Below are 72,089 nucleotides of genomic sequence, written 5' to 3' on the forward strand. Positions count from 1 at the left end.
ATAAAGACCTGCTAGAATATCCCAAGCCTGTTTTGCAGATTTCGCTGAATGGATATGAGGAACAATGGTGCGCTTTACAGACAACGCAATCAATGCATGAGCCTGCGCATCCTTAACATCCCAACGAGCTTGTTCTGCCGTAGGCAAAACAACTCTAACAGCTGCAATCCTTGCAGCAAGACCTGCAACATCCTCAACATCGCCTACATCCTCTAAACCAGGACGTACATCAATGCCCTGCACAATGTTCCAGACGCCCTTTGACACAAGAACATGTTGCATCATATAAGCCCACATAGGGTAGTTGTCCCTATCCAACCTGTCCTCAGCAGCAAACATCTTGAACACATCTGTGTTGTTGTCGTCAGCCATGGTAAGTGCTGCACCTGATGTGAAAACTGCCCAAAAATAGGAGAAATGGAGCGGTAACAACACGTGCTATATAACACAAATCGTAGAAGACTACAAGGCACCTGTTGTGCAAAAAACGGCACTGACAAAAATTTTGCACAAAATGACGAAATAGGTTGTGCAGTACTGCATGTAGTGGAAACGGAGGCCGAAATGAGCCCAAACCGAAAATATGAGCAAAGTATTTGTCGACTTGAAAACGCTCGCCAAAGCTCATTGAAATCGGAGAAAGTGAGCAGGCATGTACTGGAGCAGCTGGCGACTAAGGCCGAGAGGACGCAACCTGCTCTGATACCAATTGTTGGAATTAGGGTTGCAGAGAAACACACACAGCTTGGAGAAGACGAAGGAAGCTCAAGGCACACAATAGAGAGTGTATTACTTAGTGTGCAATGGAAAGATAGATAGCCCTAGATTGATGGGCGTATATACAATGCACGGGGGAAAAAACCTCCTAAAGAGGGAAAAAATGCCCCGGCGGTCCTAGTGTGTTCACACACATCACTACCACATGTGTATGGTAACAAAGGATCCAACACCAAATTTTGAAGATGTCATCAAATCTTTAATGTCCGAGGAGAAGAAACAGGGGAGGAATGCTACTTCAAGGGAAGGAAATTTTTCGGTTGGCAATGGTAACAAGACTTTTTTCAAGTGTGGCAAAGAAGGTCACATAGCAAAGGATTGTCTAGCATCAAAAACTTGCAGCATGTGCGGGAAGAAGAGTCACCTTCCTTCCAAGTGTTTAAAAAGGGACAGAGGTAGCACCAAAAAAAATTGAAGGCCCAAAGTGTATTTGACAAAATAAGACAAAGATGAAGATGAAGAAGAAGGCAGTGATAGCCTTCTAGTCTACGATGACATTCTCTAGATTTTTTGTTTTGCCTTTCCCCTTCAATTGTATTTGTTTGGAGATAGCTTGGACTAGCTTGGTCTCAGTTTTATACATCTGTTTGAGGGGAGGTGTTTTGACTATCTCTTGGATTAGAGATAGTTTGTCTCCTGGATTGGGGATGGTCTCCTAGATTGGAGATATTCTTTTGCTCCTGGATTGGAGTGTGCCAGAGATGTCAATTTCTTCAGTTTCTTTCTAGTCCAAACCTCAAGGGGAGAATTGTAAAGTGTGAGCTTTGTCCTAGAATGTGAGTCAAGGAGAGAAGAGTGGATTTATCCCACATGCAATGGTGCAAGTTTGTAGAGCTACTTAAAGCTCGTTTCATGAATGGATAAACACAAGTCTATTTTGCATTATATCTCCCTTGTTTATGGTGAGCTTGTGATGGCTTAGCAAATACTTATGAGTTCACATTAATTGATCTTGGAACCTAATTGAGTGATAATTTAGCCAACACATACTCACTTGTGTGCACCATGTTCTCTTTCATCCACCCTAGCTAGCACGATACCATTCCCATCTATTTTGCATTACATCTCCCTGTTTATGGTGAGCTTTTGATGGCTTAGCAAATACTCAAGATTGTGTTTATGAGTCCAAGTTAAATGATCTTGGAACCTAATTCTCTTGAGTGATAGCCTAGCCAACATACACTCACTTGTGTGCACCATGTTTCTCTTTCATCCACCCTAGCTAGCACAATACCATTCCCATCACCTGCCAAAAAAATACATCATTTTAGTGCCAAGAATTTGGTCGCAAACTTGTCCGAAAATTCACTTTGGCACAAAATTGTCCATAAAATAAAAATTGATCATATCTTATGAAAATATGATCCAAATTTGATCAAAATTCACCACTGTGTTTAAGATAATTATAGCCACTAGGAAGAATTTGCTTAGGTCAATTCGGGGCTAGGGGTACATGGATCGTGATCCATGTTGGGAAGCTAGATTGAGTTTTCTTGATACCATCAGGTTCAACATGATTAGTAGATGCTATGGTAGCAAACTTTTTGGGTTTGGATGTCTGGTTTGAATACTAAGTCAATATCACACATTTTTTGTAGACTTGGACAATTTTGGGATTTTTACAAGATTTTATTATTTAAGTGACTTCAAACCTGGGGTTGGGCTATAACCATCATATATGTCGAGATGGTTAAGTGTTGGTTCATAATTCTAGGAGGGAGACATCAATTGCAATCTATGTTTGGTCATAGAATGGGCTAAAATTTGGGAGTGTGTCCTAATAGCCAATCCTAGCACATTCATGAAATCTTTTTAGATTTTTATCGAAATTCACTAAGTTACCACAATTTTTCAGCTTATGACCATATTTCTATGACTTTGAACCAAACTAATTTTTGGAGCCACTTTGGTCACCATTGTGTGGTTTGTAGGTGTTAGTTCTTCCTGATATAATGCCTTGATGATGAAGAGCACTTGTATATACACTTGTTTGTCAATTTTCTCCACAATCTGACTCTAATTGGATCTTCTATCCATGATGCCAAATTTAATATTCTTTCAAGCATTTCTTGAATACACTTTGGTTCCTTAGGTCATGTAAACACTTCCAAAGTTCTTAAGGTTTTCTCAAAAGCCCTAATTTTTTATATTTGCAGACTCTGAAGGTATAATATCTTGAATTTTAGCCGATCTTATAGATCTCTCTGACACTCTTGATGCCCCTAGCCTATAGGTACACTAAGCTATCTATGGACCAAAGCTGGGTTGAAATGGCATCTGAGAGACATGGATCACGATCCATGTTCTAGAGCCAAATGACATGGAATTTGTGAGTAACTTCCTAGCAAATTGTCAAAATGACCATTTGAACTTTGAGCTATGGAAAATTTGGGGTTTCTAAGCCAAAGGATGTCCAAATTCCACCAAAATTTAGGAGAGGCCTTCCCAAGTTGTGCTCTAGTTGTTTGCAAGTTTTGACCGAAATCTAAGCAAGGGGATTGTGATCCATGTGTGAAACTTGTTTTTCTTCGTTTTTGGTGCAGAGTAGTTGTGCGGTCATGGGGAGTCTCTAGTAGAAATATTTTGGGGTTTGGATGGTGGGGGACATGGATCACAATCCATGTTTCCTAACCAATCTAGAAACGGAGCATATAGTTTTCAAATACACATCATAATGATCATCTTTCCCAACTCTTTTAGAGTTTGGATCACTTTTGATTCTCACGTCAAGCCCTTGAAACTTGCCAATTGTCTTTTGATTTTGATGCTATGATCTTTTTAGTGTTTTTTGTGCTATGCAGACCATATAGAAACGTTGGGTAGGGCATATGGACATTGATTGTAGAATCTTGTTTAGAGTGGTTGCCCCGATGGAGCAACCAATAGTACACCGTGTGATCTAGGTTTCCAAGTGCTCTCTCTCTCTCTCTCTCTCTCACACACACACACACACACACACACACACACACACACACACACACACACACACACACACACACACACACACACACACACACACACACACACACACACACATACACACACACACACACACACACTCTCTCTCTCTCTCTCTCTCTCTCTCTAGGCATCATCATTACTAAAATTTGGTCAATATGGTTCATTAATATGCCTTACAAGAGGTTAAAAAAATTTAAAAGTAAAAAATTAAGGAAAACACACGCTTTATACACTAAACACATGAATTTTCATAATCTTGCAGTAGCCATAGATGATTGCTACTCCCCCCTTCCTATTTTGAGTCATCTTGGATAAAAGGTTGTGCAATGTGCATGGATAATAACATTGTGTCTATGTAGTTTGGCCCTATCATGCCAATGGAATAAATCCATGGAAAAACACTATGTTGTGCAAGATGTGGGTATTGAATTGATGATAGTGGTGTTTGCTATAGAGGCTTCATCAATTTTATGTTTTTTGAATAAAAGTGCTTGAAGATGTCGCACTCTTTCTTTGATTGCGGGTTTTTGAAGTATTTGTGTCATGGTTTCAATTGTCGTTGACTGCTTGGTTGCCCACTCATATTGGTTGTTGTGGTTGGTGGAGCCAGCTAGGCTGGGTATAGAGTCGGTAGTTTTGGTCTCCGTTGCCAAGTTTTCTACAATGGTTGGGGTTAGTGGGGTTGTGCATTCCTTGGAATCCATTGATAATTGGGTGGGCTGGCTGTGGATCTCGAGTGCCATTTTGATTGCCGCGCTGCCAAGTATAATTTCTTTGTGGATGTTTAGATTTTCAAGGATTGTTATGTCATTTCTTGGTTTTCACTTTTTAAGTTGTTGTCTTGGGTATTCATATTCGCTTAGGTATAGTGGTCATGATTGATTTCTTTACCCATACCTGCCTTGTTGATAATTTTTCAATGAAATGTCATACATGTGTAGGTTTCATTACTTGTTGTGGATTGTGGATTCAGAACAATGGGATGAAGTTCTTGCAATTTATCACTTTGTGCTAGTGAAGTTGTTAGGTTAAGGTGGATAAGTTAGTGTGCCATTCATGCTAATGGCATGCTTTGGAGAGGTTAGTGTAGAGATAGAGAGAGAGACTATTACACAATATAATAGGGTATATTGCAAATGATAAAAGGTATACTTATTCAGCAAAATGTGTCTGTATATAGGCATATACAAATAAACATCCTTTTGACACATGAGCACAAGATGTGGCTGCCCATGCACAAATACAAGTGGTTGCTCTATACACAAAGGTTGTAAGAGGTTCTTCACATGGATTAACACAAGGTTGAAGGGGTTGTTTACACAAGAGATGCAACAAAACCTCGCATCCCAACAATCCTCCCCTATGTGGGTTTTGGTTGCATATCACTCACACAATCCTCCCCTCAAAACACACTAGGGTGAGGCACACAATGCACAAGCCTCCCCTTGAACATAAAGTTTCCTCCCCTAGATACAAAGGGTTTAGGCATACAAAACATCAGGGTGTAGGCACAAACAAGCCTCTCCTAGCACAAATAGAGGGTAAGGTACAATTGAGAGAACGCTCACAGTACATCATCATAAACCAAGCCAATATTGTTGTTGTTATCTTCACCAGAATCTCCAAAGGTGGCAAGGTTGATTTTTTCTTTTGTTTGATCTTTGAAATTCTCTTTGTGATTGGTAACCTATGAAGATTTATTGTTGAGTCTGCAATACTTTGTAGCATGGTTGTTCTTGCCACAAATGTGACAAGGGTTGATTTCATAGAAATCTTTTGAAAGGTGATTTGTTCTGCCATAGTGTGTGAACTTTAAGTTCCTTTTATGATTGCGGTAGTAGCGGTTGAATGAGACCACATATGCACCATTTGATTGTTTTTTATTGCTTTTGTGTTTCTTTTTGTGCTCTTGAAGAGAGTTTATTACATCTTCAATTTTAGGGATTGAGTCTTTCTCTTTAAGGACTGTTACAATTTTGGCCAAAATATGCATATGCTACTGCTTTAAGAAGCACAACAATTGGGTCTTCATTATCTACAAGGCATTCTATATAAGTCAACTGTGTGCAAATACTTTTGAGCCTATCGACTAGAAATGACACATCTTCTCTAAGCTCCATAAGCAATCCATAAAGTTGCATTTTTAATGCAATTTTAGAATTCTTGGCAATAGCACCAAAATGCTGCTCTAAAGTTATCCATGCATCGTGTGTAGTGGTGCAATAATCTAAATAATGCACAAAGTTGTCGACAAGGGATGTCAGCAAAATACCGAGCTTGCTCATCTTTAGCTGCAAATTGTACTAACGTGTTTTGATTCTATCATCGTCACTTACCGGCTTAATGATAGATCATAATTGCTTTTGCATTAAGTAGCCCTTGGTTTTTGCTTACCAGCTTGCTCATCTTTAGCTGCAAATTGTACTAACGTGTTTTGATTCTGTCATCGTCACTTACCGGCTTAATGATAGACCATAGTTGCTTTCGCATTAAGTAGCCCTTGGTTAGTGCTTACCAGCATGAAAGCCAAGGCCGGTGAACTTGTCGATTCCTTTTTCTCCCATGATAGTGCACTACCGTGTGTGGTGAGAGGAAGGTCTTACCCAGATAATTGGGCAGTGTCTAATCCTTGTGAGCAATTAATTTCAATATTTATAGCAGTTGGATTGTGAAGTCACTCTCCAATATCACGGAGTACCTCTTCACAAATTTGCAATATTGAAGCGTAGGATCTGCAAATCAAAGTGATGCTAATCATGTATGGTAAACAATCTAGTCTTTAAGTACTTTGAGAGTTGCATGCATTAGCGATTAGAGAGTGCTCGAGAGTTGAAGATGGCCCGTTTGAAGATTATGGTGAGCTCAAAAATCTCCATTGATAATGGAAATGGGGGCTTTAAATGCTTGACAAGTTTGAGGGAGAGGATGGCTCTTTGGGTACCTTGGCGGGAAGTAGCTTTTGATATAAGTGGGTGCAAACTTTGATAAAGCTCTTCACTCAGGCCATGGCATGTGAAGTAGCGCTTGGGGGGGCTAGATGTTGTGGAGTACCGGGATTATAAAGTTGCCCAAGCAAGGGTTTAAAACCCCGTGAGAACAACCTCTTTTAAAGAAGGTAATCACAAAAGATTAATGTAAAGCTTAATCGCCTGTCGATTTTGAGCTTAGCACGTGCCGTGTATGGCGTTGACGAAGGAAATTTGGAATGGCGGCCTCTACACCAAAACAAACTCCATTGCGCCACAAGGGAAATGAGATGAGGGCACCACCTAGTCTTGGAAGCGTGGACTAGGACCGCTACACAAGAGAGAGAGAGAGAGAGAGAGAGAGAGAGAGAGAGAGAGAGAGAGAGAGAGAGAGAGAGAGAGATCACTATGAATGAAGCATTAACCGTAGTGTGTGTACAAGGAATGGATGACTTCAAACACTCCCAACACAAATAGCATATAGATTACCAAACAATCACTCAAGGATTAGCCAAGATCACATCAAGCATTCTCACACACATATAAAACATTTCTCTTAATTAACATAAGTAAAAGGAGGAGAGGTTACTAGCATGAAACAATTTTGCACTCTAGGATGTGCAAGAATAGAGTGAATGAATGGGCTTATGGGCTCATGGTGAGTGATACAAAGGCTCAATGGGGTTGAGGGAGGCTTGAAATTACAAAGGGGAAGGCCTCTTTATATAGGAAAGAGAGTGATTAGGAGTGAGGTTAAGATCCAAGTGTAATTTGTACAAATGAAGCTTGATTAGGGACATTCAACCAATGAAGAAGCTCCTTCCAAGTGATTTGTTGACCAATTAGCTCCATCATCACTTGTGTTGTCTTCACTCCTTCCTCCATAGCTTGAGTCCAAGAGCTTCCTTATTTTAAAATGTAAAGAATCTACATAAAATCAATACATATCTAGTAATAATAGGAAGGGGTTGAATGAGAACTTATGAATTACAACAAGATTAAGCATGACTTGAGAGGTAATTAGAAGAGGAACTTTGATGGGTTTTTTGAGCTTGAGAGAGAGAAGGAAGGAGAGGAGGGTGAGAAGACTAATGGCTGATTTTAGAGAAGGTCTCAATGTGGAAAAGGAAGGGTGTGTGTGTGTAAAGGTAGAGGGGGTGGTCTCCACCACAGTTAAAAAAACTGGCGTCCACCATTTTGGCCATATCTCCTAGACCGTAGATGCAAAAATTATAAAACAAATATGGCCAGAATCTCTAGCTCATCAGCTATAACTTTGATGAAGACAACTTTTCTTGGATCGGAGTGGAAGTATTTTTTAAAAATTCAGCAAAATCATGTGTATGGTTTCTTCCTTTACCAAGTCTTCCACTTGGGTCCCATTTGTTTGAATCATCATATGGCTCCAAAGCCATGATGATATGAGCCACTCATGACCCTTGAATCATGGGTGCATGGCTCCACAACCACATCATATCTTTTCTTTTCACATTTACATATTTTCCCTTCCCTTTACCACTAGGTTCTCCCTCTACCTTTCACCTCCGGTGAACTAGTCAAGAAAAAATCTTTTTTTTTTAAATTTTTCCAAGAGGTTGTTCTCACTCTTTCTTTTATTGTAAACCTCTAGAAGCAAGGAAAACCAACAAAATATGATAAACAAAAATTTGTGATAGGCTCGGATCAGCGTGTTGGCAAGTTGGGGTTGACGAAGCACCACGAGGTAAGCCAGTGAGATGGCGGGGCTTTGATCAACTGCAAATGATAGGGGAGCAGCAGGGCGATGTTGGTCGAGCAGGTACGGCTACGAGCTGGACAACGGGGCAGATTGGGCAGCGGGATGAATGGCAAGCTACGAGATGATTGGTTTGATGAGGGTGGGGTTGGGCTTGTAGAAGGGGTAAATGGTAGTGAGTGTAGTAAATGGTTAGGCTTGAGTGGATGAGCGATGAAGTGCTTGATAATGGACAAGCTTGAGGCAAGTGTGTAGGTCTAGCGAGGCAAAATGGCTAGCTCATCAACTGACCGTGGTCGTCATCAATCGCAAAGCCACACGCGGCACGCTTGGCAGTCGGTTGACTCACTGTCGATTGCAAATGGTAGTTGAGGGCAGACAACGGCAACATGCGGTGGGGTTTGATGAAGCAGGGGTTTCAAAAATTGGGCCTAACCTTTCCTTCCCCTCTTTAAGAGGTGGATCCCGCCCCCTTTTTTTTCATAGCCCCACACACAACTCTTTCTATCTTGTGAGGCATGCTTTTCCATGCATGGGAACCCCCCCATATTTTTTTCTCTTTTACCAAAAATATTTCCTATTATATAAGTTACTTTTGATTTTTTTCTTCCCTTTTTCACTAACGTTTTAGCCTTTATTAAATAAATAATACTTATGCTAATCAATCACGATGTAGCATAATAAGTAAGCTTTCTTTGTTGATCTCTCTTTTGACCTTAAATATTAAATATATATATATTCTAGTATTTTCTAATATATTTTTTTCATGTATATATATTATTCCACTCTACCAAATATTTTATTCACTAGTTTTCATTTTCAAACCTCAATCCCACTTTCAAATTTTAATAATACCTCCATCTAAATGATTGCCAATCTTTTCAACACTCTAGGTCATGTTTTCATACACATGAAGGAGCTTACACTTGAAGGCAAGAGAGAAGTCCACTCAAAGGGTACCACCAAAAGACTTTTGCAGCCACAAATAATACATTATTTGGCTGAATTTTTTAAGTAAAGAAGAACCCCGAATCTGAAGGAGCGTTCAACATGAAAGATGTAGCTCGTGATCACAACTTTTGGCTCAAATTTTTTCAAAATTTTTGGAGTTATGAACACGGAGATATGATTTTTGTAGTGGACCCCAATTTTCTCGTGTAATGGTGACACAGGCCATCCCCACTTTTCTTCCTTCTAGAATGGCTATGGTTCTACAAGTCTTCAAGCATGATTACAAGAGACAAGGCTCTTTTAATGAGGTCTTGGCTAGTCTAGAGTAATTCTATCAGCATTTTTGGAGGATCCATCCTCATCAACAAATATCCACCTTCGACAACCTCTCTTATAATTTTCTTACCTCTCTCTTCTCTCCCTAATAAGCTTATGTCTATCCAAAGCTAGACTATTGTAAATATTTCGTATCCTCTACATCCTACCCACATTTTCTCTTCTTCTCTCTCTATTGACTCTGGTATTTTAAATAATGAGGAGACAAGATGGGAGCCACAGTCACATGCACCCCATTTTCCTAGTCACCAAAGTGGGACACTCACCTCAAATAGAAATATTGCTAAATCCTTCCCTCCTTCCCTATATAAGGAGGCCATGAGAGCTCACTTGGGGGGGGAGATACACACTCACACACACCTATCCATACACACTCTTGTGCTACATGCTTGTAGCATGAACCCGAATCACATAATCACAACACCATCATCATCACCATCACCATGCACAAAAGATGAGCACCACACCTCCACACCACTTGTAATTAAGGGTTGAAGGCACAATTTCAAGAAGAAGAAGGGTGGACACACTCGTGATATTCCTCGCCATCAACTCCCATCTCTCCATTATGCCTCCTACGATCTTCTTCCCTTCTCATTTTTCTGCCATACGCTACCTATTGTATTCATCTTTTGCAAGCAATCAACACACTCCATCTTGGTGCCATACTTTGTGTCGCTTTGGATACATCTCATTGTGAGTATGGTATATTCTTGTTCCTTGCCATTTTTTTTCTGCTTATGTTAAGGTGTGCGGATTCGCCACCACACACACATACTCTCTCTCCCTCTCATATTCCTATCATCTTGCTACTTCCATCTTAAGGTGTGTGGATTCGCCACCTTTTGTATGAGAAGTGAGCATACTTGCATGTATCCCTGACCTCGTTATCTTCCTTACTACATGCACGCGTAGCGAGTCCATTCTCACTCACTCACCACTCCTCTCAACTTATTCTCCAACCACCCCATTCCACATTTGGGCGTGGATCTTGAAATTGTTTTCCATGCATGCTTCATTGTGTATATGTATGCATCCTAGCCGCATATCTTGCTAGGTGGTGCCCCTGTTGTGTATTCCCCATGATGAGGCCATTGTGCATAGTCTTGGTGTAGAGGCCACCGGGTCTATTTTTTCACTTCCGCCTCTCATTTGGTGCCCCCACGGAGGAGGGCTGTTGACACCCTTCAGTTTACAAGACTGAAAACCCTAAACTATTGTGAATGGATGAATGAGTATGAAGGATTTTCTAAGTGGACGATAGAAGAAGAAGAGCTCCAAGCACAACTAGACGAACTCCGCATCTCCATCGAAGCTCGAGTGCCAGGCGTAATAGTAATCGATTTGAAGTGGGAGATTCAACCAACACGCCAAACCCAGTGGATATACATAGGCCAAGTGCCAAGAAGAAGAAGGAGAAGGTGGAAACCATGTCCGCAACCTACAACCAACCAACAACAACAAAATGGAAGGAGCTCTGCACAATAGACAATCAACACTATTCTACTTTGAGAATCGGGTAACTCAAGTCACCGAGGTAATTATCATACTCAGTTTTCAAGTCGCACCTGATGTTGCAGCACAGATAACAGAAGCATTGGCTCACATTCTCACTAGAGAAACTAGGGATCTACGAGTTTGTTTCAAGAAAGAACACCACCCTCTCCTACAAGCTTGGACAGTGACTAAGCACCTCTAAGATTCACATGAATCACTACAACCTACCTCAAGACAGATCACACATACCAACACGTGTACGCTCAATCGAGGTAATATTGGACTTGAAGATTCACTACCAGCACATCATTGACACCATGCCGGGTGGGGAGCGGTTTTTTGAGGTTCTGGCATCAGATCAGTCATTTGTTTTACCTTTGGTACAAGGCAATGTACCGTTTGAAGTTTTAATCTATGTCCTAGTATAATAGGGTATACACGCCTCCTTGTAAAGAAGAAAAAATTTTGCAAGTTAAGAAGTGTGTCTTTCTAGCTCTCTCTCAGTAATCATGGCAAGTGTAGCATTTCCAACCTTTACTGGTAAGGTGGGCGAGGATGCTGCAGAATTTCTAGACAACTTGGAAATAGCATGTGTCATCTCTGTGAGAGATGATGATGCTTCGCGCTTGCGCATCTTCCCACTTCTAATGAAGGTGGAGGCAAGATCATGGTACAATGCCTTGGCACAAGAAACCAAGGAACGGTGGGACTTATTAAGGGCAGCCTTTGTCAAGCGTTTTGGAGAGGGCACAACATCATAGAAGCTATGGCAATTGTTGACAGAGTTGAAGCAGGGCTGTATGCTGGAATACGCATCATATGAGTCAAAGTTTGTAGATTTATGGGGGCGATGGGTTGCATCGCTAAGAGAGGATGAGGGGGCACCTGATTTCCTAAAGAAGGATCGGTTTGTGGCTGGGTTATGGCCCACTCTTAAAGAGAAGGTGAAGGGAAGGTTTCCTGCTACGTATGAGCTAGCAGTTGAAGTGGCCCGCCTTAAAGACAAGAAGTTGTGCCTACAAGCAAGGAATATCGATGAAGAGGAAGCCGTTAGGACTCGGCCACCTCTAGCACCACCTACAACAGTCGCCCAGAGGATTCAACCACAAGAACCAATTGAAGATCAGCAAGACCTGCTCAACCGAATCACCAATCAACTTGAGAATCTCTCAGTCCATTTGATACAACAAGGGCATGCACACAATCGCAACCAAGAGCAAGGGAGAGGACAATGAAGGCAAAACCAAGAATACCACTGCTACAATTGTGGGGAGGATGGTCATGGCATGTACTATTGTCCACACCCAAGGAGGCAAAATTTCAACAGAGGAGCCAAGCAAAACCAGGTTTCACCACCGAGAGCAAGACCACCACCACCGAGGGCACCACGACTAGCACCACCCGTGCAAATCTTACAACCACCGATTCAACCACAACCACCACCACCACCACCACCACAACCTCTCATTCCACCCTTACCCCCACCACCAGTTGGCAATCAAACAGTAAGCGTCATCAGTCTTGAAGGTAAGGGAAAGGAGAAAGTGGAGGAGGAAAAGACCAAGGTTAAAGGAGTAGATGCCATTGGGGTAAAACACGCTAGGCATGGTGAATCTTCCCAAAAGGAAGAAAAGATGAAGACTAAAGGGGAATCTAGCAAAAAGCCGTCCAAGTCACGACGTAAAATTGACATTGTAGATTTCTCTTTGGGTGAATGTTCTAAACCATATGATTTGGTTCAAGATGTTTCTGTGCAGGGCCCAAAAATCACCTGGCCCCAGTTACTCCACCTAGCACCTAGGGTGAGGAGACAATGGACAAAGATGGTTAACACGAGGCGACCAAAGCCAAAGATAGCTGGGGCTATCTCCGGGAGGAATCTAGACGACATACTACCAGTGATGGATGCTTACATCAAAGGGCAACACATCTCCAATATCTACATCAATGGTGGCGCACAAATATGTGTCATGAGTGAAAAAATGATGCACCGTTTGGGTTTAGAGGTGAGTCGGCCGGCACCATGCCGAGCCAAAATGGCAAATAATTTAAAAGTTCAATGTGTTGGTGTCATAAATGCAGTTAGGATAAAGGCATTCAACACCGAGGTAGATGTGGACATCTTTGTCATGCCACACAAAGGGGAGGGCTATCCTATCATTCTAGGGAGGCCTTGGCTTATGGCTATGAGAGCTAAGCAGGACTCGGACACCGGCATAATCCAGATGAAGGATGCAAAAGGGAGGCCAATACTTTACGACATGAAGATAGGTCAACAACGCGACATGGATCTAGAAACCTCCGAGGATGAGTTTTCTAGTGGTGACTCTTCAACCACTTCAGAGGAGGAGTCAATAGTGAGTGAAGAAAGTGACAGTAGCATTGAGGTGATGGGGATCATTCTCAAGGACCCTAAGAAGATGGAGCAACCTGATGCCTGGTAGAAGCAAGTAAGCTACATCAAATGCTCTCTAGTGAGTTGTGTGGGAAGGAGCGTGAAGATTATATTTTGATGCTAAGTAATTTTACCACATTGTTCATTGATGAATATGATAAAATCACTGGCATCACAATAGTTCAACATCACATTAAGCTCAAAGAGGGAAGTAAACCTGTACTACAGAAGCTCAGGCGGCTAGGAGTAATTCAACAAGACGCCCTACTCAAAGAGGTGAGGAAATTGCGAGAAGCCGGTTTTATCTATCCTTTTGAAGACTCAGAGTGGGTTTCTCCAGTGGTAGTCACACCAAAGAAGAATGGTAAGTGGAGGGTTTGTGTTGATTACAAGCCTCTTAATGCAGCCACAAAGAGGGACCATTTTCCTCTTCCTTTTCAAGATGAAATACTCAATGAGGTAGCAGGACATGAGCGCTACACGGTATGTGATGGCTACTCAGGCTACTTTCAAATTAGCATCGCTGAAGAAGATCAAAAGAAGACAACCTTCATCACACCATGGGGATGTTTTGCTTACAGAGTTATGCCTTTTGGTCTCACTAATGCTCCAGCCACTTTTCAGCGATATGTGACATTTGTTTTTCAGCCATTCTTTGGAAAATCAATCCGTGTTTTTATTGATGACTTTTGCATCTATAGCTCTCGATCTCTTCATTTGGAGAAAGTTTATGAAGGTCTAGCTAGGCTACAAGCTTTGGGTGGCCAACTCAATGTGGAGAAATGCCACATTGGTGAAAGCAAGGTTACTCTTCTTGGCCATGTGATCTCGGCCAACGGCATTGAAGCTGACCCAAGCAAGGTTCAAGCCTTGGTGGCTTTGACCTCTCCCACCACAACAAAGCAATTGGTCTCTTTTCTTCAAAAGGTGAGGTATTTGAGTAGGTTCATTCACTTGATCTCCCAAGTGGTTCTCCCTTTACAACAAGTTACCCATCAAGAGATCTTCACTTGGAGTGAAGAAAATGAACAACAATTCAATGAGGTAAAACAAATTCTAGCTTCACTTCCCACCATAGCACCTCCAAAGTGGGACGAGCCATTTTATGTAAACCCTAGTGTGGGCAATGACACACTTGGGGCTGTATTGATGCAAAAGGATCCTCAAACGTCTTTCATGCGTCCTATCTACTTCTCTAGTCGAATGATGACTCCATCAGAAAAGGGATACACGGCAGTGGAGCACATGGTGCTTGACCTCCATCTAGATGATTGCCAATCTTTTCAACACTCTAGGTCATGTTTTCATACACATGAAGGAGCTTACACTTGAAGGCAAGAGAGAAGTCCACTCAAAGGGGACCACCAAAAGACTTTTGCAGCCACAAATAATACATTATTGGGCTGAATTTTTTAAGTAAAGAAGAACCCCGAATCTGAAGGAGCGTTCAACATGAAAGATGTAGCTCGTGATCACAACTTTTAGCTCAAATTTTTTCAGAATTTTTGGATTTATGAACACGGAGATATGATTTTTGTAGTGGACCCCAATTTTCTCGTGTAATGGTGACACAGGCCATCCCCACTTTTCTTCCTTCTAGAATGGCTATGGTTCTACAAGTCTTCAAGCATGATTACAAGAGACAAGGCTCTTTTAATGAGGTCTTGGCTAGTCTAGAGTAATTCTATCAGCATTTTTGGAGGATCCATCCTCATCAACAAATATCCACCTTCGACAAACTCTCTTATAATTTTCTTACCTCTCTCTTCTCTCCCTAATAAGCTTATGTCTATCCAAAGCTAGACTATTGTAAATATTTCCTATCCTTTACATCCTACCCACTTTCTCTCTTCTTCTCTCTCTATTGACTCTGGTATTTTAAATAATGAGGAGACAAGATGGGAGCCACAGTCACATGCACCCCATTTTCCTAGTCACCAAAGTGGGACACTCACCTCAAATAGAAATATTGCTAAATCCTTCCCTCCTTCCCTATATAAGGAGGCCATGAGAGCTCACTTGGGGGGGGAGATACACACTCACACACACCTATCCATACACACACTTGTGCTACATGCTTGTAGCATGAACCCGAATCACATAATCACAACACCATCATCATCACCATCACCATGCACAAAAGATGAGCACCACACCTCCACACCACTTGTAATTAAGGGTTGAAGGCACAATTTCAAGAAGAAGAAGGATGGACACACTCATGATATTCCTCGCCATCAACTCCCATCTCTCCATTATGCCTCCTACGATCTTCTTCCCTTCTCATTTTTCTGCCATACGCTACCTATTGTATTCATCTTTTGCAAGCAATCAACACACTCCATCTTGGTGCCATACTTTGTGTCGCTTTGGATACATCTCATTGTGAGTATGGTATATTCTTGTTCCTTGCCATTTTTTTTCTGCTTATGTTAAGGTGTGCGGATTCGCCACCACACACACATACTCTCTCTCCCTCTCATATTCCTATCATCTTGCTACTTCCATCTTAAGGTGTGTGGATTCGCCACCTTTTGTATGAGAAGTGAGCATACTTGCATGTATCCCTGACCTCGTTATCTTCCTTACTACATGCACGCGTAGCGAGTCCATTCTCACTCACTCACCACTCCTCTCACCACTCCTCTCACCTTATTGTAAACCTCTAGAAGCAAGGAAAACCAACAAAATATGATAAACAAAAATTTGTGATAGGCTCGGATCATAGCCCCCCCAAACCTGGCTAGGGGTATTTATGCCTCTAGCCTACTTTCTTTGATCTTGAGCTGACCTTATCCTGATGTGATAAGGCTTTAGACGCCATCCATTTGTCCTGGTCTTGTGCACTTTACCATCAATGTCTTGATGTCTGTAAGAGCCATTTTTGAACTTTTTGGTGACCAAGAACGGGCCTTCCCATCGGAAAAGAAACTTTCCATCCTTACGAGTGTCGAAGCGATTGTCATATCGAAGCACCAGAGATCCCTTTTTGATGTCTTTGGATGCTAGCTTTTTGTTGAACTTTTCTCTGCACTTCTTTGCTTCTTGAGAATAGTGGTTGATGGCTTCTTCACGATCCAATTGCAGCCTCTCTAGATCCATGATCCTTTGATGTACTTTCTCCTTTTGAGAGCCTACCTGGCTACCCAATATTCGAAGACTTGTTAACTTCACTTCAATGGGCAAAAGCGCCTCCTTTCCATAAACCAAATGAAAGGGTGTGTACCCTAATGTGGTTTTGAAGGAGGTTCTATAGGCCCATAGAGATCCATTCAGGTGTTTGTCCCAATCTTGGCGCCTGGCATGTACATGTTTGGTGAGAATTTTGCAAATGATTCCATTTACTTTTTCCACCAAACCATTGCACTGAGGGTAGTAAGGAGTAGAGTGTTGATGTTGAATATTTAGCTTCTTCATGAGTTCTCCTACCAAGTCTGCTCTAAACCCTGGTCCTCTATCAGATAGTATTTCAAGAGGGGTGCCAAACCGGCAACAGATGTGGTCAAAGATGAACTGACTCACATCCTTAGCAGTAATTCTATTGGTCGGCATAGCCTGAGCCCATCTAGTCATGTAGTCTACTCCCATGATGATGTACTCTTTACCTGACTGAGTGCGTGGTAGAGGCCCTATGGCATCAATTCCCCACTTCTCAAAGGGCCCATATACCTTTATTGGGTTCTGAGGTTCAGCTATGAGCCGTCGTGGTCCTGCTTTCTGACATTCATCACATGTTTGACACCAGTATTTGACATCACGATGAAGACTTGGCCAAGTAAACCCAGCTTGTAGAACCTTTCTACTAGTGACGTCGTGTGCAAAGTGTCCTCCGCACATATCATCATGACAAGCTTTTAAAATTTCTTCAATTTCACTCTTCAAAGGCACTCTCCTAAGCACACCATCCTTACCTAGACAATACAAGTCATCATTTACTATGCGATACCTGGTAGCCTTCCTAGCTAACCATCGCCTTTCCCCTGCATTCAAGTGTTTAGGAGCCTCTCCTTGCTCCAGAATGTGCATAATATCTTCCAAGTCCTCCTTGCCTTGCTGAAGTGGAAGTTGGATGGCCACTGCTCCCACTATTGACTCATTTAACTTTGATGATGCTAGGTGGTCTGCATCCTTGTTCTGGTCTCTTGGCACATGATGTACTTGTGCCTCTCTAAATCTCCTCATAAGAGCTTTGGCTTCTCTCATTTTAGTAGAGAGACGGGCATTTTTGCAAGCCCATGTACCTTGCATTTGCCTTACCAAAAGCATGGAGTCACCAAAAGCGGTTAATCTCTTAATTGAATTATTGAGGCACCAACAAAGGCCATGAATTAGAGCATGATATTCTGCTTCATTGTTGGAGTGGACATCTTCTAGAGTGATCCCTTCACCATGGATCCTCTCTCCCAATGGAGATAAGACCACAATGCCTGCAGCTGCCTTATCCTTGGTTCTCTTGTATGCTCCATCAAAGTAGAGGCTATAAGCATTGACCAAAGCCTCTGGAGCTGGAGGTGGTGGAAGTTCCTTTCTCTTCAAATGGAAAACTTTTTCATAGCACTTGTTTGTTAAAATGTCGGCTAAGCATGCTCGAGTTATTCTTTCAACCTGTATTGTATAATCAAACTCTTGAAGTCGCACCACCCACTTTGCTATTTTGTCAGAGATTTCCATATGTTGTAGTGCATAGGGAAACATATCCTCCACAGTGATAATTACAAACCTCTTCGGCAGCAAGTATGGCCGAAATTTGGTTACCGCAAACATGAGAGCTAACACTAGCTGTTCCATCAGGGTGTAGGCCTTCTCTGTGTTTTCCATGAGGTGGCTAGCAAAATACACGGGCCTCATAAAGGATGTTTTTGGATCTTTTTGTAGGAGGGCAGCACCAATGGCTTCTTCTCCCACACTAGGGTTTACAAAGAATGTTTCTTCCCAACAAGGTTGGAGGATTATAGGGAGTGACCCTAACATTTTTTTAATCTCTCTAAAATGCCCTTCACTTTCTTCACTCCAAACAAGCGTCTCTTGATGAGTCAGCTGTTGTAGAGGAAATATCACTTGGGAGAGTAAGTGTATGAATCTACTCAAATATCTTAGCTTTTGCAAGAAGGAGATTAATTGTTTGATGGAAGTTGGGGAAGGTAGATTTAGCAATGTTTCTATCTTTTCAGGATCTACCTCGATTCCATCAATGGACACTACATGCCCTAATAGTGTAACCTTGCTTTCCCCAATGTGACATTTGTCCTTGTTTAGTTGTCCACCCAGCTTAGCTAAACGAGTAAATCCTTCATCAATCTTGCCGAGATGCATACTTTTGGAGCTGTAAATACAAAAGTCATCTATGAAAACCCTTATGGACTTACCAAAGTAAGGTTGGAAGACCATGTTCATGAATCGTTGAAAGGTGGCTGGAGCGTTGGTGAGACCAAAAGACATGACTCGAAATGCAAAACATCCCCATGGTGTGATGAAAGTAGTCTTTTTCTGGTCCTCCTCTGCAATGCGTATTTGAAAGTAGCCAGAGTAGCCATCACACACTGTGTATCTCTCATGGCCTGCTACTTCATTTAGAATCTCATCTTGAAATGGGAGAGGGAAGTGGTCCCTCTTTGTTGCAGCATTTAGTGGCTTGTAATCCACGCACACTCACCATTTACCATTCTTCTTTGGCCTCACCACTACTGGGGAGACCCATTCTGAATCTTCTACTGGGTATATGAATACTGCTTCTAAGAGTCTCTTCACCTCAGACAACAGTGCATTTTGTTGCACAACTCCTAATCTTCTTAGTTTTTGTACTACTGGCTTGCTCCCTTCTTTTAGATGGATATGATGCTTCACTGCAGTGACACCTGTAATGTGAGTGTAATCAGAAATAAACAATGATGCATGCTTCTTGAGAACATTTACATAACCCTCCTTTTCTTCTTCCTTTATATCCTTGGATAACATCTCCTCTAGGCTGGCATCCCACACATTCTCCATTTGGATCCTTGGGTTGTCTTCTGATGAGGTAGTTTCCTTTATGGTGACGCCCATGACTTCGAGAGTGCTATCACTCTCTTCACTTGAACTCTCTTCCTCGTCCATAGATGAGGAGCATCCACTTGAGCTCCACTCATCAGCTGACGTCTCTAGTTCAAGGTTCTCTTGTCGCCCATTCTTTAGGTTATAAACCACCTTCCGACTATGGCCACCCATGCGAGGCCTCAACTCCAAGTCTCCTGTTGCCCAATCTTGCCTAGCTCCTATACCCATGAGCCAAGGTCGTCCTAAAATAAGGGGGTATCCTTCTCCCTTTACTGGCATCACATAAGCATCAACCTCTGTAGTGATTCCAAAAACAGAAACTCTCAAAGCTTTCACTACACCCACACAAGTGACAGAGACATTATTGGCCATTTTTGCCCTAAAGTTTGATGATTCCATTACCTCTAAACCCAATTGATGCATTAGCTTTTCTGTCATGACACAAACCTCTGCTCCATTGTCAATGTAAGTTTTTGGAATCCGTTGTCCCTTGATTTGAGCCTCCACCAAAGGCACTATATCCTTGAGACCATATGCTTTGATTACACTTACTAGCTTACTTCGCTTTGCCCTCGTGCTCACCATTTTTGACCATTGTCGTCGAAGCTTTGGGGAGATATGAAGTAGTTGTGGCCAAGTAATCTTTGGTCCTTGAGAACTCACATCAGCTGTCAAGTCATAAGGTTGTGTCCGAGATCCCATAGGGAAATCAGAGATGTCAATTTGAGACCTAGTACGGGTCTTTCTCTTCTTGGCTTCATCTTTAGCTGCCCGAGATGTACTTGCTTCATTGCTTGCATCCTTGCTTGTTTCTTTACCTACTTCTTCTTGGACACGCACACGTTTGATAGGCATTGTAGCCACTTCATCTTCCCTTTAGATATTTCTTCCTGGTTGCTTCTGCCCTTGAGGACCTCCTCCATCCTTATGATGCTCACATTTGGTTGAGTAGCAGGGGCTTGAGCTTGAGCATGAGGTGGCTGCAAAATTTGAGGTTGCGGTTGCTCTTGTGCTTGAGCTCTAGCACGGGGTGGACTTACTTGTTGTCGAGGACCACTGACAGGGTAGTCATATCTTCTGGGATGAGGGCAATTATACATGCCGTGGCCAATTTCCCCACAATTGTAACACAACATTTCCCTTGCTTGACGTTGCATTGGTGGCCGATTCCCACCATTTCCCTCAATAGGCCTTCTTGCACCCTGCACAAGATTTACCCTCAACCCCTCTAGCTGGTTTGTGAGATTGTTTATTTGTTGGAGCATATCTTCTTGTTGACCTCTATTGAGGTCTGGTGCATTAGGCACATTTGGAGGTATGTGAGAAGCTTCCATAGTTGTGATATTGCCTCCCAAAGCTAGCTGGCCAGCTTGGGCTTGATAGAGAATCTTTCTATTCTTTTCCCTAGCAATTCTTAAGGCATCTTCAAAAGCATTTGGAAATTTGCTCTTTACCTTCTCCCTTAGCAAGGGGTACAAACCTGAGATAAATCGATCCTTTTGGAGGCAATTGGGAGCTCGCTCACCAAGGTTTAGTGAGTCTGACCATTGGCCCCAAAGTTTCAAAAAACCTTCCTCATAGGTTGCATAACCATGAGGGTCAACTTGATGAAGGGACAGAAGCCATTGCCATACTTCTTCTGCCGAATTGGCTCGTTGAAATCTTCGTAGGAAAGCCACCTTCAATCCCTCCCAATCAATTCTTTGGGTTGGATCTAGAGCCTGGAACCATACCCTAGCTTCTTCTTTGAGCACCAAAGGAAAAGCTCTCAATTTCAATGCTTCGTCATCCCTCCCAGAGACAAGGAAAGCCATCTCCAAGTTATCCAAAAAATCCCCAGTATTTTCCCCACTACGCCCAAAAAAATTTGGGAAAGCCATCATAAAAGTGGGTTGCCTTCCTCTCAATACAGCACAAAGATGAAAACGTCTAGGCCCAAATCATATCTTATTAAGGGTAGAATAAAGGGATTGATAGATGCATTAATCTCAGCTAGACGACGAGGGCCTAGTAAGTCCCTTATGATGTTTTGGAACCTAAGCTTTGTGCTAGCTATTATATGCACAGTTTGTCTAGCAAGAGGTTGGAAAGGTCCATATAAATCCCTATGATTCATGGAGTATGCTTAAAGCAAGATGAAGATGTGAACATCAAAAGATACATTATACTCCAAAATAGGAAATATTATAGGGTCAGGGGACAGCAATATCTCTCTCAACCTCTCAGCTCCAAAATAGAAGACCAATCTTTGTTGCAAAAAAATCTTTCTATCAATGCGCACATTCACCCTAATAGTCTGAACTGATTGAAAGTTGTAGAAGATGGGATTATTCACTGGTGCATTAATTACAAACTTCCATGAAGCACTTCATTGAAGTTGAGCTCTCTTGGATCCCACCATTTGAGAGATGCGAAGAATTTGCTCACCAGTGATTAGCCTAGCTTTGGTGTGACCATCTTCAGCTTTGTAGAGTTCATAGGGTTTGATGGCTACCCTCTCAACCACCTTGAGCCTTCTTGCTAGTAGTAGTTGGAGTGCATCACCATATGTAGCCTCTTGCCAATACCGCACCCCATTGATGTGTAGCTCCCCCTCCAAAAACTTGTTAATTCCTGAGTTTGAGAGTGCTTTCACCACCTGAAGTCGAGGCTTCAAAGGAAGTGTCTTCACACTAGCCACAAAGCACTCAACACAATTTTTTGACCTAGGGACTTGATGACTACAAGATTTTCCTTGAAGCAAAGAAGGGTGTGTGTAGTTAACTCTCTTTACCCGCATACGTGCCGTTTGTCGATAAAGACGCTTCTTTTCTCGAGCTTCTTGGGGAGACCATAGTGGAAGTCTCGGAGAATTTGATGGATCTTCTTTCATAGGATTGATAGAGCGCTGCTTGAGAACTCCTCAGTGGGGGCACCAATTTATGACGAAGGAAATTTGGAATGGCGGCCTCTACACCAAAACAAACTCCATTGCGCCACAAGGGAAATGAGATGAGGGCACCACCTAGTCTTGGAAGCGTGGACTAGGACCGCTACACAAAGAGAGAGAGAGAGAGAGAGAGAGAGAGAGAGAGAGAGAGAGAGAGAGAGAGAGAGAGAGAGAGAGAGAGATCACTATGAATGAAGCATTAACCGTAGTGTGTGTACAAGGAATGGATGACTTCAAACACTCCCAACACAAATAGCATATAGATTACCAAACAATCACTCAAGGATTAGCCAAGATCACATCAAGCATTCTCACACACATATAAAACATTTCTCTTAATTAACATAAGTAAGAGGAGGAGAGGTTACTAGCATGAAACAATTTTGCACTCTAGGATGTGCAAGAATAGAGTGAATGAATGGGCTTATGGGCTCATGGTGAGTGATACAAAGGCTCAATGGGGTTGAGGGAGGCTTGAAATTACAAAGGGGAAGGCCTCTTTATATAGGAAAGAGAGTGATTAGGAGTGAGGTTAAGATCCAAGTGTAATTTGTACAAATGAAGCTTGATTAGGGACATTCAACCAATGAAGAAGCTCCTTCCAAGTGATTTGTTGACCAATTAGCTCCATCATCACTTGTGTTGTCTTCACTCCTTCCTCCATAGCTTGAGTCCAAGAGCTTCCTTATTTTAAAATGTAAAGAATCTACATAAAATCAATACATATCTAGTAATAATAGGAAGGGGTTGAATGAGAACTTATGAATTACAACAAGATTAAGCATGACTTGAGAGGTGATTAGAAGAGGAACTTTGATGGGTTTTTTGAGCTTGAGAGAGAGAAGGAAGGAGAGGAGGGTGAGAAGACTAATGGCTGATTTTAGAGAAGGTATCAATGTGGAAAAGGAAGGGTGTGTGTGTGTAAAGGTAGAGGGGGTGGTCTCCACCACAGTTGAAAAAACTGGCGTCTACCATTTTGGCCATATCTCTTAGACCATAGATACAAAAATTATAAAAAAAATATGGCCAGAATCTCTAGCTCATCAGCTATAACTTTGATGAAGACAACTTTTCTTGGATCGGAGTGGAAGTATTTTTTAAAAATTCAGCAAAATCATGTGTATGGTTTCTTCCTTTACCAAGTCTTCCACTTGGGTCCCATTTGTTTGAATCATCATATGGCTCCAAAGCCATGATGATATGAGCCACTCATGACCCTTGAATCATGGGTGCATGGCTCCACAACCACATCATATCTTTTCTTTTCACATTTACATATTTTCCCTTCCCTTTACCACTAGGTTCTCCCTCTACCTTTCACCTCCGGTGAACTAGTCAAGAAAAAATCTTTTTTTTTTAAATTTTTCCAAGAGGTTGTTCTCACTCTTTCTTTTATTGTAAACCTCTAGAAGCAAGGAAAACCAACAAAATATGATAAACAAAAATTTGTGATAGGCTCGGATCAGCGTGTTGGCAAGTTGGGGTTGACGAAGCACCACGAGGCAAGCCAGTGAGATGGCGGGGCTTTGATCAACTGCAAATGATAGGGAAGCAGCAGGGTGATGTTGGTCGAGCAGGTACGGCTACGAGCTGGACAACGGGGCAGATTGGGCAGCGGGATGAATGGCAAGCTACGAGATGATTGGTTTGATGAGGGTGGGGTTGGGCTTGTAGAAGGGGTAAATGGTAGTGAGTGTAGTAAATGGTTAGGCTTGAGTGGATGAGCGATGAAGTGCTTGATAATGGACAAGCTTGAGACAAGTGTGTAGGTCCAGCGAGGCAAAATGGCTAGCTCATCAACTGACCGTGGTCGTCATCAATCGCAAAGCCACACGCGGCACGCCTGGCAGTCGGTTGACTCACTGTCAATTGCAAATGGTAGTTGAGGGCAGACAACGACAACATGCGGTGGGGTTTGATGAAGCAGGGGTTTCAAAAATTGGGCCTAACCTTCCCTTCCCCTCTTTAAGAGGTGGATCTCGCCCCCTTTTTTTTCATAGCCCCACACACAACTGTTTCTATCTTGTGAGGCATGCTTTTCCATGCATGGGAACCCCCCCATATTTTCTTCTCTTTTACCAAAAATATTTCCTATTATATAAGTTACTTTTGATTTTTTTCTTCCCTTTTTCACTAACGTTTTAGCCTTTATTAAATAAATAATACTTATGCTAATCAATCACGATGTAGCATAATAAGTAAGCTTTCTTTGTTGATCTCTGTTTTGACCTTAAATATTAAATATATATATATTCTAGTATTTTCTAATATATTTTTTTCATGTATATATATTATTCCACTCTACCAAATATTTTATTCACTAGTTTTCATTTTCAAACCTCAATCCCACTTTCAAATTTTAATAATACCTCCATCTAGATGATTGCCAATCTTTTCAACACTCTAGGTCATGTTTTCATACACATGAAGGAGCTTACACTTGAAGGCAAGAGAGAAGTCCACTCAAAGGGGACCACCAAAAGACTTTTGCAGCCACAAATAAAACATTATTGAGCTGAATTTTTTAAGTAAAGAATAACCCCGAATCTGAAGGAGCGTTCAACATGAAAGATGTAGCTCGTGATCACAACTTTTAGCTCAAATTTTTTCAAAATTTTTGGAGTTATGAACACGGAGATATGATTTTTGTAGTGGACCCCAATTTTCTCGTGTAATGGTGACACAGGCCATCCCCACTTTTCTTCCTTTTAGAATGACTATGGTTCTACAAGTCTTCAAGCATGATTACAAGAGACAAGACTCTTTTAATGAGGTCTTGGCTAGTCTAGAGTAATTCTATCAGCATTTTTGGAGGATCCATCCTCATCAACAAATATCCACCTTCGACAACCTCTCTTATAATTTTCTTACCTCTCTCTTCTCTCCCTAATAAGCTTATGTCTATCCAAAGCTAAACTATTGTAAATATTTCCTATCCTCTACATCCTACCCACATTCTCTCTTCTTCTCTCTCTATTGACTCTGGTATTTTAAATAATGAGGAGACAAGATGGGAGCCACAGTCACATGCACCCCATTTTCCTAGTCACCAAAGTGGGACACTCACCTCAAATAGAAATATTGCTAAATCCTTCCCTCCTTCCCTATATAAGGAGGCCATGAGAGCTCACTTGGGGGGGGAGATACACACTCACACACACCTATCCATACACACTCTTGTGCTACATGCTTGTAGCATGAACCCGAATCACATAATCACAACACCATCATCATCACCATCACCATGCACAAAAGATGAGCACCACACCTCCACACCACTTGTAATTAAGGGTTGAAGGCACAATTTCAAGAAGAAGAAGGGTGGACACACTCGTGATATTCCTCGCCATCAACTCCCATCTCTCCATTATGCCTCCTACGATCTTCTTCCCTTCTCATTTTTCTGCCATACGCTACCTATTGTATTCATCTTTTGCAAGCAATCAACACACTCCATCTTGGTGCCATACTTTGTGTCGCTTTGGATACATCTCATTGTGAGTATGGTATATTCTTGTTCCTTGCCATTTTTTTTCTGCTTATGTTAAGGTGTGCGGATTCGCCACCACACACACATACTCTCTCTCCCTCTCATATTCCTACCATCTTGCTACTTCCATCTTAAGGTGTGTGGATTCGCCACCTTTTGTATGAGAAGTGAGCATACTTGCATGTATCCCTGACCTCGTTATCTTCCTTACTACATGCACGCGTAGCGAGTCCATTCTCACTCACTCACCACTCCTCTCAACTTATTCTCCGACCACCCCATTCCACATTTGGGCGTGGATCTTGAAATTGTTTTCCATGCATGCTTCATTGTGTATATGTATGCGTCCTAGCCGCATATCTTGCTAGGTGGTGCCCCTGTTGTGTATTCCCCATGATGAGGCCATTGTGCATAGTCTTGGTGTAGAGGCCACCGGGTCTATTTTTTCACTTCCGCCTCTCATTTGGTGCCCCCACGGAGGAGGGCTGTTGACACCCTTCAGTTTACAAGACTGAAAACCCTAAACTATTGTGAATGGATGAATGAGTATGAAGGATTTTTCCAACTGGACGATAGAAGAAGAAGAGCTCCAGGCACAACTAGACGAACTCCGCATCTCCATCGAAGCTCGAGTGCCAGGCGTAACGGTAATCGATTTGAAGTGGGAGATTCAACCAACACGCCAAACCCAGTGGATATACATAGGCCAAGTGCCAAGAAGAAGAAGGAGAAGGTGGAAACCATGTCCGCAACCTACAACCAACCAACAACAACAAAATGGAAGGATCTCTGCACAATAGAGAATCAACACTATTCTACTTTGAGAATCAGGTAACTCAAGTCACCGAGGTAATTATCATACTCAGTTTTCAAGTCGCACCTGATGTTGCAGCACAGATAACAGAAGCATTGGCTCACACTCTCACTAGAGAAACTAGGGATCTACGAGTTTGTTTCAAGAAAGAACACCACCCTCTCCTACAAGCTTGGACAGTGACTAAGCACCTCTAAGATTCACATGAATCACTACAACCTACCTCAAGACAGATCACACATACCAACACGTGTACGCTCAATCAAGGTAATATTGGACTTGAAGATTCACTACCAGCACGTCATTGACACCATGCCGGGTGGGGAGCGGTTTTTTGAGGTTCTGGCATCAGATCAGTCATTTGTTTTACCTTTGGTACAAGGCAATGTACCGTTTGAAGTTTTAATCTATGTCCTAGTATAATAGGGTATACACGCCTCCTTGTAAAGAAGAAAAAATTTTGCAAGTTAAGAAGTGCGTCTTTCTAGCTCTCTCTCAGTAATCATGGCAAGTGTAGCATTTCCAACCTTTACTGGTAAGGTGGGCGAGGATGCTGCAGACTTTCTAGACAACTTGGAATTAGCATGTGTCATCTCTGCGAGAGATGATGATGCTTCGCGCTTGCGCATCCTCCCACTTCTAATGAAGGTGGAGGCAAGATCATGGTACAATGCCTTGGCACAAGAAACCAAGGAACGGTGGGACTTATTAAGGGCAGCCTTTGTCAAGCGTTTTGGAGAGGGCACAACATCAGAGAAGCTATGGCAATTGTTGACAGAGTTGAAGCAGGGCAGTATGCTGGAATACGCATCATATGAGTCAAAGTTTGTAGATTTATGGGGGCGATGGGTTGCATCGCTAAGAGAGGATGAGGGGGCACCTGATTTCCTAAAGAAGGATCGGTTTGTGGCTGGGTTATGGCCAACTCTTAAAGAGAAGGTGAAGGGAAGGTTTCCTGCTACGTATGAGCTAGCAGTTGAAGTGGCCCGCCTTAAAGACAAGAAGTTGTGCCTACAAGCAAGAAATATCGATGAAGAGGAAGCCGTTAGGACTCGGCCACCTCTAGCACCACCTACAACAGTCGCCCAGAGGATTCAACCACAAGAACCAATTGAAGATCAGCAAGACCTGCTCAACCGAATCACCAATCAACTTGAGAATCTCTCAGTCCATTTGATACAACAAGGGCATGCACACAATCGCAACCAAGAGCAAGGGAGAGGACAATGAAGGCAAAACCAAGAATACCACTGCTACAATTGTGGGGAGGATGGTCATGGCATGTACTATTGTCCACACCCAAGGAGGCAAAATTTCAACAGAGGAGCCAAGCAAAACCAGGTTTCACCACCGAGAGCAAGACCACCACCACCGAGGGCACCACGACAAGCACCACCCGTGCAAATCTTACAACCACCGATTCAACCACAACCACCACCACCACCACCACCACAACCTCTCATTCCACCCTTACCCCCACCACCAGTTGGCAATCAAACAGTAAGCGTCATCAGTCTTGAAGGTAAGGGAAAGGAGAAAGTGGAGGAGGAAAAGACCAAGGTTAAAGGAGTAGATGCCATTGGGGTAAAACGCGCTAGGCATGGTGAATCTTCCCAAAAGGAAGAAAAGATGAAGACTAAAGGGGAATCTAGCAAAAAGCCGTCCAAGTCACGACGTAAAATTGACATTGTAGATTTCTCTTTGGGTGAATGTTCTAAACCATATGATTTGGTTCAAGATGTTTCTGTGCAGGGCCCAAAAATCACCTGGCCCCAGTTACTCCACCTAGCACCTAGGGTGAGGAGACAATGGACAAAGATGGTTAACACGAGGCGACCAAAGCCAAAGATAGCTGGGGCTATCTCCGGGAGGAATCTAGACGACATACTACCAGTGATGGATGCTTACATCAAAGGGCAACACATCTCCAATATCTACATCAATGGTGGCGCACAAATATGTGTCATGAGTGAAAAAATGATGCACCGTTTGGGTTTAGAGGTGAGTCGGCCGGCACCATGCCGAGCCAAAATGGCAAATAATTTAAAAGTTCAATGTGTTGGTGTCATAAATGCAGTTAGGATAAAGGCATTCAACACCGAGGTAGATGTGGACATCTTTGTCATGCCACACAAAGAGGAGGGCTATCCTATCATTCTAGGGAGGCCTTGGCTTATGGCTATGAGAGCTAAGCAGGACTCGGACACCGGCATAATCCAGATGAAGGATGCAAAAGGGAGGCCAATACTTTACGACATGAAGATAGGTCAACAACGCGACATGGATCTAGAAACCTCCGAGGATGAGTTTTCTAGTGGTGACTCTTCAACCACTTCAGAGGAGGAGTCAACAGTGAGTGAAGAAAGTGACAGTAGCATTGAGGTGATGGGGATCATTCTCAAGGACCCTAAGAAGATGGAGCAACCTGATGCCTGGTAGAAGCAAGTAAGCTACATCAAATGCTCTCTAGTGAGTTGTGTGGGAAGGAGCGTGAAGATTATATTTTGATGCAAAGTAATTTTACCACATTGTTCATTGATGAATATGATAAAATCACTGGCATCACAGTAGTTCAACATCACATTAAGCTCAAGGAGGGAAGTAAACCTGTACTGCAGAAGCTCAGGCGGCTAGGAGTAATTCAACAAGACGCCCTACTCAAAGAGGTGAGAAAATTGCTAGAAGCCGGTTTTATCTATCCTGTTGAAGACTCAGAGTGGGTTTCTCCAGTGGTAGTCACACCAAAGAAGAATGGTAAGTGGAGGGTTTGTGTTGATTACAAGCCTCTTAATGCAGCCACAAAGAGGGACCATTTTCCTCTTCCTTTTCAAGATGAAATACTCAATGAGGTAGCAGGACATGAGCGCTACATGGTATGTGATGGCTACTCAGGCTACTTCCAAATTAGCATCGCTGAAGAAGATCAAAAGAAGACAACCTTCATCACACCATGGGGATGTTTTGCTTACAGAGTTATGCCTTTTGGTCTCACTAATGCTCCAGCCACTTTTCAGCGATATGTGACATTTGTTTTTCAGCCATTCTTTGGAAAATCAATCCGTGTTTTTATTGATGACTTTTGCATCTATAGATCTCGATCTCTTCATTTGGAGAAAGTTTATGAAGGTCTAGCTAGGCTACAAGCTTTGGGTGGCCAACTCAATGTGGAGAAATGCCACATTGGTGAAAGCAAGGTTACTCTTCTTGGCCATGTGATCTCGGCCAACGGCATTGAAGCTGACCCAAGCAAGGTTCAAGCCTTGGTGGCTTTGACCTCTCCCACCACAACAAAGCAATTGGTCTCTTTTCTTCAAAAGGTGAGGTATTTGAGTAGGTTCATTCACTTGATCTCCCAAGTGGTTCTCCCTTTACAACAAGTTACCCATCAAGAGATCTTCACTTGGAGTGAAGAAAATGAACAACAATTCAATGAGGTAAAACAAATTCTAGCTTCACTTCCCACCATAGCACCTCCAAAGTGGGACGAGCCATTTTATGTAAACCCTAGTGTGGGCAATGACACACTTGGGGCTGTATTGATGCAAAAGGATCCTCAAACGTCTTTCATGCGTCCTATCTAACTTCTCTAGTCGAATGATGACTCCATCAGAAAAGGGATACACGGCAGTGGAGCACATGGTGCTTGCATTAATGTTTGCTACCACCAAATTTCGCTCTTATTTATTGTCTAGACCATTCATAATCTTAACAATGGAAGAAGTATTTCCTTATGTAATGCAGCACATGGATGTTTCTTCTAGGATTTCCAAATGGCTCACGAGGCTACAAGAGTTTGACTACACAATGCAAGTGGAGAACTCCACAAGGGCCAGTCTAGGAGGTATTCTCACTCATCGCCACTATGAAAAGAAGCTAAAGATAAAGCCAAATGATCAAGATATTACACCTGTGCTGGAAGTCCCTAAGGTAGAGTAGGCTCACTCTCTTTTCTTTGATGGAGCCTACAAGAGGAAAGTGGACAAAGCTACAGTAGGCATTGTCATCTTCAACGAGCAAGGGGACAAGGTTTTCTCCATTGGGAATCTCTTGGATTCTCACTCTAACAATGAGGCAGAATATGCAGCTTTAACTCTTGGGTTAGAGTGGTGTGTGACACAGGGCATTCAACGGTTAAATGTATTTGGTGATGCCATGCTTTTAATAAAACAAATACAAGGAACTTGGGCTTGTAAAAATCATATCTTGCTAGGCCATTTGCACAAAGTCAAGGAACTTTTAGGGAAATTTCAAGTTGTACAATTACATCATGTCCCTCGAGCAGAAAATCAAGAAGCAGATGCTCTAGCTAGAGAGAAGTTGCAAGATGTTTCAGTGGTGGGTGCTATCAAGTTGAAGCTACCTCTCTTACAAGGTAGCGATGCTATGCCTGACATCATGAGTTTCTTGGACACAGGAGAGTGTCCTAAGGATCTTACTAAGGGCCAAAAGCAGTGGCTTGTGCGCAAGGCAACAAAATACCGCCTTATCAATGACGACCTCCACTGCAAGGGTAAGGATCAAATTCTTAGGCGTGTACCTCTCTCTAGAGAGATCACTGAAATCATTTCAAGTTGCCATGATGGTGTTTGCGGAGGACACTTTGCACTTGACATCACTAGTAGAAAGATTCTACAAGCCGGGTTTGTATGGCCTAGTCTACATAGGGATGTGCATCATTGGTGTAAAACATGCAAGGAATGTCAAAAGGCAGGGGATAGGAGGCTCACATATGAGCCACAGACTCCTATAATCTCATACGGACCATTTGAGAAATGGAGAATTGATGCTATTGGGCCTTTGCCAAGGAGCCAATCAGGTAAATTTTATATCATCATGGGTGTGGACTACATGACCAGGTGGGCTGAAGTAGTTGCCACCACCCGTATTACAACTAAGGAAGTGGCTAAGTTCGTATTTGAAAACATTTGTTGCCGTTTTGGTACTCCTCTTGAAATAATTTCTGACAGGGGACCAGGTTTTAGAGGAGACCTTGTAGGAGAGCTAATGGAGAAGTTAGGTATCTCACGACGACACTCAACTCCCTACTACCCACAATGCAATGGTTTGGTGGAAAAGGTAAATGGTATGATCTGCAAGATCATCACTAAGCATGTAAACAATCACAAAAGTGATTGGGACAAGCATCTTATGGCTGCACTTTGGGCTTATCGCACTTCATTTCGCACATCCCTTGGGTTCACACCATATCACTTGGTGTTTGGTAAGGAAGCCATTTTACCCATTGAAGTACAATTGGCTAGTCTCAGGGTGCTAGCTGGGCAGGTGGAACATCCTAATGCTCATCTCCACAACCACATTCTTGATCTAGAGAGGCTTCAACTAGACAGAGAAGATGCTATCAACTATTATGCAGCACAGGCAGAGCAACGTCGACTTACCTTCAACAAGGGACTTAGGGAAAAAGGTCTCAAGAAAGGTATGTTGGTCCTACGGTATGATAACAGGTTTGACACTAGGAAGGATAAAAAGTTTTCACCTAGATGGGAGGGGCCATTTGTTATTAGAAAGCGCTACGCCAATGGCAGTTACCGATTGATGGATGCAGATGGTAGGCTCCACAAAACACGTGTCAATGGATGGAGGTTGAAGCAGTACTTTTTGAGATTTGATCAAACACCTATGATGAAAATCCCCGAGGAGGGAGACTCCTCCACCTCAATTGAAGAAGAATCAGGTACAACGCTAGAGGCATGAATACCTCTAGCCTTAGGGGGAGGGTTAATGAGGCATGCTTTTCCGTGCATGGGAACCCCCCCATATTTTTTTCTCTTTTACCAAAAATATTTCCTATTATATAAGTTACTTTTGATTTTTTTCTTCCCTTTTTCACTAACGTTTTAGCCTTTATTAAATAAATAATACTTATGCTAATCAATCACGATGTAGCATAATAAGTAAGCTTTCTTTGTTGATCTCTCTTTTGACCTTAAATATTAAATATATATATATTCTAGTATTTTTTAATATATTTTTTTCATGTATATATATTATTCCACTCTACCAAATATTTTATTCACTAGTTTTCATTTTCAAACCTCAACCCCACTTTCAAATTTCAATAATACCTCCATCTAGATGATTGCCAATCTTTTCAACACTCTAGGTCATGTTTTCATACACATGAAGGAGCTTACACTTGAAGGCAAGAGAGAAGTCCACTCAAAGGGGACCACCAAAAGACTTTTGCAGCCACAAATAATACATTATTTGGCTGAATTTTTTAAGTAAAGAAGAACCCCGAATCTGAAGGAGCGTTCAACATGAAAGATGTAGCTCGTGATCACAACTTTTAGCTCAAATTTTTTCAGAATTTTTGGAGTTATGAACACGGAGATATGATTTTTGTAGTGGACCCCAATTTTCTCGTGTAATGGTGACACAGGCCATCCCCACTTTTCTTCCTTCTAGAATGGCTATGGTTCTACAAGTCTTCAAGCATGATTACAAGAGACAAGGCTCTTTTAATGAGGTCTTGGCTAGTCTAGAGTAATTCTATCAGCATTTTTGGAGGATCCATCCTCATCAACAAATATCCACCTTCGACAACCTCTCTTATAATTTTCTTACCTCTCTCTTCTCTCCCTAATAAGCTTATGTCTATCCAAAGCTAGACTATTGTAAATATTTCCTATCCTCTACATCCTACCCACATTCTCTCTTCTTCTCTCTCTATTGACTCTGGTATTTTAAATAATGAGGAGACAAGATGGGAGCCACAGTCACATGCACCCCATTTTCCTAGTCACCAAAGTGGGACACTCACCTCAAATAGAAATATTGCTAAATCCTTCCCTCCTTCCCTATATAAGGAGGCCATGAGAGCTCACTTGGGGGGGGAGATACACACTCACACACACCTATCCATACACACACTTGTGCTACATGCTTGTAGCATGAACCCGAATCACATAATCACAACACCATCATCATCACCATCACCATGCACAAAAGATGAGCACCACACCTCCACACCACTTGTAATTAAGGGTTGAAGGCACAATTTCAAGAAGAAGAAGGGTGGACACACTCGTGATATTCCTCGCCATCAACTCCCATCTCTCCATTATGCCTCCTACGATCTTCTTCCCTTCTCATTTTTCTGCCATACGCTACCTATTGTATTCATCTTTTGCAAGCAATCAACACACTCCATCTTGGTGCCATACTTTGTGTCGCTTTGGATACATCTCATTGTGAGTATGGTATATTCTTGTTCCTTGCCATTTTTTTTCTGCTTATGTTAAGGTGTGCGGATTCGCCACCACACACACATACTCTCTCTCCCTCTCATATTCCTATCATCTTGCTACTTCCATCTTAAGGTGTGTGGATTCGCCACCTTTTGTATGAGAAGTGAGCATACTTGCATGTATCCCTGACCTCGTTATCTTCCTTACTACATGCACGCGTAGCGAGTCCATTCTCACTCACTCACCACTCCTCTCACCTTATTCTCCGACCACCCCATTCCACATTTGGACGTGGATCTTGAAATTGTTTTCCATGCATGCTTCATTGTGTATATGTATGCGTCCTAGCCGCATATCTTGCTAGGTGGTGCCTCTATTGTGTATTCCCCATGATGAGGCCATTGTGCATAGTCTTGGTTTTTTCACTTCCGCCTCTCATTTGGTGCCCCCACGGAGGAGGGCTCTTGACACCCTTCAGTTTACAAGACTGAAAACCCTAAACTATTGTGAATGGATGAATGAGTATGAAGGATTTTCTAACTGGACGAAAGAAGAAGAAGAGCTCCAAGCACAACTAGACGAACTCCGCATCTCCATCAAAGCTCGAGTGCCAGGCGTAACGGTAATCGATTTGAAGTGGGAGATTCAACCAACACGCCAAACCCATTGGATATACATAGGCCAAGTGCCAAGAAGAAGAAGGAGAAGGTGGAAACCATGTCCGCAACCTACAACCAACCAACAACAATAAAATGGAAGGAGCTCTCCACAATAGAGAATCAACACTATTCTACTTTGAGAATCGGGTAACTCAAGTCACCGAGGTAATTATCATACTCAGTTTTCAAGTCGCACCTGATGCTGCAGCACAGATAACAGAAGCATTGGCTCACACTCTCACTAGAGAAACTAGGGATCTACGAGTTTGTTTCAAGAAAGAACACCACCCTCTCCTACAAGCTTGGACAGTGACTAAGCACCTCTAAGATTCACATGAATCACTACAACCTACATCAAGACAGATCACACATACCAACACGTGTATGCTCAATCAAGGTAATATTGGACTTGAAGATTCACTACCAGCACGTCATTGACACCATGCCGGGTGGGGAGCGGTTTTTTGAGGTTCTGGCATCATATCAGTCATTTGTTTTACCTTTGGTACAAGGCAATGTACCGTTTGAAGTTTTAATCTATGTCCTAGTATAATAGGGTATACACGTCTCCTTGAAAAGAAGAAAAAATTTTGCAAGTTAAGAAGTGTGTCTTTCTAGCTCTCTCTCAGTAATCATGGCAAGTGTAGCATTTCCAACCTTTACTGGTAAGGTGGGCGAGGATGCTGCAGACTTTCTAGACAACTTGGAAATAGCATGTGTCATCTCTGCGAGAGATGATGATGCTTCGCGCTTGCGCATCTTCCCACTTCTAATGAAGGTGGAGGCAAGATCATGGTACAATGCCTTGGCACAAGAAACCAAGGAACGGTGGGACTTATTAAGGGCAGCCTTTGTCAAGCGTTTTGGAGAGGGCACAACATCAGAGAAGCTATGGCAATTGTTGACAGAGTTGAAGCAGGGCAGTATGCTGGAATACGCATCATATGAGTCAAAGTTTGTAGATTTATGGGGGCGATGGGTTGCATCGCTAAGAGAGGATGAGGGGGCACCTGATTTCCTAAAGAAGGATCGGTTTGTGGCTGGGTTATGGCCCACTCTTAAAGAGAAGGTGAAGGGAAGGTTTCCTGCTACGTATGAGCTAGCAGTTGAAGTGGCCCGCCTTAAAGACAAGAAGTTGTGCCTACAAGCAAGGAATATCGATGAAGAGGAAGCCGTTAGGACTCGGCCACCTCTAGCACCACCTACAACAGTCGCCCAGAGGATTCAACCACAAGAACCAATTGAAGATCAGCAAGACCTGCTCAACCGAATCACCAATCAACTTGAGAATCTCTCAGTCCATTTGATACAACAAGGGCATGCACACAATCGCAACCAAGAGCAAGGGAGAGGACAATGAAGGCAAAACCAAGAATACCACTGCTACAATTGTGGGGAGGATGGTCATGGCATGTACTACTGTCCACACCCAAGGAGGCAAAATTTCAACAGAGGAGCCAAGCAAAACCAGGTTTCACCACCGAGAGCAAGACCACCACCACTGAGGGCACCACGACAAGCACCACTCGTGCAAATCTTACAACCACCGATTCAACCACAACCACCACCACCACCACCACAACCTCTCATTCCACCCTTACCCCCACCACCAGTTGGCAATCAAACAGTAAGCGTCATCAGTCTTGAAGGTAAGGGAAAGGAGAAAGTGGAGGAGGAAAAGACCAAGGTTAAAGGAGTAGATGCCATTGGGGTAAAACGCGCTAGGCATGGTGAATCTTCCCAAAAGGAAGAAAAGATGAAGACTAAAGGGGAATCTAGCAAAAAGCTGTCCAAGTCACGACATAAAATTGACATTATAGATTTCTCTTTGGGTGAATGTTCTAAACCATATGATTTGGTTCAAGATGTTTCTGTGCAGGGCCCAAAAATCACCTGGCCCCAGTTACTCCACCTAGCACCTAGGGTGAGGAGACAATGGACAAAGATGGTTAACACGAGGCGACCAAAGCCAAAGATAGCTGGGGCTATCTTCGGGAGGAATCTAGACGACATACTACCAGTGATGGATGCTTACATCAAAGGGCAACACATCTCCAATATCTACATCAATGGTGGCGCACAAATATGTGTCATGAGTGAAAAAATGATGCACCGTTTGGGTTTAGAGGTGAGTCGGCCGGCACCATGCCGAGCCAAAATGGCAAATAATTTAAAAGTTCAATGTGTTGGTGTCATAAATGCAGTTAGGATAAAGGCATTCAACACCGAGGTAGATGTGGACATCTTTGTCATGCCACACAAAGAGGAGGGCTATCCTATCATTCTAGGGAGGCCTTGGCTTATGGCTATGAGAGCTAAGCAGGACTCGGACACCGGCATAATCCAGATGAAGGATGCAAAAGGGAGGCCAATACTTTACGACATGAAGATAGGTCAACAACGCGACATGGATCTAGAAACCTCCGAGGATGAGTTTTCTAGTGGTGACTCTTCAACCACTTCAGAGGAGGAGTCAACAGTGAGTGAAGAAAGTGACAGTAGCATTGAGGTGATGGGGATCATTCTCAAGGACCCTAAGAAGATGGAGCAACCTGATGCCTGGTAGAAGCAAGTAAGCTACATCAAATGCTCTCTAGTGAGTTGTGTGGGAAGGAGCGTGAAGATTATATTTTGATGCAAAGTAATTTTACCACATTGTTCATTGATGAATATGATAAAATCACTGGCATCACAGTAGTTCAACATCACATTAAGCTCAAGGAGGGAAGTAAACCTGTACTGCAGAAGCTCAGGCGGCTAGGAGTAATTCAACAAGACGCCCTACTCAAAGAGGTGAGAAAATTGCTAGAAGCCGGTTTTATCTATCCTGTTGAAGACTCAGAGTGGGTTTCTCCAGTGGTAGTCACACCAAAGAAGAATGGTAAGTGGAGGGTTTGTGTTGATTACAAGCCTCTTAATGCAGCCACAAAGAGGGACCATTTTCCTCTTCCTTTTCAAGATGAAATACTCAATGAGGTAGCAGGACATGAGCGCTACATGGTATGTGATGGCTACTCAGGCTACTTCCAAATTAGCATCGCTGAAGAAGATCAAAAGAAGACAACCTTCATCACACCATGGGGATGTTTTGCTTACAGAGTTATGCCTTTTGGTCTCACTAATGCTCCAGCCACTTTTCAGCGATATGTGACATTTGTTTTTCAGCCATTCTTTGGAAAATCAATCCGTGTTTTTATTGATGACTTTTGCATCTATAGCTCTCGATCTCTTCATTTGGAGAAAGTTTATGAAGGTCTAGCTAGGCTACAAGCTTTGGGTGGCCAACTCAATGTGGAGAAATGCCACATTGGTGAAAGCAAGGTTACTCTTCTTGGCCATGTGATCTCGGCCAACGGCATTGAAGCTGACCCAAGCAAGGTTCAAGCCTTGGTGGCTTTGACCTCTCCCACCACAACAAAGCAATTGGTCTCTTTTCTTCAAAAGGTGAGGTATTTGAGTAGGTTCATTCACTTGATCTTCCAAGTGGTTCTCCCTTTACAACAAGTTACCCATCAAGAGATCTTCACTTGGAGTGAAGAAAATGAACAACAATTCAATGAGGTAAAACAAATTCTAGCTTCACTTCCCACCATAGCACCTCCAAAGTGGGACGAGCCATTTTATGTAAACCCTAGTGTGGGCAATGACACACTTGGGGCTGTATTGATGCAAAAGGATCCTCAAACGTCTTTCATGCGTCCTATCTACTTCTCTAGTCGAATGATGACTCCATCAGAAAAGGGATACACGGCAGTGGAGCACATGGTGCTTGCATTAATGTTTGCTACCACCAAATTTCGCTCTTATTTATTGTCTAGACCATTCATAATCTTAACAATGGAAGAAGTATTTCCTTATGTAATGCAGCACATGGATGTTTCTTCTAGGATTTCCAAATGGCTCACAAGGCTACAAGAGTTTGACTACACAATGCAAGTGGAGAACTCCACAAGGGCCAGTCTAGGAGGTATTCTCACTCATCGCCACTATGAAAAGAAGCTAAAGATAAAGCCAAATGATCAAGATATTACACCTGTGCTGGAAGTCCCTAAGGTAGAGTAGGCTCACTCTCTTTTCTTTGATGGAGCCTACAAGAGGAAAGTGGACAAAGCTACAGTAGGCATTGTCATCTTCAACGAGCAAGGGGACAAGGTTTTCTCCATTGGGAATCTCTTGGATTCTCACTCTAACAATGAGGCAGAATATGCAGCTTTAACTCTTGGGTTAGAGTGGTGTGTGACACAGGGCATTCAACGGTTAAATGTATTTGGTGATGCCATGCTTTTAATAAAACAAATACAAGGAACTTGGGCTTGTAAAAATCATATCTTGCTAGGCCATTTGCACAAAGTCAAGGAACTTTTAGGGGAATTTCAAGTTGTACAATTACATCATGTCCCTCGAGCAGAAAATCAAGAAGCAGATGCTCTAGCTAGAGAGAAGTTGCAAGATGTTTCAGTGGTGGGTGCTATCAAGTTGAAGCTACCTCTCTTACAAGGTAGCGATGCTATGCCTGACATCATGAGTTTCTTGGACACAGGAGAGTGTCCTAAGGATCTTACTAAGGGCCAAAAGCAGTGGCTTGTGCGCAAGGCAACAAAATACCGCCTTATCAATGACGACCTCTACTGCAAGGGTAAGGATCAAATTCTTAGGCGTGTACCTCTCTCTAGAGAGATCACTGAAATCATTTCAAGTTGCCATGATGGTGTTTGCGGAGGACACTTTGCACTTGACATCACTAGTAGAAAGATTCTACAAGCCGGGTTTGTATGGCCTAGTCTACATAGGGATGTGCATCATTGGTGTAAAACATGCAAGGAATGTCAAAAGGCAGCGGATAGGAGGCTCACATATGAGCCACAGACTCCTATAATCTCATACGGACCATTTGAGAAATGGAGAATTGATGCTATTGGGCCTTTGCCAAGGAGCCAATCAGGTAAATTTTATATCATCATGGGTGTGGACTACATGACCAGGTGGGCTGAAGTAATTGCCACCACCCGTATTACAACTAAGGAAGTGGCTAAGTTCGTATTTGAAAACATTTGTTGCCGTTTTGGTACTCCTCTTGAAATAATTTCTGACAGGGGACCAGGTTTTAGAGGAGACCTTGTAGGAGAGCTAATGGAGAAGTTAGGTATCTCACGACGACACTCAACTCCCTACTACCCACAATGCAATGGTTTGGTGGAAAAGGTAAATGGTATGATCTGCAAGATCATCACTAAGCATGTAAACAATCACAAAAGTGATTGGGACAAGCATCTTATGGCTGCACCTTGGGCTTATCGCACTTCATTTCGCACATCCCTTGGGTTCACACCATATCACTTGGTGTTTGGTAAGGAAGCCATTTTACCCATTGAAGTACAATTGGCTAGTCTCAGGGTGCTAGCTGGGCAGGTGGAACATCCTAATGCTCATCTCCACAACCACATTCTTGATCTAGAGAGGCTTCAACTAGACAGAGAAGATGCTATCAACTATTATGCAGCACAGGCAGAGCAACGTCGACTTACCTTCAACAAGGGACTTAGGGAAAAAGGTCTCAAGAAAGGTATGTTGGTCCTACGGTATGATAACAGGTTTGACACTAGGAAGGATAAAAAGTTTTCACCTAGATGGGAGGGGCCATTTGTTATTAGAAAGCGCTACGCCAATGGCAGTTACCGATTGATGGATGCAGATGGTAGGCTCCACAAAACACGTGTCAATGGATGGAGGTTGAAGCAGTACTTTTTGAGATTTGATCAAACACCTATGATGGAAATCCCCGAGGAGGGAGACTCCTCCACCTCAATTGAAGAAGAATCAGGTACAACGCTAGAGGCATGAATACCTCTAGCCTTAGGGGGAGGGTTAATGAGGCATGCTTTTCCGTGCATGGGAACCCCCCCATATTTTTTTCTCTTTTACCAAAAATATTTCCTATTATATAAGTTACTTTTGATTTTTTTCTTCCCTTTTTCACTAACGTTTTAGCCTTTATTAAATAAATAATACTTATGCTAATCAATCACGATGTAGCATAATAAGTAAGCTTTCTTTGTTGTTCTCTCTTTTGACCTTAAATATTAAATATATATATATTCTAGTATTTTTTAATATATTTTTTTCATGTATATATATTATTCCACTCTACCAAATATTTTATTCACTAGTTTTCATTTTCAAACCTCAACCCCACTTTCAAATTTCAATAATACCTCCATCTAGATGATTGCCAATCTTTTCAACACTCTAGGTCATGTTTTCATACACATGAAGGAGCTTACACTTGAAGGCAAGAGAGAAGTCCACTCAAAGGGGACCACCAAAAGACTTTTGCAGCCACAAATAATACATTATTTGGCTGAATTTTTTAAGTAAAGAAGAACCCCGAATCTGAAGGAGCGTTCAACATGAAAGATGTAGCTCGTGATCACAACTTTTAGCTCAAATTTTTTCAGAATTTTTGGAGTTATGAACACGGAGATATGATTTTTGTAGTGGACCCCAATTTTCTCGTGTAATGGTGACACAGGCCATCCCCACTTTTCTTCCTTCTAGAATGGCTATGGTTCTACAAGTCTTCAAGCATGATTACAAGAGACAAGGCTCTTTTAATGAGGTCTTGGCTAGTCTAGAGTAATTCTATCAGCATTTTTGGAGGATCCATCCTCATCAACAAATATCCACCTTCGACAACCTCTCTTATAATTTTCTTACCTCTCTCTTCTCTCCCTAATAAGCTTATGTCTATCCAAAGCTAGACTATTGTAAATATTTCCTATCCTCTACATCCTACCCACATTCTCTCTTCTTCTCTCTCTATTGACTCTGGTATTTTAAATAATGAGGAGACAAGATGGGGGCCACAGTCACATGCACCCCATTTTCCTAGTCACCAAAGTGGGACACTCACCTCAAATAGAAATATTGCTAAATCCTTCCCTCCTTCCCTATATAAGGAGGCCATGAGAGCTCACTTGGGGGGGGAGATACACACTCACACACACCTATCCATACACACACTTGTGCTACATGCTTGTAGCATGAACCCGAATCACATAATCACAACACCATCATCATCACCATCACCATGCACAAAAGATGAGCACCACACCTCCACACCACTTGTAATTAAGGGTTGAAGGCACAATTTCAAGAAGAAGAAGGGTGGACACACTCGTGATATTCCTCGCCATCAACTCCCATCTCTCCATTATGCCTCCTACGATCTTCTTCCCTTCTCATTTTTCTGCCATACGCTACCTATTGTATTCATCTTTTGCAAGCAATCAACACACTCCATCTTGGTGCCATACTTTGTGTCGCTTTGGATACATCTCATTGTGAGTATGGTATATTCTTGTTCCTTGCCATTTTTTTTCTGCTTATGTTAAGGTGTGCGGATTCGCCACCACACACACATACTCTCTCTCCCTCTCATATTCCTACCATCTTGCTACTTCCATCTTAAGGTGTGTGGATTCGCCACCTTTTGTATGAGAAGTGAGCATACTTGCATGTATCCCTGACCTCGTTATCTTCCTTACTACATGCACGCGTAGCGAGTCCATTCTCACTCACTCACCACTCCTCTCACCTTATTCTCCGACCACCCCATTCCACATTTGGACGTGGATCTTGAAATTGTTTTCCATGCATGCTTCATTGTGTATATGTATGCATCCTAGCCGCATATCTTGCTAGGTGGTGCCCCTATTGTGTATTCCCCATGATGAGGCCATTGTGCATAGTCTTGGTTTTTTCACTTCCGCCTCTCATTTGGTGCCCCCACGGAGGAGGGCTCTTGACACCCTTCAGTTTACAAGACTGAAAACCCTAAACTATTGTGAATGGATGAATGAGTATGAAGGATTTTCTAACTGGACGAAAGAAGAAGAAGAGCTCCAAGCACAACTAGACGAACTCCGCATCTCCATCAAAGCTCGAGTGCCAGGCGTAACGGTAATCGATTTGAAGTGGGAGATTCAACCAACACGCCAAACCCATTGGATATACATAGGCCAAGTGCCAAGAAGAAGAAGGAGAAGGTGGAAACCATGTCCGCAACCTACAACCAACCAACAACAACAAAATGGAAGGAGCTCTCCACAATAGAGAATCAACACTATTCTACTTTGAGAATCGGGTAACTCAAGTCACCGAGGTAATTATCATACTCAGTTTTCAAGTCGCACCTGATGCTGCAGCACAGATAACAGAAGCATTGGCTCACACTCTCACTAGAGAAACTAGGGATCTACGAGTTTGTTTCAAGAAAGAACACCACCCTCTCCTACAAGCTTGGACAGTGACTAAGCACCTCTAAGATTCACATGAATCACTACAACCTACCTCAAGACAGATCACACATACCAACACGTGTACGCTCAATCAAGGTAATATTGGACTTGAAGATTCACTACCAGCACGTCATTGACACCATGCCGGGTGGGGAGCGGTTTTTTGAGGTTCTGGCATCATATCAGTCATTTGTTTTACCTTTGGTATAAGGCAATGTACCGTTTGAAGTTTTTTCTTTGTTCTTTGTGTTTTTAAATCCTATTACTTTGATTCTTTAATTTCTTGAAGTGTTGCTTCAATGTGTAGACTAATACATAGTCTCCCCGTTTGAACTCCTTATTAATCACATGTTAATCATGAAAATTTTTAATGCGTATTTTAAGCATAGATGCCCATGATATCTCTTAAGCATGTCTCATCTAGCTTTTTAAGTCTTTGGCTACTCTTAGCATTGGAATCAAGAAATATATGGGCAATATGGCATTAAGACCAAACACCGTATTAAAAGGTATTGTTCCAATTGATGTTTTGTAATCCACTGTCTATGCCCATAAAGTTGAATGTAGTTTTTGGGTCCCAATCTACTCTTGATTCCCTTGCTCTGTTTGTGAGTATTATGCATAATATTTTTAGGTTGAGGGTAATAGGGTGCTGATTTTTGATGAACTACCATGAATTTGTCTATTAAAAATTCTATCACTTTATTTATAAAATGAGTCCCTTAATTGCTAACTATCTCACTTGGTAGCCGATATCTTGTAAAGGTATTCTCATACAAGAATTGTGATGTCGTCCTTGCATCATTATTTTGTGTCACCTTTGCTTCTATCCATTTGGTCAAATAGATTGTGACCACTATGATGTATTGAGCATGTGTATGATGTGTTGGAGGTGCTATAGGCCCTACCAAATCTATGTCCCATTTGGAAAATACTCTTGCCTCCATCATTAATTATAGAGGCATCTCATCTCTTTGTATAGTTACCTTGGTTTGTTGGAAGTTTTCACATCTTTTCACGTAAGATTTAGCATCCATGGACAAGTTATGCAACCACATTTTTGCTACTACAAGAATTTCTTTTATTTTGTTCACTGAAAAATATCCACCTACTTGTCCAACATGAGCTTTCTCTAGAATAGAAACATATTCTCTCTATGGCACACATGTAGTTGCTCGTCCTTTTCTCTCATGTAGAGGTGATCTTCAATCAATGTGTAGTTTCTCGTAATTTTCTCTCCTATAGAGGTGATCATGTATCTCTTGCTCATTGACCATTGTTGAGTCAAATTCCTCCACAAGAGTCCATTTAACCATTAAGAAGTGAATGGGGTATAGAAGGGACTCTTTATTTGGAAGTTTAAGGGAATGCTTAAATCTTAAGCCAAGTTTGACCAAGCCTAAAAGAGAGGGCAAAAAGGACTATGCTGAGATTTTAGAAAAAACCATTTCCATATTTTGAATTTGAAAATAGTTTATTTAGGAACCCAAAAGAGAGGTGGGTAAATGAATTTTAAAATTTCCTTTTCCCACCCCTCTTCTCTCTTTAACATATAAAAAACTCTCTCTCACTTAGAGCTCAACTCATTAAAGGAGGCACTTTTCAGCCCCTCTGCCAGAAAATCAGATTTTCCACATTCTCTCACTACATTCTCAGCCAACTCTCTCTCTTTCTTGAAAGTTGATACTGTGGTTGTTTTGGAATCCAAATGAATTCCTGACTTTTTTGTGCTTGAATCAAATTCTTTGGAGCCCAAACCTGAGTTGTGAAAGCTTGCAATTTTGTGATATTCTTACCCGTTCGTGCACACTTTCCTTGTTGTTGTTTTGGTGTTGGATCTTGTGATTTGTCATTAGAGATATTTGTCTTCTTGATCCATATCTGTTTTTGGCTGATCTGGCTTTTTGGTATCCAGATTTGTCGAGCTTTTTGGCTTTGACTTGTTGTCCTGTTCTTTTGACCTGTCATGGTTGTTGCTGAAGGGGTTGGTGATAGTGATGGCCTGAGTTGATGATAGGGGATGTCGTAAGATTCATCACTATCGCTACTATCCTCAGCAAGGTTGACTTCTCGTACTTTCCCTTGATTTTTTGGCTGGTAGTGGAAAGTTACTGTCTGTTTGCTCGTGGGTGGTAGTTTCTTGGAGGACTTTTCTAGCCCATTGATTAGAGCATTGTTAGCTCGTTGCTCTGGTCGTATTCCTCCTAGCTGAGTCTTTGCATCCTTATTAGAAGCCATGTATGAGGATGCTTGTGGTGGCTGTGTGTTCACGGAGGACTTTGGAATCCACTTTTGATGCACTTTATTCGTGTAGCGATGACATTGATTCCCGGGTCGTTGATCTTCTTGAAGCTCGAAGTGTTCTACAGAGTCATAGAACTCGTCGTCTTCTTCTTTTTTTGATTCTCCACATTTCTTTGTTTGCTCCTTATTTCGAGAGCTTGTTGATTTCAAGATCTCTTCATTTTCCTAGATTACACTCACTGCAAAATAAGGAACGACATCATAGCCATTTTCATCACAAAACTTTGTTGTGGGAGCATCCTCCACGGCACACACGTCCAGAGTAGCCAAGATGTGTTCCCATCCAAAAGGCTCTAACTCTCCTTCAGGAAATGGTTCTGGGATATAGTCCCTATCCTCTATAGCCTGTTCTAGGATACATTCCTCACGTTTCAAGCTACCACATTGTGAAGCTCCACACATCCACAGGTCTTTAGGCTTACCTAACCAAGCTGGAAGTTCTGATCCTGCTACTGTGGCGGAATCAAACTCCTCAACCGGTGTTCTCGTCACATCCCTATAGCTATGGTCACTCAAGTTTATCTTTGTTATGGTTTCCATATGTCTCAGGTATATATGGTCATAACCCCAATCTTGGACCATTTTCAATTGTCGCATGAATGGTCTTCCCAGAATGATGTCAGTGCCAAAGTCAACAATAGAAAAAGTGTGTTCATATTCAATGCCACAAGAAATAACAAGTACTTTTTCTAGCAGTCCTAGGGGCTTTTCCTTTTGTCCGTCTGCAAGCTGCAGGGTCATTCGTGTGGATATCAAGGCAGGTTTTCCCCATTTTTTCCAAACCTCTTTGGTTGCAATGGCCACACCAGCTCCACTGTCAAGGATTGCCATGGTTTTTACATTATTGAATTCCACAGGAAGGGTGGTGTTTCCATCTCTCCCTCGTAATACTCGCCTACCTTGTTTAATGGCACTGGCCTAGTATTTTGTTGAGGCATTTCAAGCTCTTTGATGCCTTCCTTGATTTCAGTCATTGGGGTTTTTACACCAAATTTTTCTAGACATCTACCCACATTAGTCCACATGTTTGGTCTTATTCTGAGCAACTCGGCTAACAGAACATTATTGTACAGGTGACTAGGGTAGGTAGAATATCTACTAGCCCCTTTGAATCGATGGCCTTGTTGGGAGACAGTCTCTGTGATGGGACTGAAACCACATCTGACTTGGTCTCGTACTCTCCCATGTAGGACTATAGTGTTCTTAGCGAATGGGGTTGACTATCCATAGATTGTACAAATCCTTTGTCGCCCCAATACGATCGCACGTCTAGATTAATTTGAGATCCAGTCTCAAATTCCTCTATTGGTGGTAGAAACACTCCTCGTTCATCACCAGTCTTGTCTACTCATCTTCTTAGATCATCGGCTTCATTGGCCTCTCTGACTTGTTTCCACAATTCGTCAAGACCATCTATCTCTTTACAATCCGTAGGTATAGCTTGGTGAAATTCCTCGGAAGAGTTATCCGTGGTATTCAGTACCTTCCTTGGTTCTAATGCTGGGTCTTTGAGGTTTGGTATGTGCTCATGACTAGAATCTGGCTCTTTTAGTTCCTGGTTTGGTGGGATTACTTGTGTAGGCATGACACAAATCACATCCTCAGGTTTTGCAACTGGTGATTCTAGTAAAGCTTGGGCTGTTTGAATCATTTTTTGGCACATTTCAAACCTTTGCTTTTCTAGTTCCGCATAGGGATATGTCATCCACCTGTGTTCTTCGGTTCGGTTGTTTTTGAGCCTCACATCATAGGCTTTCAAGAGGGCATCTAATGTCTCATTAACCTTCTCTGCCAACACAGATCCTCCTCAACTAGCACTTCTTGGTTTCTCATCTGTGGATGGTTCTTATAGAGGTGTTACCATCTGTGTAAGAGAAGGTGCCTCCTTTTTCTCATGTTGTTTTATCTTCTCCTCAGCTTCGGTAAGCTTCTCAGCTAGGGATTTTTTCTCTCGTTCCCTGCGTGCTTTCATCCTAGTCTTTCTAGCTTTCCAACTATTTTGTTTGCTCTTGGTTTTCTGACTAGGTTCGTCTGTCTTTGGTCCATCATCTGTCTTTGGACTCATGTCACTTTCCGCGTTCTTTGTCTCTGGATTCTCATCAACTTTCTTTCGAGCTTGTGCTCTCGTAACCACTTGAACTGGTACAACATTTTCATTTTCTGAGCTACTAGGTAGTTGAACAATCCCTAACACATTTGTCGTGATTTTCCTGATTTGGTTTGGGTTTTTTGGGTAATCGGGGATCAAGTGAGTGATGCCACACTTAAGACAATAGGCATTTACTTCAGTGATCTCCGTATGAGGACATTGTTTGACCAAGTGGTTGTCACGACTTTTGTGACAATCTGTCTCTGGTTGAGGAGATTCTTTTAGCATTTCCTCTTGGCTATAAGCAAGATTTGACCTAGATAAGCCGACATTTGCAATGAATCACAATGTCCTTTCGTCCATTTCATACCTTATTTCTTTCGATTGAAACCCAGGAGGTGGAGGTTGTACCAGCCTCACCACTCCATGTGTTTCTCTCACATTTTGTTGCTCCGAAGGGTAGCTCACTTTGGTTGCTATACCACATTGTAGCTGGTACTGGCGTTGGTTTATTTGATGCTTCCATCATTGGCATGTATCTCATGTCTACCTGCATTCTAGCACCTGGCAGCGGAGGTTGTTGTCCTAAGACAAGCTGTGGCCTTAAAGCTCCTACTGGTCTTGGCGCATTCTTCATAATGTATCTAGGTGGAGTAGGTGCTTCTGGAACAGGTTGTACATACCTCTCCCTAGCATTTTCCATGCTATAATAGCACTCTTCCTCCGTATGGTTTGTCCATTTTCTCTCAATTTCACACCACTTCGGCTCTCCCGAATCAGACCTTACAAGAGGAATCAACCTCTTGACCAAGTCATCGATAAGCTTTTCTTGATCAATAGGTGCCGTTGGCTTGGCAATGGACTCACTTATCTGTGAAACACTGTGCTAAGAGGATGTGTCATCTCCTTGACTCTATAAGTCCTTTTCTTTGTATGCCTCACAGTTATCCACTAGATAAAGAGCTTCTTTGATCAACTCGTTTAGCGTCATCCTCCTTATCATATGCAGATCCTTCTGAAGGCCCGCATGTCTCATTCCCTGGATAAAGATCAACATCAGTCGTGCTTGCGTAGGTAATTCCGCTCTCAGACAGAGCTTAACATATCTCTTGAGCCGTAATGATGCTTTGCGTACGATTCATTCTCTTTCTGTTTGAATCTATGGATTTGCGAGACCGTGTTGTGAGCAATGCCTTTTGGCGAGAATTCTTCAATAAACTCCTCAAACAGCTCATCTAGGGTCTCAAAATCCCATTTTTCCACCGAGTCGAACCATGGAGCTGCATCATCTTCTAGAGTCAATCCAAATCCCGCAAACTGTGTCACAAAATCTGAAACTTCCTCTGCTCTAATCACTCTTCTAAAATACGTTACGTGATCTCTCGGATCTTTATCTCCGAAGTATTTTCTGTTTACCCATTTCTGGACTTGGGATGGTCTAACTCGTCGATTGTGTACAAGTCTAACCAGAGACTCTCCAATCCTTCTCTCGTTATCGCTCTTGAAGGGAATCCTGGTGGCTCTCTTCTTGGAATTCCTATAGAAATTCTCGTGTTTGGTGGAGGCATTTGTGGTCCTTCATTGACCAAATATCCACCTCTTTCTAGTATAGTCTGTGGATTTGTGCTTTCTACAACTCTGTATTCTCGTCCATACTTGTTGACAACTATAGATCTCCATTGACAGTCGACTCCGTATGTGTAGACATATAAGAGCTTGTAATCCGTTATCTCTTCTAGGTATGGATCTGAGCACGCATAAAGATTGACCTCATTGTCGTCAATGTATATATATAGTCCTTCACTCTCATGACCGATCATCCAAACTCTCTCAACAAGATGGATCTTTATCAATTGCAAGTTTGGAAGATCCATTGTGGGAGGATATTCCTCTATCGTCGGGATCTCCAAGCTTGTGTAAGCTGCGTTTGAATCTAGGGTAGACATGATTTCTGGGCTTAAGAGTTTTTGCTTGGTTCAAGTAGACTTAGTCCACTGTGTTCAAGTGCTTTGGTTAGGGAAAAGTCGAAACTATGTCCAAAACCGCAACCGTTTCGTCACAATTCTCGCAAATTGTCGCTTTCAAACACCCCTAACTTGCGGATGTATTTTGAGGCCTCAAACGATGTTTTTTTCAAATTTGAATTAGTTTTGCTCTAAGATCTGTAGAGTCGCTCGCAGGCTACGTTTTGATATAAAAACTTTTTTGATCCGATACCGTTTGTGAAAGTTATGGCCAAAATAGTGAAATGCAGTTTACACTGGTCAAAATAAGTCCAAATTCAATTTTAAAAGAAGATCTGGGATCTTTGTGACACTGTGAACACTCCTCTATGGTCAAAAGTACAGTTAGACACTAAAACTGGCCTAGAGACATCCTATGCGTAGGATGTCTATATGCTCAGAATTTAACAAAATTTGGTCCAGAGACTCCCCTTAAGTCCAGCAACACAATGGTATGCTCATAATTTCATTTGGACCTAAAAATGGCCTTGAGACATCCTACGCGTAGAATGTATTTTTGCTCAGAATGACTTGAAATTTTCACCCCAGCTTCTCCTTGATGTGCTGATCACAGTGGTGTGCTCATAGGTTGGTTTGGAGTCCTAAATCAAGCTGGAGACATCCTATGCGTAGGATGTTTAACTGCTCAGATTTTGTCCAAACTTGATCCCAAGATTCTCCTAGTGCTCAGCAACCCAATTGTATACTCAAATTTGAATTTGGATGCCAATAGGTCAAGATTTAGGCTGTAAGAGCTTCTAGTGCACTCCAAGAGTAGGATGTCTGACAATTCTTGTCTTTGCTTGGTAAATAGGCCAAACAAGGTCCAAACCTTTGAAACAAGTTCTGGAATCCTTGAGACACTTAGAACCTCCCTATATGGCCAAAGTAGAATTTTGACCACTTTATGACCCTAGAGACATCCTACACGTAGGATGTCTTTTTGCTCTGTTTCAGCTCAAACTTGCACTATAGCTTCCCCTTGATGTGCTTAACTCATAGATATTTTTACTTTTTGATTCTGACACCTATAGGTTGGTCAAATGATCAAGAATCTGTTCCAAAAGCCTGATGTCTGTTCTGATGAATTCACCAGTCAAATCAACTCCAAATTGGATCAAAATTGACTAAGAGGCTTGCCTAAGGTTATATGACAGCATGGTATGGTCACAATAGAATTTTGGTTTCAGAATTATACAGTAGACATCCTACGCGTAGGATGCCTTTTTGCTCAGAATGAACCCAAACTTGAACCACAGACTCTCCTTAAGGTGCTGATCACTGTGGTATGCTCAGAGGTTGATTTGGAGTGCTAAATCATGGTGAAGACATCCTACGTGTAGGATGTCTAAATGCTTAGAATTGCCCCAAACTTGAGCCACAGCTTCCCCTTGATGTCAGCAACCCAATTCTATGCTTAGATTTGAGTTTGGATGTCAAAAGACCCCAAAACTAGCTATCCTTGCCTTTTCAGTCAAAAATGCTAAAGTTTGTTCAATCTTCCCTTTCACTGACCCAATGAGATGAAATTTATCACATGCACTCAATACAACATTTAGAACATGCCTATGGAGTCATCCTATGGTTTGGTCTCAAAATTATGCCTTGGGCACAATTTGGGTAGGCTGTCTGGCAATTTTCATCTTTTGGTCTTATCCTGACAAGATATGGTCAAATTTTCACTTTCCACGTGAGAATAGGGTAAAACCTACCTTCTGAACACACTGGTCAACTAAGAATTTCAAAATTTCCACCAGATCACCATGTAGACATCCTATGCGTAGGATGCCTATTGCTTATGTTTTCAGACTGAAGTGTCCCTGATGCTTCCTTATGCTCTCAGCAAGTGCACTTCACAATTGCAAAAACATGCAAAAATCACTCAATTTAAGCCTTTTCTGAAATTTTACGTTTTCTGACTCCTCCTTTTGGTTTTTGGTCAACAAAAATAGGGAAAAACACCCAAGTCAATATGTGACTAGGGTGAAACCTACCCTCTGAATCCACTGGTGCAGTCAGCATTTTCAAATTTGGTCTCCGGAACCCCCTTGAGACATCCTACGCGTAGGATGTCTATGTTTACAGAATTGCAGGATTTCTTCACAAAACCCTACGCGTAAACATAGACATCCTACGCGTAGGATGTCTATGTTTACAGAATTGCAGGTTTTCTTCACAAAACCCTTGCAAATGCTCTTTTATATGCACAGCATCAGTCAGTCATACAAAAATATCCACAAAATCTTATTTAATGCATTTTTACCCTCAAAAGCAAACTTTTCCGTGATTTCAAATGCAATCAAGCACTTTAGCAAATAATTCAATGCTGAATAGCTCTAGATCAGAATCGGATCACTTACCTAAAGCTACTCCTACAAATCATATGGGGTTTTGCATCTATGAGTAGAAAAACGTTTCACTGCCACACACGGACTAGTAAACGCTTTTATCACCTCACAAATCACTCGACCACCACCAACTACTCTAATCCACATATCCTAACTAAACCTATCTAGTCGCAGACCCTCGACAAGACACACGCTTCCTGGCTATCCACTTGATCGCGGAATATCCTCTTCCGGACCCACTTAGAAAAACCGCTTTCTTTAGCCGAAACTAAATCAAGCAACCATCACACGAGTGTTAGTAGGAAACCTACTTAGGTCCTTGTGTCCCCGGCAGCGGCCCAATGTTGGAAGAGCGACTCACACACCCATGAAGTGCATGTAAACACTACCTAGATCAACATAATGTCAATCGAGGACACAGATGACACGATAGGAACACGGAGGAAATCTCTTTAGCTTGTTAGGCTGAGACCATCCTACACATGCAAAATTCTGGAAGGCCAACTAAACCACAATCAAGAACCTCACTGCTCTCAACTGCACCACCTAGCCACATACACACATACGGAAGGTAACTCACCTAATCATGCCAGATTCATATGAAACTTAAGGAACACCATCCCCTCACTAGGATACACCTGTCCCTAAGCTTCTACACTCAAAACCTTCACTCTAAACCCATCTGCGGAAAACGCGTAGGATGACTGAGCAGAATTTGGAAAGTGCCCGAAACTAAAATTTATGAGTACCTATGCGTTGCTTATGTCGCCACGATTCTATAGACTACTAGCACGCAGAAAACAAACATCGTTTGATACACTTACAACCACAAATAGCTCGTAGATGCGTCGGCGTGTGCGCTTCGTCTCGCGTGGAATGCTTGGCGTTGTCACGTAGCTCTCCTCGAGCCTACAAAAATGGTGCAGTTGGATCTCCAATGTGTTGAGAGAGCCGGGCGTAGTGAGAGGTTAAAGCTCACACTCACTCTCTTTCTCTCTCACACAGTAGACGACAGCGCTAAGTTTTTGATTATGATTAAAAGTCTCTTCCCCTTTACAAAATGACCTAGGTACCTTATATACTAAGGCTACCTTAGGTTTAACCAAAAATGGGGTTGAAAGGGTCAAATGGATTTGTATTTACAATCTGGAAGTGCCATTGCACCCCGACTTCTGAAACTAGAATAACTACTCATTACAAATGACGTTTATAGCAATAATCCGCAGCATTTCATAACTCACAAAAGATAAGACTTTGGTACGAAGCTTGAGTTATGTTGTGTTGTTGACCCAACGGTCAACAGCGTTGCAAAAAGGTGCACCAATAATGATGTTTCAAGCTTGCTGGGTGGATTTCAATATGTGGAGGATGCCCTGCCATTAGAAGAGAACAAATCCTTCTATTACAACAAGTTCAATTATGTCTATGTTGACTTGTTGAAGCTCCAAGAGTCAATGATCAGATTTTATGGGTTGACACAAGAAGAGTATGATGGCAAAGTTATATTTTTGATGAAGCTTGATGAGTGCCAAATTTTCAAAGGTCAACGGCTCGAAAGGGTAAGTATTACGCTTATGAGCCGAGCCATAGTAAAGTCTCATTAGGAACCGAGGGCAAGAGTTCAAAGGCCAACAAGTCAAAGGGTGGTAAGGTTAAGGGTAAGGGAAATCAAATTTGCAAAAGGCATGACCACCACACAAACAGTGGGTAAAGAACTACAACAATGGTTTCAAGGTATCCTCGGTTGTAACCAGAGTGTACCCCCCAATTGAGACATGGAAGATCCAAATTGGGATCCTATTCTACCGATTCTTGTTATAAATATGCATGTGTGCACTCTTCATGCCCGTCTACAAATTCTTGACGAATTGCTTATGCTCCATATTGATTATGCTTGGAATATAGAGCTTGTAGAAAGAAGGGAAGAGTGTATCAGAGAACTCGAAACTATTCTATCAAGTGTTGGACTACATGGGGGTGTAGTAGAGGTGTCAAAGGACAAGAAGGCATCTAGTAGTACACATGATCATCCTAATAAAATATGTATGGGTGGTAGTAAAGCTTGACATATGATTTCAAACTATTCTGACTCCTAGAGTCCCAAAGAGTTTCAATTGTGGAAAAAGGTGTGTGACATTACCACCTACAGAGGTAAGAAGAAGCCCTAGGAATTAAGCGTGCTCGTGTGTAGCAATTTGTAGATGATATTTTTTGTTTGCTTGAAAAGGAAAAGCTAACCTCTGCTGAGGTATCTACCTTAAAGTTTGTAATCAATAGTTTCACCGTGCAAATGGTGGATGCCTGGGGGGAGACACACATAACACATTACATGGTGGGTTGAACACTTTATCTATGCAATAAAAAACATCAGTGTTTGAACTAAAGTTCTATTATTTTTGTAGCACATTCTTTTTTCGCATAGCTCCTTTTTTCTTGACACATTCAGTTCATTGGGCATCTGGAGTAGCCAAGGAATGGAGCGCTCGCACTATCAGGCAAAAGCAATGTATTTTAAAAATACATGGTAGAGAGATGGGAGGAAAAAGAGCAATGCCCTATACGAAATGTTAAATTGGTTCTACAGAGTTTTAGCAGGGAGAGAAATGAAAAAGACTAGAGTACAAAGAAGTTTGAAATGCAAAATTGAGAAAGTGGTTAGCATGAGGCGATCACAGTCATATCATGTTTCTAGTCAAAAGATTGATTCCGATAATGGTTGGAGACAAGACGACAAAATGGCAAGCGTTGGGTGAAAACCAATAAATTTATGACACTAACCACTTCTATAGTAAATATACATTGTAATGCCACGTGATTTGTTGACGTCCCAATCAGTGGTTCCATGGGTCAAATTTTGATATTTTTGGAGTTTATTTTAATTTTTAATAGTATTATTGAGTTTTTAAATCTTTTTTTAAAATAAGTACTATATTATTCAAAACTTACAACTTGAAGTTCATTCTTGTTTGCACATTCTAGAAGATCCTCTTAAGCACAAACGTGTACACACTCATATCTTGCACCACATGGACGATTCACACGAGCAGACTGGCACTACGCACAACAATACCACCATAGCCACTCACACCACAGGAAAAATCGCAACCAGAACCCCATGCAAAATCTACGGCTTCAAATCCACATCCCCAACCACAAGTGGATAACCCAACGTCCCAACCCGCTCCAGACACACAAGAGCCTCCCCAACCATCGAATCCAGATGATTTAACCACCATGCAATATATTTTTGGGGGTCTCAAAGAATTAGACCACGCCAATTGCACACCTTTGCCAGGTCCCCCACCAATTTCAACTCTACACAGAATTATGTAAGAAACAAGAGCAACAGAAGAAGAATACCAAGGTTCGCTTGAAAATTCGGCGCCCTCGACTGCTGTCATAGCAACTTGTGCTCATGCCACAGCGGAAACCACGTCGGGCAAGTTTTCACCGTGAGTCAAACAAAAAGTAATCAAGGTAATACCACGCGACCAAATTTCTAAAGCAAGAGAGGCCAAGAGGAGGAAAAGAATGAGGGAGATGGAAAAGAAAGAGGCAGCTGAGAAGGAAGCACAGAGAGTACAAGAAGAGCAAAGAAGACGGAGAGAGCAAGAGAAATGGCAGAGAGCCGAGGCCAAGAGAGCTCATTTAGAAAACTTACAAGCACGAGAAGAGGCAGAGAGAAAAGAGGATAGATCTTAAACCACCCAACAAGCAAAGGCTAGGAGCTTAAGGCATGCAAATACCTCAAAGAGCCAAGCAATGTGCAAAGAGAAAAAAGGAGAAGGTGACACCTAAAGAGAAACAAGCCCAAGAGAAGATGAGGAAAAAGTATAAAGATGATCCTCCTCAATGGGCCAGGCAGGCGGCTCCTCCACCACCACCAACAACACAGAAAAAGCGGAGATGGAAGCCATGTATAGTTGCGCTGCGTGAGAGAAAAAAATATCAAAAGAGCACTGAGCCAATCATACCCAAAGCGGACTTCTCTAGGGCGGTGAGAGAGATGATGGATGAATATAGCGATTTTGTTACACGTATACAATGCGTGGCTTTATTGGCCCTACAGGATGCTGCCGAAGACATTTTGGTGCAACTTTTCCAGGATGGTGTCTCCTATATGGTGCATGCTAAGCGTGTAACATTGAAAAACATGGATTTAGCTTTAGCAATCAATTTATGAAATGAAGGATGCCTTCATTAGAAATAGTTTATCCCATGTCATCTCTTGATGAGACGTGTAATCTTTTCCTATAATATCAAATGTCGAATTTCTACCATTCCGTGCAATTGTTCAACTTTATTTTGTACATTGTTTTTTTATAAGTATTTGAAATTTTGGGTATGTTAAATTTAAGCTGACCACCATGGCACACGGCTCGTCCAACGGTGTCGACATGCATAGAACCTCGAACATGCAGCCATCGGGCGGTCGGGGGCACGTCTTGATGATTCTTTTGCAAAACGGGGCGACGGGGGGGGGGGGGGTGTACGGGGTCAAGCGGATCACAAATGACCACGGCGGCACCTGGCGAGGTCGAATGGGACAAAAAAATCTCTTGTGCACCGTGGACGTGCCTCCCGGCCGCCCAATGGCTGCATGTTCAAGGTTCTGTGTATGTGTTGCAGAAATGAAATTTATTGGACAATATGAATCAGAAAAAAAACAAGTACCGAATGTTGACAGAAATTGTTGACAAAAACAATTATTCTGTATTGATTTGGATATTACATCATGGTCAATTAGTTTTTCTACGAATTACATTTATGAGAACTCTGTGTGAGCAACTCTAATAATCGATGGCCCCAGGTGGCTCAGGTAGTGCCAAAGCAAGCTATCTCTACCCATGGACATGTTGCACGAACCTCCAGTATGCATTGCAAACTAATCAACATGGTATGCCGTCTGCAAAGAATTTTAATTGACTTTAACACTTGTAGTAAGGAATAATAGACAATCTACCAGGTTAAGGTTTGTTTACCTCAGTTTCTTCATCCTTCTCTTCAAGATTTTTCTTTGTAAAAGCGATGCTAGATCGATCATCTCTACCAATCGCGATCAGTGGTTTGTGTGGATGAAATGCGCTTTCTGGTACGCTTTCGTAGAAAGAGGAACTTGATTTGATTTTCACAAGTGTACTTGCTACTGTTTGCACCAACTTCTGTTCATTCTCATTGGGGAGGAAAGAGAGGCTTGCTTGGAGATCTTGGTCTTCAAAGTCAATTTGAAAATTGACTTTCTCTTCCTTTCCACTCAGAGCCTTCATGCCCGCATAGATAGCAAGCACTGCAAGGGATTCATCTTCTCTAAGTCCTAATGTTTTGGCAATGTCGTCAAGGAACATAAAGTGAAGATCATCCACCACGACCGCATGCAAAGTGAGAATTCGGAGGTCTAGGACCTCTTCCAGCACCTCATCTCCCTCTATCATTCGATCTTCCTCCTTAGTGGAGTTGGGATCTTGCAAGAGGACGAGTGCCATAGATCCTTCAGTTTGCTCATCAATCTCTATGACTTCATTTGATTCGTCCACAATGATCACATGTGGTATTTGGTGTTGGATATGCAAGCCCTTGTGCGTCTAGCCTATGGGAAACTCCCTTTATGGAGCATGCAGGTGGCTTCACTTGGACTCCAAGTTATGCATGGAAAGTTTGCCTTTTATATTGTAGGTTTTCAATACAAACAATAGCGTGCAATTTTGTTCTCTTTTCCAAGAAATCGAACCTCTCTCTCTCTCTCTCTCTCTCTCTCTCTCTCTCTCTCTCTCTCTCTCTTCATCGTCTACTGCACCACACCTGCACGCCATGGCTTCTTGCCTCCATAGCCACTATTCTCAAAACTTGGTATCAGAGTAAGACGACCTTGGAAGCCTCGGCTTGAGTTGACACGGCGCGGGAACCGCTGCATGCAGAGAAGAAATCAAGCATGTCGACCTGCATCAAAGCAAGAGAACACAGCATCAACAGAATCACCCTAGTTTTTTGATGAGATCACGACTCTTGAGCGACTCCAAATTCGGCGCCTACAACCCATAAGCTTCATCACCATCATCATCATCTGTATTCGCTGCCATAGATTAGAGCTCGTTTTCCCCCCCCCCCTTTGTGTTCACACTATCTAGAAATAGTGGCCAACCTAAATTAACCTTCTAAGCAAGCGGACAGTCACACCCTATTCACCCTCCACAAATTTTGATCCTCTGCTTGATGCTCATAGTAAAAGGAGTACGAGCGGAAGTGCGATGCGAGAGAGAGTGCGAGAAGAAGAGCACAACGATATGGTGAACTCGCTCTACTGTAATGTGTAGAGCATAGTGAGTTCTTATTAGGTTTTTACAAAAGAATATGTGTACATACCTGGTGGCCCGCCCACTTACCTGGGCGAACACATTGGGCTTTATACCCCAACAACCTCCCACTTAAAGTCCAATGTGGTACTTTAAGTGTGAGAGAAGCTACTATACAAGCTAATATACAAGAAATGTAGAGAAGTGATGTACTACCCTACACCTAACTGCTTGCAAAAATGCGCAAAGCTCTCTGAGGGAAGTCCTTTTGTAAGTAGATCAGCAGGATTTTCTGTGGTGTGAACTTTGACAAGCTGAAGTTGCTTATCCTCGAGCATTTCCCTGATGAAATGATACTTCACATCCACATGCTTTGTCTTTGAGTGATAAACTGGATTGCGAGCCAATTGTATAGCACTTTGACTATCACAATATAACACAGGCATCTCTTCTTTGATTCCCAAATCTGTTACTAGTCGATTAAGCCAAATTGATTCTTTGCATGCCTCTGATGCTGCAACATATTCAGCCTCTGTAGTAGACTGAGTAACACGATCTTGTAATCTAGAACGCCATGATACTGCTCCACCAGCCAATGTAAAGACATACCCTGACGTAGACCTTCGGTTGTCTAAGTCACCTGCATAATCTGAGTCTGTACGCATACTCTTTGTAGCTTTCAGGTATCTCAATATTCCTTTCACTGCCTCCCAATGTTTCTTGCCTGGGTTTGACATGTATCGACTTACTACTCCCACTGCAAATGCAATGTTTGGGCGAGTAGCAATCATTGCATACATCAAACTACCCACTGCGGACGCATATGGAATCTTATCCATTTCAGCCCGTTCTTCCTCAGACACAGGACAATCTTGTTTGCTAAGTTTCACATATGGTGGCAATAGAACACTCAATGCCTTTCCCTTCTCCATATTGAAATGTTGCAAAACCTTGTCAATATACTCTGTTTAAGATAACCAAATCAACTTCTTTGATCTGTCTCTCTCAATGCGCATACCAAGTATATGACTTGCCTCACCCATGTCTTTCATGTCAAACGATTTTGCCATCTTTGACTTCAAAGCTGAAATTTCTTCCAAGTGCTTGCCAGCAATCAACATGTCATCCACATACAAAATAAGGATCAACCAACTACCATCCTTAGCCTTCTTTGTATATAGACAATGATCAAACTCACTACGTTTGTAGCCTTGAGAAAGCATAAACTTGTGGAATTTATGGTACCATGCCCTCGCTGATTGTTTTAAGCCATAAAGACTCTTTAAAAACTGGCATACCCAATCTTCCTTGCCTTTCTCAACAAACCCTTATGGCTGCTGCATGTAAATTTCCACATCTAAATCACCATGCAAGAACGCTGTCTTGACATCCATCTGGTGAAACACCAAATCTAATATGGCAACCAATGCAAGAAAGCATCTCAATGTAGTCATCTTGACCATTGGAGAGAAGACTTCATCAAAGTCAATGCCTTGTTCTTGCTTAAAGCCCTTGGCAACAAGCCTTGCTTTGTACTTTGGCTGACTATCATGAGCGGTGATCTTATACCTGTAAACCCATTTACAAGGTAGGGCCTTTTTGCCATGTGGTAATTTAACTAGCTTCCATGTCTTGTTTTTATGCAGAGCTGTCATCTCTGACTGCATGGCCAATTGCCAATTCCCGGAGTCCTTCATTTGCACTGCTTCCGTGTAACATGAAGGCTCATTGTAATCAGTCAACATGGCATAGTTCATAGATGGAACAAACCTATCAGGAGGTCGCGTGACACGTCCAGATCTATGCACAATAGGTGGCTCAGGCTCAGCCACAACCTGTGGTTCCAATCTATCCTGTCCTTGCTCCTCTTGAGCCCTGACATTTTGTCTTGCACGTGCAGGTCCATCTTCTTGGAAGACAACTCTTCTAATCTCCTCAACTTTCTCTGGTTTAGAATGATATTTGGCTTCATTAAAGTGAACATCATTGCTGCGGATAACCTTTCTGGATTCGGGATCCCAAAGCCTGTACCCCATCTCACCAGAATTACCATAGCCTAGAAAGATGCACTTTCTACTCTTTGGCTCAAGTTTGTTCCTAAATTCCTTTGGAACGTGAGTATATGCCTCATAGCCAAAGACTCTGAGATGCTTGTATGAGGGTATTTTGCCTGACCATAACATCTTTGGCACTGAATCCTTCTACAAAACCTTGCTGGGAGATCTATTTACAAGATGAACAACTGTTGATACAGCTTCAACCCAAAACCCATTTGGTAGCTCTGCATTAGACAACATACTTCTGACCTTCTCTTGTATGGTCCTATTCATCCTCTCAGCAACACCATTTTGAGGAGGATTGTAAGGAGCAGTAAGTTCACGTTTTATACCTTTTGACTCACAAAAGTCATGAAAGGCCTTTGAAACATACTCTCCACCATTGTCAGTGCGTAAGCATTTAAGCTTCTTGCCACTCTCATTCTCCACAAGTGTCACAAACGTTTTGAAAACACTAAAAGCTTCATCATTGTGCTTGAGAAAGTAAACCCATACTTTCCTCGAGTAATCATCTATAAATGTCATAAAGTAAGAAGCTCCCCCTAGAGATAGGTTAGGCATAGGTCCACACAAATCACTATGAACAAGTGCCAACTGTGTATCTCTTCTACTGCTTCTATGCTTATGTGGCTGCTGTGTTTGCTTACCATACAGACAATGTTCACAGAATTCAAAATCATTAAATGAAAATCCAGGAAAATAACCAGAACAAGACAAGATTTCCATTCCCTTCTTGGACATATGTCCTAACCGGCTATGCCACAAAGAAACGTTCGGCTACTCGGTTACATTGATTACATTTTTAGAGACATTTGATACATAAATCATGTAAAGTCCTCCAGACTTTACTCCATGTGCTACTGTCATAGAACCCTTGGATATCTTCCACATGTTCTGTCCAAAAGTGGTGACGTAGCCAGCATCATCAAGTAAACCTGTGCTGATCAAGCTCTTTGTAATTGCGGGAACATGTCTCACATTCTTCAGCGTGAAAGAAGAGCCATTCTGAAACTTCAATTGAACATCTCCAACACCTAAGATCTCACATGTCTGCCCATTGCCTAGACGAACATGATCTTTAGTGGTCACATAAGAGGTAAACCACTCCTTGTTTGGAGACACATGAAGTGATGCCCCTGAGTCTATAATCCAGTCACTCAGTGCATTTCCATCAGATGCTGTAAGAAGAGCTGAGTCCATTGTATTCTTCAAGAAGTAGATGTCTCCTGACACTAGACTGTCATCCTTTGAAACAGTGTTTGTCACATTTATTTCTTGAATCTTCACTGAGGACTTGTTCTTCTCACCATGGTCTTCAGCTTTCTCTTTGCCTTTTTCTGCTTTCCATTCTCTACAGTCTCTTTTCATGTGACCCTTCTTGCCACAATGGTAGAATTCTATGTCACTCTTGCCTTTAGCACTGCGGGACTTGCAACGAGACTGATTCCTCTTTCCACCTTTGTACTTTTCTTTGGTCCTTCCCCTGACAACTAAGGCTGTTCCTTTGCCTTTGTCGATTGTCTTTTTATTGGTTTCTTCAGTAAGCAGACTTCCTTCTACACCTGCTATGTTCAAACCATCTGGAGGTGCAGAATTACTCAAAGCTGTGCGAAAAGTGTCCCAACTTTTTGGCAATGTGATCAACAGGAGCATAGCTCTAACAGGTTCATCAAACTTGACACCTTGAGCTGACAACTGACTATAGATTGTGTTGAATTCATTCAGATGATTGGACATAGGTGTCCCTTCTTTCATCTTCAAGTCAACAAGCTTCTTAAGCCAGTATACCTGTGAAGCTGCACTCTGCTTCTCATAAAGATCACTCAGCTTTAACCATGCTTGATAAGCCGACATCTCGTCTGCTACATTGAAGTAAACGCTTTCTGCCAAAGTCAGCATAATGGTAGAAAGTGCCAATTCATCCATTTTGCTCCATTCATCTTCGTCCATATCTTCTGGTTTTATCCCCTTGAGATTTATAGGTTTTATCTGCTTCTTTTGTACCAACACGTGCCAAATCTGCTTCTTCCACAATGGGAAATTGGTTCCATCCAGCTTCTTGATATTGTAAAGAGCAGTGTTATGTGATCCAGCCATAGCTACGCTTCACAATAGTTTACTTTCTTGGAAAAAATTCGGCAGAGTTTCCCCTGTAAACTGACCTCTGAACCAATATCAACCTGTCAAATGAACCAAGAAAGCTTCAGATTCTGCATAAATTTCGGCAGAGTCTCCTTTGTAAAATGGCTCTGGTGTACTCAAAAACAGACCAAAAACAGCTCAAAAACACTGTCTCTCTGACGCTGTAAGCTGTGGGTAAACCTGTCCTGCACCTGTACTGTCTCTCACTGTCCTGTCACTGTCCTGTAAGCATAGACTGTGACAATGCCTCAACGGCAGTAAAGCAAAGATGCAATCCCAAATGTCTAACTCATAGTCAATACATCCTAGCTGCCTATCTAAGGGTGCTCGAGGGATCGCTCCAAGACCTGTATCACCGAAAGGATCTCAACATTCGAGAATCCCCCAGCTCAATAAAACCTCACTCGACCCTCAACAAAGGCTGTAGTAAATCTGACAGTACATAGACTTCCCACAAAGTCATACATCCACAAATTTCCCACTATATGCTGTAACCGCTGCGGCGATTGTTTGCTGCGTGACTCACAACCAGCAAACCCTCAACAAACATACATCATCTCTGACAATACATCCCATGTGGAAGTACTTGCAATGTCAGGATGAAATCTGGAATATCAAGCAGTAAACACAAGCTACCTGATGAACTAGTGGATGTCGCCTACAGTTTGTGTGTAGATGCGCCCGTGTCGTATGTGAAACGCCTCCAAGAACTATGAGCCGTCCTTCGATGTGTAGACAGCCACAAATCAACACTCTGGGAGTGTCGATATCCTCAGCACCTGTAGTCGTAGGCCGAAAACCCCAAATTTGCAGAGTCGGATTTGCACCCGCCGAGAACACGTAGTCAAAAATGGCATGCGCAGACCTTTGTCGAAGCCGAACGGTGGCCGAGATGACCTCATAATGAAATTTTGAGAACACCGAGCGGGCTCTCCCACAAGATTTGGGGCCGTGTCTTCGCCTGTCGAATTTCACTCCAATCTGAGTTGGTGACTCTAGCCTCCTGCAGTGCTGCCCCGAGCCTCGATCTGAGCTCTGATACCAGTTGAAGGAGTATGAGCGGAAGTGCGACGCGAGAGAGAGTGCGAGAAGAAGAGCACGACGATATGGTGAACTCGCTCTACTGTAATGTGTAGAGCATAGTGAGTTCTTATTAGGTTTTTACAAAAGAATATGTGTACATACCTGGCGGCCCGCCCACTTACCTGGGCGACCACATTGGGCTTTATACCCCAACATAAATGAGCCAGGTGCTTTTGGAGGCTTATATTCAAGGTGAAGCTGCTATAAATGAGTATTAAATGAATGCAATTGCAGCAACCTCTTTAAAGCGGTCCTAAAGGTTTGATTATTTTATATTACGGATTCATTGATGCATTAAAATTCTATAATCAAGATCGACGGACATTACTTACCTTCGCCAGCATAGCAAAAGGGCCAAACTATCCTTGGCATATCAAATATGGCCTCCAAGGTGGATAAATTCAACGAGATCGATTTTCACACTTGGCAGATCAAGGTAAAAGGCTATTTGATGTGGAAAAACCTATGGAACGTGGTCAAGCCTCTCACAACCGACGAAGCAGGCACTACTGCTGCAGTAACTCGAGGCCTCTCTGTCGAGCAACAAAGGAAAGACGAACAAGCTTTTGGTATCATTCTAACTTCCTTAGAAGACGACTTTATTCATTATTTGGATGATGTTGATTCTTCAAGTGCTGCCTGGATAGAGTTAGAGAAGCTTTTTGGTGCCAAAGCTAAGTAAAATGAGTTTAAAAATGGAATTATATTCTCTTCGCATGCGTGAAGAGGAAAACATTGCAACTTGAGCTAATAGACTGAAGAGCATCAAAACACAGCTAGTTTATGTCGAAGCCCCTATTCCAGATGAAGATTTGATAGCCATTTTTTGAATAGTCTATCGGTAGATTTTCATCAAATTGTCATTATTTTAAAGGAGAAGGATTCTTTGCCTTCTTTGGATGGTATTGTTAACTCATTGCAGGAAGAAGAGAAACGAGTACCATGAATCAGCTCTTTCATAACAACTGCATATGTAGCCCGTGGTTGTACTTCAATTGCCAATTCCCCTAGGTCTACTATCAGCACTAGACCTTGTGCGATATGTGAATGTAGCAACCATCAAACCAAGGATTGTTTCAACAAAAATCCTTGCACCCATACTGGAAAGACTAATTATCCTTCGGACAAATGCTTTAAGAAGAATAAGCGGCAGATCAATATGATTGAAGGTGATGAAGATGATGTAGGACCAGTGATTTTCATAGAAAGTGATGTCATGTAGTTTGTTTTTCTTTAGTCTATCTTCATCCTTTATGTCAGTTATTTCTCAGTAATTGTATGGGTTATAGACAATGCCATAAAAATATAATGGTAAGACCACCCTTTTGTTGTTTGGTCGAGTTTTGGTATGTCTCACACTGATGGTTGTTTGAGGGAAGTACACACACACACACCTATGTTATTGTCAAGGGGGGGACTTCTACTCATGGTTTCAGGTGATTGAACTCTACCATGGTATGTCTCGAGTCCATTGTCAGTAGTTTGGGCTTGAGGGAGGGGGGGGGTGGGGGGGGGGGGGGGGGGGGGGGGGGGGTGTTGTTGGGTATGCAAGCCCTTGTGCGTCTAGCCTAAGGGAAACTCCCTTTATGGAGCATGTAGGTGGCTTCACTTGGACTCCAAGTTATGCATGGTAGGTTTTCAATACAAACAATAGCGTGAAATTTTGTTCTCTTTTTCAAGCACCTGCACGCCATGGCTTCTTGCCAATAGCCTCCATAGCCACTATGCTCAACATTTGGTTAACCTTTTCCTTTGATTTTCCCTTATCCATGCCCTCAAGCACAAGTAATACCATAACCATGTCCCAAGAAATGAATTCGGTGCCTATGCACCCCATGCCCAAATCTATGAGAGTCATCTTCATCCTCTGTCCTTTCGTCCCGTTCCGTGAGACCTTTTATAAACCTCAACAAGAAAAACCAAAAGTTTTTGTCGGCCGCATAGAGATGCTTCAGGAAATCCATTGGCAACCATGTCGTGTCTAATCCCTCAAAGATAATGGCATATTCTTCCATGTGTTACGCCATTTAGTCAAGAAAGATTTTGAATGCCTCTGCATGAAGGTTGGTAGTGGCTTGCATATCAATTTTCCCCTCGAACACACTGAGTAGTTCATGTGCTCAATCTGCAAGTCCTACCTTTTCTAATTGTGTGAGAAGTGCATCAGTAGACGTTGCCATGGTTTCGTTCGGAAAGAAGATGCGAAGAGAGCTTAGAGCTAGAGTTTTGTGAATGTGAGAAATGAAGTTTAATCCCTAAAAAGTCACTTCTATACCCAAAGTCACTTTTTAAAAAGCACTTGAAATTAACAACAAAATAACTTAAAAGTGTAATTTTAAACAAAATCATGCGACAAAGCATTGAAAGACACCAACATTGAAACATTCATGCTCCACATCAAAGAGATTGCACGTTTTAATGGAAAACATGAACAAGTTGAGAATAAACACCGTGTGTATTAATGAGAGAAAAATCCCTATCAGTTACAAGATTTTACAAAAATACATCGCGAAAGCAAAACGTTCTCACACAGAAAGCTCTTCTCTTTTCAGGAGCTAACAACCTTTTCATTGATTACAAAGAGATATTGCTTGAGCAAGGTATATTTGAGATTAAGATACTTGTGAAGGTGACTGAGGTGCCAGTCATTGTTCATTGTAATGTGGTGCACTGCATCATCGTGGAGGCATATTTGCAGGTCAACTATTTCTCTAGTAGCAACCTCATAGTCTAGTGCCTCCCATTCTCTCGTCGTCAGCTTCCATCTTCCATAGGGAAAGACCATCGACAAGGCTTTGCTTCACAATATGGTATCTAAACACCACATTGTTAGCAATTACAGAGCACTTGATTCTATCTCCCTGGTGGTTGACCACCTTAGTTTCCCATCCAGCTGCAAGAAATCCGTTGATCTCACTTCCCCCTTTGCAAGTCTACATTATTGGTATCTTGTGAACACTCTGAAGTCGAAATATAAACACAAACACATAAAGAGACATAAACCATGTGAATGTGGCTTTGTGGGAACCATAGCTGCACTTCATTGCTGCTTGTACATCCACCTCGACTCTCCTTTTGGTTGCTGCGATCAAGGCACTATCTGGCTTATTAGGCCATTCCAAACTCTCCAATGTTGGTGAGTGAACCAGAGAAAGGTTACCATATCCATTTCGACTAGGTGTGACATAAGTATGATTATATAAAAAAAATGTCACGTGAGGCAAGCTCAAAGGATGGATAGCCAGCATAGAGCAACTTGCCAAGCTCAGTGTCGATGGCCTCAAAAGTTCCTGTGAAGGACTCTATTGGCTCCCACTCTACAAAATCGGATGGAAAAACATCTGCAAACATGAACAAGCAATGGAAATCTTACAGTCATCAAAAGCAACAGACAAGGAAAAAATACTAAATAGACGACCAAAAAAGTTGAAAGAGGAGTAAAATTATAATATGCAGAAAACCTCGATGGAGCCACTGCTGTCTCTAGATTCAGTTGTGAAGCAACATACACATGTTGCACCTTCGCAAGCCTCTTGCCGTCTTGTTTTTGCTTGAACTCCATGATTCTTCCCTTCTAATGGTGTGCTTGAGAATCCATGTGTCTCCTTGAGACCTTGTGTCCACCTCTTGAGCTGGGCTACATTGTTACCCACATCATTTGTTTTTAACTCCATCATCACCAATTACACATTGTCGTCTTGTACATTGCTGCATGAAATGGAGTCAATGACACTCCTAGGTCATGGAGTACTTGATGATGCCATGGGAAATAGTTGCACAACCTACAGATAAACACTTATGATTAGACATTGCACATCCATGTTCTCAGATGTATAAAGAGCAAGATTCTTGATGATACACAAAGGTGAGGGATGCCATTTACTGGTATACTACTCCACCTGCTTGTTGGCTTAATGGTGAAGATAATGTTGCAAAGCTTGAGAGGGAAGTAGATCCTCTCTAGAGAGCTTAATGGAGAAGGAGCAGGAAACCTGTTGAGGAAAGAACGAGGGATGATCTAGTAAAAAGATATGTTGTAGATCTTCAACTTTAGCTAGAGGTGTTTAGTGAGGCCCATGGAGACACGGAGAACTTCAACTTGAGGAGAATGCAGCCCTCAAGAATGCAATAAGCTTGAGGAGGGAAAGGAGGTTCAAAATCTGCTGCAGAGCTTTTGGAAGGGAAAACTGAAAGGAAGGAAAGAGAAGAAACTTGCAAGGTGAAGTGAAGAGAAGTGAGATGGTACAGTAGAGAGAGGGAGGGAATGATCAACACATTTTTGGAGGGACCCACTTTTAGGAGAGAGGGGGTGAGAAACTGGTAGCCACTAGAGAGAGAAAGGATTGGTTTTTACTCAATTGTTTAGAGAAAATTTTCGTTTTTTGAATTCAAAAGAGATTTTCTCTTTATATTTTATAACAGAGTACACGTTTGACCACTTACTTTTAGGCCTGCCATACCCACCATTTCAATCCACATGGCATCCACCCATTTGCCCCTTCCATAATCTCCTTTTTAATCCTTTTTAAGAGGCCCCCTTAGACCCCATTCCCTTCCTAATGATCACCATGTCATATGTCTGTGTTAGACACCTTGCAAATTATGATTTTGTGCTACATTTTGAATAGAATAAAAAACAAATTTCACACAAAGGGTTGATCTATAAAGAAAAGATGGTGTGCCATGCAAAGGGAAAACACGCTTGATATTTGAAAGTTTTTGTATGAGGTTGCATTAGGTCCAATTTCATCGGGTTTATGGCTAGGTGGTTGGTGTCCACATTTACCACATTTATTGACTACTATTACTATGTTCAAGATGTGTTTGTGGGGTCTAGTGGCTTGGACAAGCTAGTGCAAACAACGAGAGACATTGCATGTGTCTAGATTATTCTATCCATAGAGGGTGTTTGTCCACCATTGTGTATAGACCCACGTAAAATAGAGAGAGAGAGAGATTAGGAATTTACAAACCTATCTAGACATATTCTTTTAGTTCAAAATTTATGTTTGATGCACTTTTTAGCATCATAACTTTGGTACTAACCATGTGACTCTAGCATTAACTTTTTTCTCTCCAAAAGTGGTTTCCCATGTTGGCATGGCATTTATATGCATGGTGGATTCTTGTTTAAGTCATTGGGATCAGATATTTAATTGAATTAAGTGCCTTCGCAAGATGAGTTTTGTATTGCTAAAAATTGTTTTTAAATTCCATTGTGGAAGCCCATGCTAGGATGGTGGGTTGATGGATTGAGAAATAGACCATCAAATAAAGGACACTAGCAAAAAAAATCCGAGTGTGCCTTACGGGGTTGTGGGAAAGTTTTCTATAAAAATTAGTAATTTGTGGTATAGCTTGCTTTGGAAAATGCCTTTAAATTTTATGTTATGAGATATAGCTTTATATACAAATGGGTTCTTGCTCTGGTCATTGCCAAGAAGCTATGCATGTTTGGCTAAATATGTATGGTGGATTCTTACTTTTATGCATGTTTTGAATGATCATTTTGCATGTATGCAATTATATTCCAATCACTTTGGACTAGTCTATCTGTACATATGCATGTATGCTACAATCCATTTTCATCAGCCTTAGGTTTGAATGTCTCTTAATCCACTCAAGTTTTGATGTATGGTATAATGACTTTTTGATATAAGAACATTTGTGTAAAGCTTAACCATATGGGAATATGGGCAAAGAAGATACACCAAAAATCTCAAGAAAAACAAAATGATTGGAAAAAAACGAAAACAAAATCTCGAAGAAATATAACCCCCCCTCCAACGTAAGAGGTAGTCAAACACACTGCTAATCTGATAAGATAAATATATAATTTTGCATCGTCATACATGCTAACTTGGTAATTCAAGCCTAGCAATCCCCTTAAACCATCCAAGAAACATGATTGTATCACAAGAGACAAGCATATAATTTCGTAGAGTAGTGAAAGAACTGTTTGATAAATTGATGCTAATTGACATTAGGATTTAGTTTTTCATGTCTAAAGAATCACTTAAAGAGAACAATTTTTGAAGGAATGTATTTTTTTCAGATCGAAATAGCGGTTGACAAGATGCTCTCATTGTTAGCAAAGAACAAGTTGAGGCTATTAGCTCCCTTTTTGTCCTTGCGATTAGCAAGATTCCTTGCAGCTAGCGAGATGACCTTGGGTTTAGTGATTTGGAAAGTTTACACATTTCACCGGTTAGTGAATAAGTATATCCTTTGCAAGGATCAATTGGTTAAACAAAGAGGTCCACGATTAGCGACGAGGCGGTCTGGGGCAAGCAACAAGAGAAGCAATCTCTAAACACTCCTCAAGGCTCCCATGCTACTCGAGTGGGGTTGGGGCAACCACAAGCAAAGAAACAAAAACAAACCCACAACCAAACCCAAACAAGAAAAGGGGCACCACCTAGTTATGGGATGCAAACTAGGATGCAAGACGGTTTTGTCATGACTAAAAACACAAACAATCTCATGCAAAGACATGTTGAGAGGTCAAGCTCAACATGTACATCTCCTGGATGACTGCCACCTATAGTCATCATCACCGGTGCGCCTTGGTAGATATGCATATCTTTGCCAGTGATACTACAGTTGTACTACACCGTGTTGGTCTACCTACTAGAGTGATGGCATACTTATCTACTCAGCTCACTCACTAGCGGTTTACACTAGACCGTTGTACTAGTTTTCACTTTATGTTGTATTTTCCCCTATGTTTTGTAGACCTCTTATCCTGAGTTAGTAAAGAAGAAGAAGTACCATCTCTTTTCTTCCATCTATGTGTGTATGTGTATGCGTGTGCTTGCAAGATCTCAAGCTCTCTCTCCTTGTCTATCTCTTAACATGGTATCAGAGCCCGGTTGTGTCTGAGGAGCTTGGAGTAGCAAGCAGGAGTACCAAAGGAAGTGGCCTCAAGATTCTTGGGAGCCATCACGATTGAGGTGCTTCCTTTTGGAGAGTGTGCATCTCAAGGTTTCATACAGTCCTCTGGAATATGTTGTGCAATTGGATGTTCATTCTGGGTGCGTTTTGACTCCCGTTCTGGAGTAAGAGTGCATTTGCATGTAGAAACTCTAAGGTTTGGGATTCTATAGATCTACATTTGGGAGACCTACAAAAAGCTTTGATTTGGTTGCAGTGTTCAAAGACATTGTTTGGGAGTGTGGAATAGGTGTATGTATGCATATTGTGGTTACAGGTGGTAACTGGCTATTTTTAGCAGGTTGCTCAAAGACTTGGTATAGGGTTGGAAACATGCCGTCCAACAATGATGGACTTAGCCAGATTATCAGTGAGAAGCTGGAAAAGTGAAACTTCCATGCTTGGAAATTTAGAATGACCAATTTCATTATGCGAAAATGTTATTGGGACTATATTGATGGAGAGCATGAGACAACACCAACGTTACCAGAGGAAGGTGCAAGTGTTGCGCAGATAAAGATGTTAAGAGATTGGAATCAGGGAGCTTGGAAGGTCACGTACTAGCTTTTTTTGTGATTGGGCATATACAAGATGCTCAGACTCTGATGGAGGCTTGGGACACACTGGATGTGACCAACACAAAGGCAAGGAAGCTACAATTGAAGACTAAGCTGAATTATACAGTGCAGAAGAAAAATCTGTCCATCAATGACTCTAGATTGGTATATCAAAATAATATTCCCTCGGTTACAAATTTGGTGTCCTTATTGATTGTGAAAGAAAAGGAACTTAAGAAAGACTCATCTATGCAAGGAAGAAACAATTTTGAACGTGTGCTTTTCAAAAATAGAGGAAGAGAAAGAGGATGTGGTACAAGTCATTGGAAGAGGCTATGGAAAAATAAACTACCAAACACAATAGAAAAATAACAATCATGCTCATCACACACGTGGTCAACGAAATTTTCTAGGCAGGGGGAGTCCGAGAGGTCGTGGAAATGTGCAACGTAATAATGTAGGTCAACACAAAAATGCAGTATGTTGGGGTTGTGGAAGACATGACTAGTAAAAGGAATGCTTACATCTTGACAGTAGTGGATTAGTTGTCACGTGTTGGGCAGAAGCTGTCATAAAATCTAATATCTAACCAACCCAAATGATTTTCTCATATTAAATTGATCACTTAATGTGGGAGAATAAATGGAAACAAGTGTTAAGATATAGATATGTGCTTATAGATCTATCTCAACACGGGGCCAATGGTACAGGGGCCCAAATGAGAGATGGTCTATCAAAGAGCACGGCTAACTAATGGAGCATAAGACCTTAGGGTTAGCTTCATTGAAGACCTCCAATAATGTGTGTAAAAGTCCTTTGACCTTAGGTAAGCTAGGGATGAGCTTGAGGCGGGAACCCGGCCCAAGCTCGAGGTGCTTGTCGTGCTTGAGGTGCTTGAGGTGCTTGACTTGCTACATGCTTGAGGTGCTTGACTTGCTACTTGATTAAGGTGCTCGAGGTGCTTTGACATGCTTGCCTGAGATGCTTGTGGGAACACCCCTAGTTCAAGTGCATTGTCATGCTTGATGACTAAGGTGCTTGAGCACCAAAAGTCAAAAGTATCCCTACAAGAGGGGGGGGGGGGCAAGCCCTTTTCCTAGGGGATAGAGAGAGAACACACACTCACACACACAAGGAAGGCCCAAGCTTGAAGAGGCAGCAAGGACACATGTCAGGCCCCTACCTATGTTACCTTCATGAGATGCCTGAAGCCTATTGGTTGGCCACCCAAG

Source organism: Adiantum capillus-veneris, chromosome 7, assembly GCF_014529385.1.
Source record: "Adiantum capillus-veneris isolate H3 chromosome 7, ASM1452938v2, whole genome shotgun sequence".
Classification (NCBI taxonomy): Eukaryota; Viridiplantae; Streptophyta; class Polypodiopsida; order Polypodiales; family Pteridaceae; genus Adiantum; species Adiantum capillus-veneris.